This window comes from Adiantum capillus-veneris, chromosome 19 (genome assembly GCF_014529385.1).
Source record: "Adiantum capillus-veneris isolate H3 chromosome 19, ASM1452938v2, whole genome shotgun sequence".
Lineage (NCBI taxonomy): Eukaryota > Viridiplantae > Streptophyta > Polypodiopsida > Polypodiales > Pteridaceae > Adiantum > Adiantum capillus-veneris.
Window position 1 is genome coordinate 114,329,953 of NC_140949.1, and position 72,089 is coordinate 114,402,041.

Genomic DNA, 72,089 nt, shown 5'->3' on the forward strand with positions numbered 1-72,089 from the left:
TTTGGTCCAATGATCAGCAAATCATCCGCATAGAGAACCACAATGAGAAGTACATCACCCTCCCACTCTACATACCTGTGCTTTTTATTGGACTGTTACGAAATCCTCGTTTGACTAGACGAGTATCAGCCTTCTCATACCAAGCACGAGGAGATTGCTTCAACCCATATGAAGCTTTCTTGCATTTGCATTCTTTATCTTCCTTTAATGACAAAACTACGAGGTTGCATTACTTAAACTTCCTCAAATATGTCACCATTCAAGAAAGCAGTAACAATGTCTGACTGATGTACATCTCAACCAAAATGAGCTGCCAATGCACATAGAAAACGCACAGTAGTCATACGACAAGTGGGAGCAAAAGTCTGTTCATAATCTATGCCTTTTTTATATGCATAACCCTTTGCAACAAGTTGAGCCTTATAGCGATCAATCTCACCATCCGCCTTACATTTCAACTTGTAAACCCACTTCAAATTCCATGTCATTTTCTATAAGTGCATCATATTTTGATTGCATGGCAGCCATCCAATCTTTTGAATTTTGTGCTTCATTCAAAGATAGAGGTTCCTCAACATCATGTAAGGTAGACACAACTAAATCATAGCAATCTGATGCATAAGATGCATGGCGAGAACCTGAACGAGTACGACTAGACAAAGGTGCATCCAATTTATTGTCACGTAGAGTATGCACCAGCCATTTTGGCATATCTCTATCCTGCTCATTGTAAACCCTTTCCTCATCAAGGACATCATGTACATTTGCATTAGTAATAGATTGAGTTGTAACATTTTTAGAAACCCCCATAGGCTATACATTTGCCTCATTGGAATTTACATTCGAACTTCCACCACTAAAAAGAGGCAACAAAGTGTTAAATGTCGTGTGAGCTTACATTAATGTTTCTAGCACATGACAACAATGACTAAATAGAATCTTCCACAAACACAATATCTTGTGAGATCAAGATATGCTTTGTTTGCGGATGATACAACCTGTAACCTTTGCTTTCAGCACTATAACCAACAAAAATACATTTGATAGCCTTATCATCATCCAATTTCGTGCGCTGCATTTGTGGCACCAAAGCATATCCCAAAAATACAAAAACGTGCATGTGCTCAATAGAAGGCTTTCTATCATGCCATGCTTCATATGGAGTCATAGAATGCAAAGATTTTGTAGGACACCTGTTTAGTACATAAGCGGCACGCATGATGGCCTCAAGCCAAAACGAATGCGTAAAGCTTGACTCTTGAACATACATCATGCCATTTCCATAAGTGATCTATTTTTCCTCTCAACAACACCATTTAGTTGAGGTGTATAAGGTGTTGTACATTGGTGTTTTATCCCACGACTAGACAAAAATGCATTAAAGTCATGAGACATATACTCTCCCCCTCGATTAGAACGAAGGGTGCCCATAGTACATTTCGAGACATTTTTAGTCATAGCCAAAAATTGCTTGAAGCACAAAAACACTTTAGACTTTGCCTTAAGTAGATACACCCATGCATGCCTGGAGTAATCATCAATGAAAGTCATGAAGTAAAGGTAATTGCTTAAGGACAGAGTTTGCATGCGCTCACAAACATCACTATGGACAAGTTCCAACCCACATGTGGCCCTAAGTGAATCATTCTTTGGAAACTTTGAATGCTGCATCTTACCCAAAAACAGCCTTCACAAACATATTTGACTGGTGCTTCAAGAGGTGGCAAAGATGCAACCATATCAGATTTATGCAAACGCAGCAAACTGGTGAAATTCAGATGCCCAAAACATGAATGCCAACGTTTTGCATGTGAAATAGTCTTAGAATCCACAACTGGATTTGCAAAATTTTCCCCATACTTGTCATACAAACTGAGCTTATACAGCCCACAGCATAAAATGCCAGATGCAACAATTTCATCACCAAAACTAAGGTCATATATTGTACAACTATCATCCACAATTTGACTACAAGACCAAGTCTAGCAAGTGCAGACAAAAGAATCTTCTTGATCCTAGGTACATACAATGCATCAACAAGTGTGAAAGAATTGCCATTTGCAATAGTAAGCACAACCTTTCCAACTCCCTTAACCAGATAATAGGCATTACTAAATGAAATTTCCATGAGGGACATCCTCAAGAGAGGTAAACAAGTCACGATGTGAGGTAATGTGCTTTGTAGCACCATCGAAAATACCACACATGTGAATCTGCAACAACTGACATGCATGCATCATGGACAACATGATCATATATACACTCTGCACTAAAATTCCATTCTGCATCAATATCAACATCACAGTCTCCTTTCACAGAAGACTCAACAATAGCTGCATTTGTAGTGGAACTGGCCTCTTTCTTCTTAGCTTCTTTTGCCTTCAACTTAGGACATTGCTTGATCAAATGATCATTAGCTTTAGAATAATCGCAATGCATCTTCTTTTTTCCCTTTCACCAAAATTCCCATACAAATTTTTGCCAACAGAAGCATTAGGAACATGTGATTTACCACTCTTAGAAGAACCATGAGAAGTGTCTATATTGCTGATACCACCTTTTCTTTTAGAAGCAACAAAGGTATGTTCAATTGCACGCTAGTCTTGATTTTTTTGGAAAGTGGCTCTTGTAACAGCAATGTGCATAATGCATCAAACTTGACAACTTTTGGATTTCCTTGGGTCATAAATCTCCAAGTACTAGCAAAGGTTGGTAAGAATCTAGCAAAGCATCAAGAACAGTTTGCATAAGAAAACTGTCAGCAATGACTTTGCCTGCAGAAATAAGTTTCTCATTGATATCCTTGACAGCAGCAAGGAAGTGTCCATATCATCTTCCTCATGCATAATCTTTGACTGAAGCTCTTCACAGCAATGCAATTTTAGCCTCATTGCAAATTGTATAAAGACCAGTCAGAATATCCCAAGCTTGTTTTGAAAATTTCACTAAGCAAATGTGAGGAGCAATAGTGTGCTTTATAGAAAATTCAATCAATGCATGAGCCTGCACTTCTTTTACATCCCAATGAGCTTGCTCAATTGTAAGCAAAACAACTCTCGTAGCAGCAATTCTGCCACCAAAATTGCAACATGCTCAACATCACCTACATCCTCAGAACTAGACGTACATCAATGTCGTGCCCAATATTCAAAATTCCCTTTGACACAAGGACAAGTTGCATCATATGAGCCCACGTTGAGTAATTGTTCCCATTCAATCTGTCCTCAATAGCAAACATCTTGAACACACCTAAGTTGTTGTCAGCCATGGCAAATACTGCACCTAATGTGAAAAATTCTCGAAAAGAGGAGAAACAAAATAAGAACAACACGTGCATTGCAGTAGCATTCGCAGGTAATAAACTTTACCAACAATTGGAACAATATTATACATTCTTCCAATAGAAACCCCATGTTGTCTTGGAGACCATATATTTTTTGTTTTATTACAAACCCAAGCACTTGGAAAATCTACATATGTGAGGCTATTTGCTTCTGGATAGTTTTGATTTTCAACAAACCATTTTTTCAAGGTAGTTTTTTTATTTGCTCATTATTCAGCAAGTCTGATATATCATCACAATGGAATGTAGCCATATTCTATGATGGAAGGTGTACTTGGAGTCATTGAATAGATGGCTTTTCATTGTGCATGTCAAAGCCAAATATTCTCCACGTAGCCTCGGATTGTGTATGGAGTCATTGAATAGATGGCTTTTCATTGTGCATGTCAAAGCCAAATATTCTCCACATAGCCTCGGATGCAAAAACATAACTTGCATTGAGATAACTATTGATTCCATCAATAACTGCTTCAAAATCTTAAAAAACGACAGTGCCCCGAACATGTCCCTTATAAACATACTTATAAAGGTATTTTACAGCAGTGATAGTTGAGCAAATCTCAACATTAATGTGGGCTTTGTACCTCCATGATAAGAGAGGGCTATAAGGAACAACCCAACGATTATCAAAATTGTAATCTTTTGATGGAGTAAACCTTCCATCATCTCGTCTTAGATACACTAGATATCCACTTTCATTTACAGTCGTAGACGTACTAAATGTACGTGGAAACTTGAATCTACATTTTCCATCAACCATGCATGGAGAATTTGGGTTCAAAGAACCACATGGTCCATGAACATTACAATGGCTCACTATATCAAATAATTCTGGAAACACATTCTTATCAGGGAGCTCAGCACAAACCAATTTATCATAATGACTTGTATCTACAGGCTTGTATTCCGATGCAAGTATCGACAATAAATGAGCATGAGGGAGACCTCGCTTTTGAAACTCTATCACTGAGACATGCCCAATGATCTCCCCAAATAAAGCTTGCTTGATGAGTAAATGCATCATATCTTGAAACTTATGATAAAACACACGTGCAATGACATCAGGACGATCGACAACATTTTGCCCAGGTAGTATAACATCATTAATTTCCTTCCATTGTGGGTTACATGTGAATGTAATGAAGAGATATGGTTTACCTTTACTACGAACAATTGTCATTGCATCTTGGTATAATTGACACATATACCTTGGACCTCCAACAAAAGAAGAAGGAAATACGATTCTCCGGCCAACATTTTGACCTTCAGCCCTCTCTAAGCCATCTCTAGCTTCAACCATGTCAACCAATCCTTGGTACACTTCAGCACGAAGTGTTCTTTGATTATTTCTTATCTACAATAGTTGTGACTCCTCCATAGTACTAAAGGCATCAGGGGGAATCTTTGACTTAACATCCCACTCACCCAAAGGGCACCCCTTTTCTCAAGGGGCACATGGGACACATGTCAGACTCTCCCTATGCTTAGCCACATGGTGTGCTTGAATGTTATTGGTTGGGCTAAAGAGGGGTCCAATGAGCTTCTAGTTCCATCCAACAAATATCTAGATATTTTCAAGCTCTCTAAGTGGGTAAGGAGGACACTTGTCCAAAGAATACTCATGTACTTGAATGCATGCTACATGTGATTGGCTAGGGGGAGATGGGTCCAATGGGCTTGAAGCATGTCAAAAGGCTAGAACTCACCCCAAGCAAGCAAGGGGGTTGCGGGGGGGGGGGGGGGGGGGGGGGGGGGGGGGGGGGGGGTATACACCACACACACACACACACACACACACACACACACACACACACACACACACATTTTGTGGATCATTCTCACTTGGTGAAAGTTGAGGAACTCCACCTCCTTCTCCAAGCTTGTGAGAAGTGAGAGCCTACACCAACACTCTTGGCTATGGAATGCAAATCCAACCAAGAGCCACGCTTCAATGCTTAATGTTGCCATATTCTCCATCTTCATTACTATGCTATTATGTATGCTAGCAAGAAGAGTGATGATAAGTGAGGAACTATTTCTTTCTCCTATGCCATTTCCATTACAACAACACAAAATTGTTGTTTTTGTTTTGCAAAGTCCATCTTCTTGTAGACAGTGGCTTTGAGATGTAACTCCCAAAACTTACCCACATACTTTTGAATAGACTCATATGGGGCTATCTTCAAGCTTCGCCATTCCGTGAGGACTTTGTATTTGGTATCACTTGCAAGGAATTGCTTCATAATAGCATTACTCAGAGCTTTCTATGTCTTTGGAGCTTCACCTTGAGCATGTAGGCTTGCCCACCATTGACAGGCTGAATTTTGGAAATGCATGGAAAGATTTCCTAACTTTAAAAATTCCGAGAAATCTTCATCTCCAAAATCCACGTCAAATTGTTGGAAGTCAACACTTCATCAGTTGCTCCAAAGGTTTCATCATAGACAAGGAAAGTGATTTTGTTTTCTCCCTCTTTGAAATTGTTCAGCTTTCGTGACCTCTTCCATGCAATATAACTCCTCCATTTACCCCTTCTCTTTTCTCTTTTGGGTTGCAAGTCATTGTTCTCCTTGTCAAAAGAGGGTGACGAGATGAAGTCGAAGAGGAGGAAGAAGCGAGGGGATGGTGATCGCTTTCTTCACTTTCTCTTGCTTGGATTTCTTTCTCCCTTCTTTAGATTTGCATGGGAGGAAGTGCTTGATGAGTTCCTCTTCTTTTTTGGGAGGACTAGGTGACCGTCGTGACTGTTGTCTTCTTGGGTCAAAATCACTTTTAGAGGTAGAAAGGGTGTCGCTTTCATACCTCTCCCTTGAAAGTTTAGGACGCACTTCGTCTTCTTCTTCTTCTTCTTCTTTTGGAGGTCTCACTAGGAGGCCTGCAGGAATTCTCTCTTCTTGGGCACTGGGGGGAGTTTGATGGGCTTGAATTTGGCCCTCGACCTCTGCTTGCAACATATGGTTTCCCAATGCCTCTTGTAACTTGTCAACAAGATAGTTGAAAACTCTGCAACCATCATCAAATGTTCTACCATGAGCCAAATTAAAGTTTTCAATATTAATTACCTTCTCTTGATTATGTTGTGCCATGGTTGAATTTCCTTGAATGTGTATGCTAGCTCTTTCCTTGGCAATTCCAAAATTTGCCTACTACTTCTCTTATCCCTAAAAAATAAGCACTCGAGTAATACACCCGTGGTTTGTAATAGAGACTATTAAAAAAAAAAATTAAAAGGAAATAAAAGAGCAAGAGCCATCTAACAATGAGAGCAAGACATCACAAATCCACAAAAATCATAATGTCACATCATGCACACTAAACAACCCTAAAATTATTGGGAACCTAATAAAAATCTATGTGTGTTCTTAGATATGGCTAGTTCACTAGAGTCATCCACTTCTACATGGTGTGAGAGATATCCTCTTGACTTTCCCAAGTATGCCCAATGTGCTTTTCTCTTCTATTCAATGAGTGGGATATTGACATCAACATAGCATGTGAGGAGAATTATGAGGAATTATAATGGCTATTGTGTTTAGTGACCAAGAGTGATCCCTAAGTAGTAGAGAATACTGCCTCACTTGCATAGGCTTACCCCTTCACACAACATGCCTACCCACACATGGTAACATTCTTCATTAACATATATGCACAAGAAGATAAAGAAGGATCGATAGATGACATTGAGGAAACCTATTGTCACAATGAGGATGATTATATTTATCTTGTTGATGAGGATAGAGGCTTAGCCTTAGGACTGTCAACCAATCTATACAATATCCTCTTACCTTGATCCTATAGTGTGGTGCAAATAGATAGGTTACGATTCTATATTTTATTTTAATTTTGTTTAATAAATGGTTGTGTCTTCTCCCACTGATGTGCCTCTTGGAGGTATATCGTATTGTATGCCTATGTATAGGGAGATGTTGCAATAGCTTGACATTTTGGCATCATGAAGTCCTTCTCCTGTCCACATCAAAATGCATCGAGTAATTGTTGCCATCACAAAACATGTGTTTCTTGTCCATTCTTGTTGCTTTGTTGTTAATTCTAGCATTCATGCTTACCTATTTCAAGAGCTATGGATAATAAAGTATCTAGCATACTTGGTTAGTATTCTGCTTTAGCTTCAATATATATTTACCTCATAGTCCCTTGTCTGTTTCAATAGAATTTTACCTCATAGTCCCTCTTCTAGGTTTAAAAATTAGGAATTCTAGCTGAGCTAGCTTAACCAAGGAAGAGCATTAGACATCTTCTTTTATTATTGTAGAAAGATGATTTCCTAATTCTTCATAGTTACGTTAGGCTTTTCATCCAATATTATGAAGCATTGCATGTAGTGTGTCAGTGCTTTCTAGCGGGCTTAATCCCTCTTGTCCTTTAGCTTAAGTATTATAAAGAAAGTTTTCCTATTGTGATGAGCCTTGGGAGGGTAATAGTGTCAAGATGACCCCCCAAAGAAACACAACCGCAAATCAGTAAGCAGCATGGCAACTTTTTTTTTTAAAGAATAAGGAAAAAAGGAGAGCCCAAAAGTTGATTAAGGCTCTACATGGAAACAAGTCCATAATAAAGACACTTTGGGGGGTCAACCAAAGGACGTCTATTCAGGCGATGGTTTCATGTTGTGATTATCGTATCTCAACTTGAGGGTCTTATAGTTATAGACTCTAGTCAGCCCTGGGAAATGGAATAGTCTACTCTTGTGATTAAACAACTCTAAATTAACTATGGGAAATATGGGGGATTGACTATGGGGAATAAGGAGAATCGACTATGCGATTAACAGTTGGCCTTTACTACCCTACTAATAGTAAAGCTAATGAAGTTAGTGTCCTTGATTTGATGATCTCTACAAGTGCCAATGAGTTTATATTATGTTTAAATGTGTAATGCTTAAACATAATTGTTGAATGTCAATTACTCTTTATGCTTAATCATTGCATATAATTTTTTAATTAGCCATGTTCCTATTAATGTAGTCATGACTATGCTATTTCTTATGGTTTTGTAGTGTTCAAGTAAAGGTGAGGAGTCACAATATTGCAGAGGACGTGTGCATTGGTGTTCACCTAAACGTCTCTATGAGCATGTCCATGGGCCACTACTCTTATCAAGATGTTTATTTATGCAAGCTTATCATCCTCGGTACCTGCTCTAGTTTGCACACATATAGATTCCGAGGACAGAGTCTATATTAGGAAAGGGTGCATGTTAATCTATGACAACATTCTTATTATTTGTAGTATTTTTAGACACGGACCGGATTTGTCAGTCCCATAGGTGCATGTCATTGATTGGGTGATCATTGATGAGAGACACACCACAAACTTTATCAGATAAAGATTTATTATTGACTGGCCGAGTGTGGGCACCCGTATATGAATGGAATGATCCACATAAAATGCATTGTAACTTAGTTTTTGGTTCATTCTCATAGGTACTAAGACAAAGTGCTCTTGATCTCCTTATCTCTCCCCTTCTCCTCTTGCTGTCTGTGGGTGAGTGTGTGTGAGCGTGAGCGAGAGGGTGTGTGTGCAATAGAGGATTGGAGGCGATACGACGGTAGCGAGGTGGTTGAGCAGCTGAGATGAGATCCCTCTTCACTGCAGCGTGAGATTCTTCTTGGATGACAACATAGTGAGGTGAGTAATACTCTATCTACATCTATATGAGCTTGCTTGCAGCATGGTTGTATGCTTGTAGCCTTCATGGCTCGTGCATGGCGCATGGCAAGGTCCCTGCAATCGACAAAAAAGTATAAAAATAAGACACATGAAAAAATTGGGTTCCACATTATGTCCTTTACAATCCCTTGGAGCACCATTGATATATAGAAAATTTGAAAGGTATGATTAGATAATAATATATGCTACAGAGCTAACATATTTGTGCTATCAAATTTGAAAAGGGGACTTACTTGCAACTCAAAACGATTTCAATTAAGTTTAATTAAAAAACTCTTCCATCATGATATTGCTACTCAAGGGAAAATAGATATACATTATGGAATCCACGTAGAGAATTAAAAAATCCTATTTCTTTCATGACACCTACAAAAACAATCATGAAAGTTCAATTCTAATTAACAATAATGCTGGCAAATTTTCATCGATTGGCCAAAACTTTCGATATGAACAATTTCCTCTCCGCATGTTAAGAACCACTGAGGCTACTTATATAGCAATCTAGCCCCCACTAAAATGACTTATATGCTGCTATAGTGCCAAAAATATGAAAAAAAGGCAAAAAAGAGCATCAGCTTTGTGGCACAATTTAGGATGAAATGTAACGGAATATGGCTAATAACATTGATTGTATCGAAAATAAAGTGATTAATAGTGAGCATTTCTATCATGGCTAATCGTTTCAAAGCTTAATCAACCCAAGACCAACAAAATTATCAATCCTAGGATCGGCAACCCGGCTAGGACATGGAAGCATAAGCATCGGATGTATCGAATGAGAGGATTCAAGAGTATGCTCATCCAATGCAATAGAGATTCGCCATGAATCACTAACTCTAATCACATCATCAACCAAGCATCTCCTACACACATTAAGCCCACCGAAGTCCGACTTTCCATAGACTAGAATCTCAAAGCACACTCATGATAAGCACACACTAATTGCATTGGTGTTGGCCTCTCCAATCACCACATGCCAATCAAGGCACTTCATCAAAAGCTACACACACAAGGTGAATGGTGCTTAAAACCCATCCACACACAAGCAAACAATAGGGCACATACACTAATTACAAGATTAAGAACCAACTTAATCAACCTAATTAGAGATGTTAAATATCACAAATCAAATGCTTAGAGAAAGATAAGAGTGGTTAATAAGTAAGAAGTCATCACACACACTCAAATTTAGAATAATGAGAAAGTTGAAACTACTTCATGACATAATGGAATAGAATAATTAAGACTAATGAGAAAGTAGAGATTAGATTAAGAAATGGTTCTCTAATTACAATGGATTAGCACTAGCCACTTAATCATGGGCATTAAGCTCAAGGCTAGGCCATCCATAGAGTGGACACTTAAGAGAGAGAGAGCTCTCAAAAGTGGATCCTCAAGAGTGGATACTCAAGAATGAAGCCTCCTTGCATAAAGGCTTCCTTATAAAGGCTTTCACCACAATCCCTTCTACTATGTGTTTAAGTTTGAGCCCTCTAGCTAGCATATACAACTTTGCAACTCCCAATAAGCCCAAGACCTTATACAATGTGAGTCACATCCATAGCATATCTCCCGCTTGATGCATAATCGATGTAGCCGCTGCTAACATTCCCCCCTTCCTAATTTGGCGCACGTCCTCATGTGTCGTGAAGCAAAACACAGAGACATGGTAGAAAGAAAGTCCATGGAAGAAATATTGAGCTACAAATCATAAGAACAAGTAATGAGCATCAAAGGCCACCAATGATAAAAAACATGAAGTACAATGAACAATCATGCAAAGTGAATTTTTTGCTTCTAAAAGATGGGTGAATCATAGTAAAAAACTAAACAATATAAAGAAAAAAACACACCTAACTATCGTGAAGATTAAACCACTTGAAATTTCAGTTTGATGCATGAAACACAAGCAATCAAATATGACCCTAGGCTAATGCAAGTTTAAACCTACTAACCTAAAAACTATGTGACCAATCTTAATAAATCGTTCAAGCCTATCATGTCTACGGGCTATAAAAAAGCTCCTAATCTATAAGTACATTGTCACAGCTTTTTGAAGCTCATGAAACTTTTGTTTTTGTCATTCATAGAAAAAAGTAAAGCAAATACAAGGCTACCACCCCAAGGCAAATCTAGCTACGACTCTCGGCTTCTTGAATCCCCAAGAAGGTGTTCCAAGAATCTACTAGCCTACCAAGGCGACAGCTAACCCCTATCAGCCCAGGCCATTGGTTTAGGGCCTTGACCAAGCGAGCCAAGGTGATTCCCCTCGCCTGCCAAGTGTCAATAAGGTGCTAGGCCTCACAAGACACACCATAACATAAAATTTATTTTCATATGTCTAGTATCATTTTTGCTACTTTTTCTTGACACTTTTTTGCTTCATTGTTTCTTTTTTTTAGCACTTATTTATTGCTTCCAACATGAGATGTTAAGGGACTAAAGCCTAATCATAGCCTTAGGTCATGTTAAAAATAAATGGAGTATTAAAACTATCACTAAGAGTTTAGGACAATGAGAAATGATCCTACATTAACCTAAGGTCAAGGCCAATTACCTATGATTAGCACACATAAAACCTAATTTTTTGATGAGTTAATATTCACAAAGCAAAGTGTTGAAACTTTAGTATGCCTAGCTTTTAAAACATGAAAGAACCATAGTTTAGAAGCAAAAATTAATTAAGCCAAGCATAGAGAATGGGGAGATGAACAAAAGAGCAAAATTATGGAAGGATTTTACGTATTCTTGCTCTTTTGGGCATCCTTGAGCAAACATCCATTTGGTAGAGAAGTCTCTTGATCCCTTTTATTTACAATCCAAGCTGATTGAAGCTAAGTGTAAACACAAGCTCCAAAGGCCTTTTATTGAAAGCCAAAAAAACATACAAAGAAAAAACTAATGAAATCTTAATGCTAGGGTCTTACATACTCAAATTTGCCAAAGGAAAAAACCCCAAGGGAAAAAAGTGCCTTTGGTTATGCACATGATGCTCTTTGTAGCAAATTTATGCATACACATCAAAATGAGAGAGAATGAGCTTCTACATAAGCAAATTTACTTGTAAAACCTCTCATGCATGATTCAAAAGTTGATTAATTTCTAGCTCAAATGAAAGTGAATATTTAAAGCAAGCCATGAGCTAGAAATAATGCGATTTTTGAATGAATTTGAAGTGGCTCTTCAAAGCCAAATTTTACAATTTTAAAGCCCTCCAAAAAAGTTGGCTAACAACTAGCTCACATGAATTTTTACAATTTTAGAGCAAGCTATGAGCTAGAGATGACTTCAACTTTTAATGGAATGAAAGTAAACGGCTCTAAATAGCCAAATTTTGTACTTGAAAGCTCTCAAAAAATTTGTCTACACTAGCCGACATCCCGTATATCTGCAATGGAATCCCACTTTGCCAATCACTTCTTCAAAAACAAAGTCAATCATTAGTGCTCTTAAGCATATGGAAATTCAACATAAGCAAAATTGATCAACCATAACCCCAAAATGCTAATGCTCTCTTTGGCCATCAAACAAGCTCAATTTTAGTGCTTTGCATGGTTTTCACATTCAAATCGAGCACTTAAATGTAACAAACAATGCCAAGGTTAAATTTTAATGCACACTCTCCACCAAGTATGTATTCATTGTCAATGTGGCTATCAAATGTGAAGCCCATATGTATGCCAAAAGAAATTTTCATGTAATGCAATGAAAATGCCAATGAGATTGAGTTCCAACCCATGCACACACCAAGAATTTTGGTACAATGGAAATGATAATCATAGCATACCATTGATGTCCACACCATGCTCTCATGCAGCAAGTTATCACATACAAAGCAATATGTCCAATGAATGCACAAAAAATGGGTAGCTCAATCTCCCAAGTCTATGCAAACAAGTTTTAGTCTCATCCTCATTCAAGTAAAAAAGATTTTCTTAAATTATCAATGATTTGCAATCGATAAACATAAATTCTCTTGAGCCCCTCTAAGTGAATTGAAGCACTCTTTATGCTTACTCTCAAAATCCAATCGAGATTTTGTTTTTTTTTATTGCTATTAGTTTTGTTCATACTTTTCTCAACCGGGAGTTTTCAATTTCCAATTTGTTCAAAGTTAAGCAAGTTTTGATGGCATCGCTATTATTTTCCATGGCTACTTTTACAAGAGTATATGGGTTTCAAAGGGGAGGAAGATGATCTAGTGGGATCCACCTCCTTCGTTTTTTCACCATGTGTGGCACGAGATTGAAAGGGTCAAGGAATATGGCGGGTGTAAGGTTGAGAAGAGGTCAGTGTGGCACAGATTCCCTGGAGTTTAGGTGGGACAATGAGATGATGACATTGTGATCTTTCGGTGTGTGTGAGAGTGTGAATCCAGGCCAGCACAAGATCTCGATTGCGAGTCCAATAAACTTGGCAGGTCCGAGTCAGGAGCGCAAATATGTGTGGAGGCCAGGCGGGTCAGGTTGCCAACTGACAATAGGTGTGTGGGGGGGAGTTGCTTTTAACAATGCCAACATTGGGTGTGTGAGCTCCCTCATGGCGTGGCAGATGCAAAAGAACTTGGCGTGTGTGAGCTCCCTCATGGCGTGGCAGATGCAAAAGAACTTGCGGAGCCCAAGAAGTGAGAGGGAATTGGGACCTGTGTGTGTGTGTGTGTGTGTGTGTGTGTGTGTGTGTGTGTGTGTGTGTAGTAAACATTGGCCCATATAATGCATATTTTGTGGGCTCAACAACTGGAGTGAGTTTTGAATAGAGTTGAAGTGGGCCAATCATTAGCTCAGTAGATAGGAGAGAAAGCAGGGGAGGTAGCAAGGTAATCTAGGTGTTTTCTTGTGCAAACAGTTGTCTCCAAGCCAAGCATGTGTATGTGTATGTGCATCGTGACCCACCAGGTGCAGGGCACTTTGGAATCTTCTACGAAAAAGGGTAATGGATCCCCCTTGACACTATTCCTTATCCATAGATAGCGGGATCATGAGATGTGTGGGTGCCAATTACAGACCTCGATTGTGCAGCCTAAAATATTTTTATTTTTTTGTTGAAAAAAATCCTATAAAGAGATGTTTCCATGGAGCAATTTTTTTTGGGTAATTCAAAAGAGATCCCCATGGATCTATTGTGCATTCGTGTGTCAAATCGGTGTGTGCATAGCTACCTTCGGAAGAAGTAGCTCATAGAAAAAATATTGCAATCCTCTATCAAATTTCACAATGCCTCATGTACATCGTTTTTGCAAACCAAATCAAGCTCAATTCCCCTTTATTCTCATCGCTCTATCCAAACTTCACATTTACTTGCACACATTTCATTCTTTGAAGCAACATAATGAGAATTAAAGCCAATTCTTCATCAAAATTCCAAAGATTCTCATTACTTTGTGCACCATTAATCCGCTTTTCCTTCACATTGTCCCCAATTGAGGATTACTTGGACATATACTTTGGATTGAAAATAATTTCATGCACTAACGTCAATTTCAAACCCATCAATTAAAATGCATACACATCAATAGGGTGATCAATTTTTTCTGGCTAAATTTAAATCCAATTTTTAATCATTGCAAAATTAATTGCTCATATCTCAAAGCCCTTAATTATTCAAATCCAATTGGATTGTCATTTACGTTTGCATTGCTACACAATCGATTACGGAACGTGTACATGCACAAATCATTGAAGTTTTTGGCATTTTCAATCTAATTGGAACACCAATCACAATGGTAATCACATAAATCATTTTCAATTGAGTACCAATTGAAATCATTTAATTCAATCAATTATACACAAGCCAATCTTTTAGGTCTTTCAATCATCATAATTGGTAAAAAATACCAATTATTCATTCACACATTGGATTGCACATGCCATTGAGTAGGCATACACACCCAAAATTAAACCGAAATTATACACCAAAAAACCATTAATTTCTCATTGCAATTCTAAAATTACACATTCGATCAAGCATAAATGATTATATGCATGCTCAATTTCTAAAAGATTAACACTATTTTGACCCAATCAAGCAATGCACACACTCAAAAAATAAGCACAAAAATTCAAATTTGGCTCAATTGGCAATGGATTTAGGCTTATACCTAATGATTGCGCACACTTTTCATGCACATTTCACAATCAAAAGTCATTTGGGTGTCCCAATTGATCATCAATCATTGAAAATCAAGTGGTCTTGGATGGGCACACACACTCAAATTTTGCCCTTTTTTTAAAGATTTAGGCATATCCAATGATTGAATTAGCCCATACACATCAATTACATGATTGCATACTCATATATCATCAATTCCATCAATTTCTATGCATGGCATGCACACACTCAAGATTAGGTGCATACACATGAATTCTTGTTGCAAATCTTGAGACATACATCATATATTAGTCAAAATTGACCATCAATTTCATTCCAAGTGAATCAAACTAGGTGCAAAGTGTAGGTCAATTGATTTACACACCTAATTTTAGCAACTAATTAGCCACATCAATCAATCAAAAATTGACATGAGCAAGTGAGTGCACTTACATTGTAATCACACTCCAAGCTATTCCTTTGCTCCACGTGAAGACGCATCAATGCACACACAAGTGTGTGCACCATCAAATCGGCTCCAAAATTGACCATTGTAGGCAAAAAATCAAACACTCAAATCATCAAATTAGGCATGGATTAGCACAATTAACTTGATAAAAGTGTTGATTCCACCTCTTATGATGAGATTTAATATACATTACACTTCAAATGTTAGTGGTTAGGTTAACAAAGTTAGTCAAGAATTAGTAAAAGTTAGCATGAAATTAGTACAATTAGCATGGAAATGAAGCAAAATTAGCTTCAATTACTTGCACAACATCATCAAATCAAACCAAAATTGAGTTATACATACTCAAAAACCGATGAAATTAGTAATGAAGTTACTCTATTCTAAACATCCTATACTCACTAGCCCATCAACGGTGCCAAATGTTGGGGGTAATCGTAGCATAGCCTAATCAATCCAAGACCAACAAAATTATCAATCCTAGGATCGGCAACCCGGCTAGGGCATGGAAGCACAAGCATCAGATATATCGAATGAGAGGATTCAAGAGTATGCTCATCCAATGCAATAGAGATTAGCCATGAATCACTAACTCTAATCACATCATCAACCAAGCATCTCCTACACACATTAAGCCCACCGAAGTCCGACTTACCATAGACTATAATCTCAAAGCACACTTATATTAAGCACACACTAATTGCATTGTTGTTGGCCTCTCCAATCACCACATGCCAATCAAGGCACTTCATCAAACGCTACACACACAAGGTGAATGGTGCTAGAGTTTCATAAAACCCATCCACACACAAGCAAACAATAGGACACATACACTAATTACAAGATTAAGAACCAACTTAATCAACTTAATTAGAGATGTTAAATATTGCAAATCGAATGCTCATAAAAGGATATGAGTGTTTAATAAGTAAGAATTCATCACATACACTCAAATCTAAAATAATGAGAAAGGTGAAACTACTTCATGACATAATGAAATACATAATTAAGACTAATGAGAAAGTAGAGATTAGATTAAGAAATGGTTCTCTAATTACAATGGATTAGCACTAGCCTCTTAAGAACGGTCATTAAGCTCAAGGCTAGGCCATCCATAGAGTGGACACTCAAGAAAGAGAGAGCTCTCAAAAGTGGATCCTCAAGAGTGAAGCCTCCTCTTGCATAAAGGCTTCCTTATAAAGGCTTTCACCACAATCCCTTCTACTATGGTTTTAAGTTTTATTCCTCTAGCTAGCAAATACAACTTTGGAACTCCCAATGAACCTAGGACCTTATACAATGTGAGTCACATCCATAGTATATCTCCCGCTTGATGCATTATCGGTGTAGCCTGTGTTAGCCACCGCTGCTAACAATTTCCTTAAGAGAATTCATAATGAACATAGGAAGAGTACTCGATTGAAGGTAGGCATGAACAATACTTGTAAAAGAGAGAGAGAATTAGAGAAATTGACAACAATTGAGGATCAGATTTACTTGGAGCAGGTCCCCACTTCAAAAGGATTTTGTATTATAGATTCTCCCATAAAGAGAGACTTGGTATAATACATTCTTTGTGTTCCTTGAGACCTTGTTGATGCTATGAAGATTGTAAGATTCATGCACCAATATTATGCCCATAATCGACTTGCAATAACATGAACTTGTCCCCGGTCTCAATCCCAAGACCTGAAACACCTTCAATGGTGGCGAGAGCTAGCAGGGAATGAGGGAAGGGAAGAGAAGAAGATGTATTCTTACAAGAAAGAAGTAGTCTCCTCACATATCATTACTCTTAGAGCATAGCATAGCATAGTAATGGAGATGAAGAAGATGATAAGCATTGCTTTGAAGCTTGACTCTTGGTTGGATTTGCATTCCATATCCAAGAGGTGTTGGTGTAGGCTCTCTACTTCTCAACCTTGGAGAAGGAGATGGAGTTCTTGCTCAACACATGAGAGAATGTGTGAGTGTGTGGGAGAGTATGCCCAAAAGTGAGAGATTTTCCTTGCCTCGGTCAACCCCCTCTCTCCTAGCACTATCTTGCATCCCATTGGCCCATGACAAGGCCTAGCCAATCACAGGCTTTGGTCATAACTAGCAATAGAGGTAGAATTTGGATAAGTGTCCCTCTTCCCCCCTTTGAGAGAGAGAGAGAGAGAGAGATTACATAATTATTTAATTGGATCTAAATCCCGAGGGATTCACTCTATATACAAAATGGGACGCCACTTGCGAGCGGACAACTTTGATAAAACCCCTATATACGACTCATATTAGAGACCTGATAAAAAACTTCCCCAAAATTCGTTCGAGTTCTAATGCACACCAATGACTAATCGTTACAAGTAATCAATCCGGGTCGGCTCCCCCCCTCCCTCTCCCAAATAAATATGATACACCCCTCCCTTGTTTTAAGCTTGGGAGATAAATTATTGGGGACCTACCCCTAACTTATATGCTTATGTAACTTGTTAAACAAAACCCCTCCCCTGCACTTACATGGCACGATAAGTTTTCCATGGTGAATTCCCTCGGGATCTAAATTCTCATTAAACCTCCCTAAAGGCTATCCAATAGGATTCATGAACATTATGAGGGCAACATGGCTAGGGCTTGACATGTGTCCGTTCTGCTTTTAATGTCTTGGGCATGCCTTGAGTGTGTGTGAGGGTGTTCTCTCTCATCCCCTACCTTTAGGGATACCCCTCCTATGTAGGGCTCATGTTTGACTTGAGCACCTCAAGCACCTTGGTCATCAAGCACCTCAAGCACCTTAGTCAGCTCAACCACCTCAAGCACATGCCTAGCTTGCCTAAGGTCTAAAGTGCCTAAAGGTCCTATGTCTAAGAACTTTTAGAACTAACCTTTGGATGTCTTTAATGAAGCTAACCCTAAGGTATTTTAAGCTCCATTATCTGCTCATTGGTCTTTGGTATACCATCTCCTTTTTGGACCCTCAATGAGATGTAGCCTTCTATCCCTTTGGTCCCGTGTTGAGATAGGTCTAAAAGCACATATCTATATTTTAACTCTTGTTCCCATTCATTTTCCCACATTAAATGATCAATTCAATATGAGAAAATCATTTGGGATAGGTAGATATTAGATTTTATGACATGAAAAATCAATTGCAACAAGTTTAAATGCAAAAATAATAGCCTTAAAAATTTCCAAGTTTTTTCAACCTCAAAAGCCAAATTTGTGGATATAGAACACTTAAAAGTGCTCTTTGAAACTCTTCAAATATCTCAAGGAAATTGCTTACTTACTAGGACATAAAACTGTCTCATGACACATAAGTGTCCCATTACCAACCTAGTGCTACAAATAGTTGTTTCATTGATATTTTTGAGGATAAAAACTTTTTTTCAAGGAAAAAATAATTTTAGGACAAGGGTAGGACCAAGGGGGGCACAACCCTTAGGCAAGGCTAGCTAGGCGTATGAGTTCATGGGCTCTTAAAGATAGGTCAAGTGGCCTATAAGAGGAGGTGGTTGGGCGGAGAAGAGAATGTATTAGTCCCCTTGTCCTTTCAAGATTGAACTTTATTCGACCAATCAAATTAGCAATATCAGCCTTGAGAAGCTATTAAATAATGACGTGCACTCACTAATATATAAAGTAGCTCAAAGCCTTGGTTTTGCAGGAAGATAGTGCAATGTTAGTAGCACAATGCCTTTACAAGGGTACTTCTTCACGATTAGGATTACCAGTGGATCTAGTTAGTGACCTACGTACTCATTTCTTAATTAAGTAATTAGGCAGGTGTTGGCTATCTTTCACATTATGCATAAGAAGTCTACTTCACACTACCTAAAAACCAACGGTCTTGACAATAAAGTCATTATGCGGATGGCAAACGGGATGCACACCCTCTAAACTAGATCTGGAATTTTTAAGTGGTGGTATCGATGTAATTTGTAGTGTCTAGTCTATGGATTGCAATTTTTGTGTGGCTTCTAGCTACGGAATCATCAATCTACCGAATGGATACACTGAATCAGATCAAAGAAGAGCGTTATGTGAGCTTTATGCTATTGTGATCTTCAAATAAAAATGCGAAAAAAAAACATTCGGATCAAGGATTGAGGAACATAGAATTTGAACATGGCAGTATGGTGATAGTACTTAATTCTTGGATGGGAAAGCGACCTAGCAAATTAACCTCTGAAATCTTTGATATGGTAGGACCCAATGCGTTCTGGCTCTGTACTTTGTGTGGGAAACTTATGCTGCCGATTCTAATTATTGGATTTAAATTGAAATCGTATCACAAAGAAAATATTCACCCTTTTAATGAAGTGCCTCATAACACGGATCCGTGTCTAAAATCACGCTGATATGTTGCTTTTATGATGATGGTGGGATGCTCCATGGTGCTCAAATAAAGCCCCTTTTTTCCCTAAACGAGTGCCTCAAACGCTATCCTAATTATGTGGTTGCATGTGCTCCCCTACAAGAGCAGGGTCATGTAAGCCAAGTCCCAAGTGAAGTTAGGTATGCTATACGCTTTTTGCAAGTACCTACTACACCTTCTATTGGGCTATGCAAACTATCATCTGATATGGTGTGTGAAGATATCAAATGTATCTTGTATGCATATGTAACTATTCAAGAAGACCTATTTGTATTTGGCACCTTGTACATTGTAGAGAGAGATGTACTGATTATTGATGATGATGATGATGAAGATACTCTAATTTGGTTTTTTTGGCTTTGTGCATTACACAATGTTCATTGTGTTCTGAACATCATAATACTTTAACTTTGTACGGTATTTCAATACCATGTGCAAGTTAAAATCCTTTCACCTTACTTGACTTCCTCATCGTTCATACATTAAACCCTCTTTCCCACAAGATTTTTGCAAAAGCTTTGATAAGGAAATCATAGCCATACCTACAAATTTCTTGCCAAAGATGGAGCCCTTTGCTGTAGACCTTTATATGCAAGACTGATATAGGACGATGCAAAAGATGTGCAGAAACAACAAACGAGAGGCACTCATTTCATGAGGGGTTTAAGTGGCCATCTTTACCTACAAGAGTTGTGCAAGGATATCGAGGATCTAGTTAGACAAGAGCATACGGTTGGATATTGACAAAATGGATGCCGAGACCATGGTGACATGGAGGGTGCGATGTTAGTGACGAGGATCAACAAAGTTACGCTATTGATACCTTTTTATTTAGAAATGATAGTTTTTCCAAAGGATCAATGATCTATCTCAACATGGGTAGCTTAGAATTTGAGTATTTTTGAATTTGATTTTAGTCTCACTCTCTCTCTCTCTTCTTACCGTGCTACAACAAAGTGAAAGCCAAGGAGTCCAACCCAATTGTATGAAGATTGGAATGCTCGTGCCTTTGCCTCATATATATGGTCTACATATACTCGGCTCATGGTTGCACTCTAGTGAGATAAGGCTGTCTCAACTTAGCCTTGAGCCACTTGAAAATAATGTAGACTATGTAGTTTCAAACTGGAAGGAAATATACATAAAAATACTTCAAACATCCTGCAAATTTGGAAATGTTTATTATTTATTTGTGTCCATGAGGAGGAAAGACGAGTATGAAAGGTTAACATTTTAGGTGATTTGCAATCTTCACTCTCTCTCTCTCTCTCTCTCTCTCACACACACACACACACACACACACACACACACACACACTCTCACTCATAATTCACCTCTAAGTGCGTCTTGCTCCATCGTTGCTCATCTTCCATAGCTTTCATTAATGAAGTGTTTCATAGGAATCTTGATATCATGCTTGCATAGGAAGATAGAAGTTTTCATATTCTAGACATTGTTTACCTTGGTTGTTTGAAAGAGATTTCAAAAAGCTTGCACGTTCAGCCTATCCAAGTGGCAACCACATTTGTCATCTGCAGGGCAAGTTTGAAAAAGGATATGCTAAAAACGTGTAGAACTGACAAGCTCTTCGTTGATTGCATGAAATCAAGATCTATAGTAGTTGTCTCTCAACCCGAAATCGTGATTCTTTAGAGCTACTTCACATGACAGTTGGGTTGCGCATTTGTTCACAACCAACAACCAAAACATTTTAGTCCACATGAAGAAGAACAAAATGGAGGCGTCTCATGAAAAATCTGCAATTTTTCTAACAAGTGGTTCGCAACCGCTGGCGAGTTTTTCTTTGAAAACTACTCATGTGAACTGAAGGCGATGAATCCAATGCGACCATACCAATCACTACCAAGGGATTAACTGTGAAGGGAATCCATGATAGTGGCACGGGGGTTAGCATTGTAATTAAAAATTGCTTGAAAACTATGGGAATACCTCACCTTGGGATTACAAACATAGTGGTAAAGATGGCCAATGGGCCCCTCACGTGACCGGCCTCTTAATCCCCCTTCCTCTCCCACGCATTGCTAATTTTAGTGCTTTGATCCCCCCCCCCCCCCCCCCCCCCCCCCCTCCCTCTCGATGGTTTAAATTGTGGGCGGGCCGAATCGCGCCGAGCGAGGGATGCTGCCAATTCACGAGCACATAGTAGGGGAACTGGTGCAGGAGGATGGGGTTGTGGTGATAGGTGCTGGCATTGGCTTCGCCAAGCTCTTGGCATCTCTGCTACGCCTACACTCCCCTTCTGAAGGTGTGGTCTTTGTTCTGTCTGCCTCTGAGGGGCAGCGTGCCGCCATCAAAGAGGAACTTCTAGAGCAAGACTCATCTCTTCAAGCCCCTATAGAGATCAACAATGAGTACACTGCCTCGGATCGTCTTTCTTTCTATGCTCGGGGGGGTGTTGCTTTCATCACTTCGCGCATACTCATTGTAGACCTTCTCAATGAGCGCGTTCCTCTTGCTCGTGTATCTGGACTGGTCTTCCTCAATGCACACCGTCTCTCGGATACATGCACTGAAGCTTTCATTGCCCGCCTTTATCGTGTAAGCAACCGCAAGGGCTTTATAAGGGCGTTTTCTGACAAGCCACAAGCTATGATAAGTGGGTTTTCAAAGACAGAGCGAATCATGAGAAGCCTGTTTGTGCGGAGACTCCATCTCTGGCCCCGATTTCACATGTCCATTGCATCGGCATTGGAAGAAAATCCTCCCCAAGTTGTGGATTTGAGGGTTCCTTTTACAGGTTCCATGCATGGCATACATGCTGCAATTTTGGAGGTCATGGATGCCTGCCTCAAAGAGCTTAAGAAAACCAACAAGCTTGATGTGGAGGATTTGACAATTGAGAATGGACTCTTCAAGTCATTTGATGAAATTGTCAGGCGGCAGCTTGACCCTATATGGCATACACTCAGTAGGAAGATCAAACAGCTTGTTTCTGATTTGAAAACTCTAAGAAAGCTCGCAGATTACCTTCTGCGGTATGATGCAATCACATTTTTGAAATATCTAGATACACTCCGTGCTTCTGAGGACGTTCGGTCAGTTTGGATATTTGCAAACCCGACACATAAGATATTTGAACTTGCCAAACGGAGAGTTTTTCAAGTTGTTAGAACTGATACTGGCGATCCTGTTGTCTCAGATAGAGGTAAAAGGCCCCTTAAAGGCCGTGGCAAGCAAAACAGCGGGTCAGATATGGCCACAAAAAAGAGAAAAGCCAATGACGGAAGTGCCTCAGAATTAAGCGTGTCAAGTGCGAATGCAGGCTCAGACCAGGTGGGAGCTGTGCAAGATGTCGAGGTAGTTGTGATGGCTGAGGAGATGCCGAAATGGAAAGTATTGCACGTGAGTTTCTTTTTAGCCTCGATGGCTTTGTACCTTTTTACAAAGTGCTCTTGCTTTTGTGTAAAATGTTTCTCAGACAGAATATGAATTGCTTGCAGAGTTTCTCATTGTATGAATGGTTTCTTCATATGTGGTGCATACATTCTTGTGAAGTATTTATTTGTAAAAGGCTTATCTTGATTCCAGGAGGTATTGGGTGAGATTCAAGAGGAATTACAGGGTATTGAACCTGCTGATTGGGAAGATGATTCTGCAACAGTACTAATTGCATGCAAGGATGAGCGAACCTGCCTTCAATTGCAAGACTGTGTTAACAAAGGGGCTCAGAAGGTGTAGTGAATGTTGTTCATTTAGCAGGAGAGGCTCGTTTTACTGGTTTCTGTTGTAACGAATGATTGCCTAGAGTCAGACATGCATTTTGGCAATTCTGTTTTGTATTTCCAGAGAATGTTTTTCTTGTGCTCAATGCCTCCACATTTAACATTAACATTAGTACTTTTCACGTTCGCAGAATGTTCACATGCATCTTTCCTTGCTCTCAATGCCAAGGCATCTAACATAGTCATTTGTGCTTTCGTGCTCATAGGATTTTATACATGCATTTTTCTTGTTGTTAATGCCGATATTCAACATTACTTTTCACGTTCATATGTTCTTTCACATGCCATCACATTCTTGTCCTCAATGCCTCAACAATCAACCTCATTCTTTTACCAGGTCATGCATGACTAGGTTAGTCTATGACAAAGGGGCGTAAAGCTGCTTGTGTCTGCTTGACGCGGGTGAGCATATGAAAGTGATGATTTTTGCAAGGACTGATTATGATGGTATTGCCTTCTTATTTGCAGCTCATGGGTGATGAGTGGGAGAAATATCTGCTGGGTAAAGCAGAGTTACATGGGATGCGAACACGGAAAAAGAGAACTTACGTGGGTTCTAGAGGAGTTGGTGTTTTGAACGGAAAGCTTTCATCAAGGAATGTCAGTGTAGAGGATGCAACTACAGCAAGACAGGAAGAGGTGGCTCTTTTAGCTGCAGCAGCAGAAGTGTCTTTTCGTGAGGAGGAAAATCGAGGGGGCAGGGGCAGGGGCAGGGGCAGAGGCAGGAGCAGGGGTGCAGGATCTGGAAAAAGGACTCAGAAAGAAAAACAAGACGCTGGTAATGATGACACAATATCTCTTGAGGACCCCTCTGTCTCGATACTCCTTGATGAGAAGAATGACAATCTTGGAGAGGAGAGTGCTCTTCTTGAAGACAGTGTGAAGGAGGTTAGCAACAGGACGAGCAATCAACAGGGAAAGAAATCAAGTTCCTTGCTCCATTTTTATGCAATTGAGAGTGAACAGCGTATCCTTGACATTCTAAGGCCGTCCTTTGTGATTGTCTATGATCCTGACATGGCCTTTGTCCGAGAAATGGAGGTGTACAAGGCTGAGCATCCCCTGAAATCATTGAAGGTTTATTTTTTGTTCTACGATAACTCAACAGAAGCACAGAAGTTTGAGGCTAGCATAAGGAGAGAAAACAGTGCCTTTGAATCTCTTATTAGGCAGAAGGCTTCAATGATGATTCCTGTAGACCAGGTAAAATATCCTCGAATGCGTTTTGTAATGTTTCATTAATGTGGGGTGTTGTTTGACCTTAATTGCATGTTTGACCTTATATATATATTTAAGTTGGTGGTTAACTCACCAGGGTACACCCATCCATAGCACGCTTTTTGCACATGATATTTTAGGTGCTTGTGACTATGGATCACATCTGTTATTGAGGTGCCCACAAAACCAAAACTGTATTTGTTTTGACCCTAGCACAAACGGTTGATCTGGATGTTTTTATTGTATGGATGCACGGAATGGATACACTTCGTACATACGTATGGCTCCACCCTTGTAATATGCAGAAAGGTATTTATGTGTTGCCAGGGTAAGCTTGACCCAAAGTCGGGAAAGTACATTTTTCTTGGGTATGGCAAGGTTGGTGAGATTGTGTGCCGCTTATGGAATTTGGAACCCAGAAAAATTCTGCCAAGTAATGATGTTTTTGTAAAAAATGATAAGATGCATTTTATTGTTGAGTAGGTGATTCAATAAGATAGGAATGTGAATGATACAGTGCCAAATTTTTGGAAGGTTGGGCAACAAGGACAAGCAGTTTAAACTGAAAATCCTCCGGATGTGAATGATGATAGAGTGCATCAACATGCCGAGAATGGTGATCGAGTGTTACAGAGGTCGGTAAGGGTGTCCCCGCCTCTTGGTGGTTATATTCTATCTCTTGATTATGCTGTGTTGACAGATTATGGAGAGCCCTCCTGTTATGATGACAAGCTTAAGTGGGAGCGTATTATGCACTTCGAAATGATTTCCTTGCATAAGAGTCACACTTCAGACCTCTTACCTTCACTTAAAGCGTAATAAAGATTTGCCTTGCAATTGTGTCTATCATCTGAAGATCACATCCATGGAAAGCCTAAGCCTAGGGCTAGACTAGTTGCTAAATGTTTCAAGGAGTAGAAGGGTAGATATTTTCTCGGACAGTTCTTGCTTTGTTTGCTGTATAGGACATGAGCTGGTTCAAATGGATGTCAAGCCTTCTTTCTTTCTTGGTGATCTTTATGATAGTATTTATGTGTAGTAGCTAGGAGGGTTTTTCTGTGAACAGTTGGTGTGTAAGCTCATGAGAAGCCTATACGGTTTGAGCAGGCATGCAGGAAATCGTATGATAAGTTTGATGCATTCATGAAGATTTAGGGATAGAGGAGTGAAATTGATCATCTCCTCCATACGAAGAACAACGCTAAGGATGATAGTCTTTTATTTTGGTCATTTATGTAGATACAGTAGATGATATGCTTTTAGCTGGAAAGAACAGCCTTGAGGTAGATGCATGCAAGACGAGGCTGCTTGAGAACTTTGAATTGAACGATTTGATGAGATAACTTATATTTTTGGCAGGGCATTATATGAGACAGGTCTAAGAGGGTTCTTTTCTTACCTCAAAAAGAGTACATTTGTTGAGTGCTCAAAACATTTCATATAGACAAGTAGAAGCTGATTTTCTAGGCTTGACAATGAAATACATGGCTCCATAGTATGCGTGATGAAGCATACCCTGCACAACCACGTCTAATCACGTCGTTAAATCCAGTGCAGCAATGTAGTGATGGTATGTATCTTCTCAACACATAGCCTAGAATATCCAACATATGCCGCACTAGAGTATGCCTTTACGCTATTTAACACCGATATATCAATTCAATACTCATGATTTGGTTGTGCCAAAGTAGTCCTGAACCTTGACATGAAGTGTGAGCCAATGAAAGGAGATACTACCATCATGTCACCCATAGCTAACTCGGCTTGAAGAGAATCATGAAGTTGGGCATATTCAATGCCAAGTTTTGTTGCAAAATGTTCTTTAAGAAATTATTTTGAAGGGTGAAAGTATATCAAGGATTTTCTCCTTTTACTTGTCCCCATGATCTGTAAAGTTCTTTGGATTCATCATTGGACAAAGTACCAATACTATCAACAATTAGGCCAATAGATGCTACAGAATGTTTGCTAGGTTGCGGATTAGGTCTACTCAATTTTTGTTCCAGAATGGATGCGTACAATCGGGTCAGTGTGTGACCCACCATAATGGTACGGTAGTTCCCGGGTATCATAGGATCCCCTGACTTGAAAATAGGTACGATAGTAGATAATTTCCAAGATTCAGGTAATCCTTCACACATGACCCGATTAAACAGACGAGCAAGGACTCCTAAAAGTAGATCCCTTGCATGGATCAGATGTTCTACTACTAAACCCTCATGATCATATGCTCTTCTTGTCTTCATCTTGTCAATGGCTTTTTTCACCATTTCCGTAGTAAAGAAAGTACTAGTAGCAGGGCATGGCTCTAGCGGATCTGGTAATGGAGGCTGTCCAGATACCATATATAATGATGTTACATAATTGTCGGAGGCGATGAGTGCTCGTGAAATAAACTCCAGGCCTCATGTGAGTCCTGACTCAAGAAGAGCTGATATAAATCCTTCTCCAGTTTGGCTAAAAATGCCCTTTTCTTGCGACGTACTATATGCCGAAGAGCAATCCGAGACTGCTTATATGTGATGATCCCAAGTGTAAGCTCTTTCTGGACCTGGGTTCTCGTCTCTCTGCATTCCTCGTCGTACCAACTGTTTTGAGGCATGTTCCTAGATCCTCTCTTCTGATTAGGCTGAGTATGTGGGTATGCCTCTTGTGCTGCTCCATGTAGTATCTCTGTTAGCTGAGAAGTAATCTCCTCTACAGTATATACTGGCTCGGCTGCCCACATCCTATTATAGATCTTTTCCACATAGACTGAATCAGTCTCTGGCGTGAAAGTATATCTCGTGTGTGTCTTCTTTCTTTGTACTTGAGAGGCATTGTATTGGAAGGAGATTGAGAGCATGATCCACTGCAATCCCAACCGGTCTAGGTCCCACCTTAAAGTCCTCGATACTAGAAATAAAGCTTGGTGAAGTCATGACATAATCCACTGCACTGGCCCCATGCTTGTGTGGGAAGCATGTGAATCCCCCAGATAAAGGAAAATTCTCTAGACCATTAAGTATAGCCAAACCATGTGTAGTTGCCATCTCCATGAGATGTCTCCCATATTCAGTGTGTTCTTTATCCTGTGAGTTTCTAGTAAGCCCCTTCTGTGATAAATCCACTTCTCTGAGCATTTCCTCAGAAGTAGCATAGAATACTGCTTGAGAGTTGGCCATTCTGGCATTAAAGTCTCCTAAGAGAACGACGTATCCATCTCTAGAGAACTCCCATATGTCATTATTCAATATGGAGAAAGGGGACTGTCCTTTAGGTGAGGAGTAGACTAATGTACTTGGAGGGAAGTAGCATATTGTAACTAAGTCAGACTTTGTAAATAATTAATTTATTTACGAGAACAGAATCATCTAATTAGTTGTGTGTACACCAGAATAGACCTAGCAGTTCTAAGGCCTCAGGTGAGCCTAAATGCAGGCCACAACACCTCAGAGGGACCTTAGCAGAAATTACCCTGAAGCCCTAGTGATTGGGAAATCGGGTCTTCAGAAAGGGGTAAGCAGTAGCCTCAGATTTTAGGCTCAGGAAAAATACGCACGTCAGTACAAGCACATGAATGAGATGGGGTCCTTAGAACAGTGACCCTAAGGCTAATAAAGCTAATAAAGCTTTAGGGTAAGTTTCGTTAAATTAAATTTAACGGTCCGTGCCCGGACAGGCGACCGGACAAGTGTGAACAGATAAAGGCGGTGCAGTGCCAGTGCGGCATTGCTCCGGCAGACCTTTGGTGTTCTCATAAAAGAATCATTGGTAGCATTTGTTAGTTAGTTGCACATTTTTAATTAATGAGCTAGAAGTTTTTAAAGTCAAAAGTTCAATGGTTTTTAAGTTTTTAAAGTAAGTGTGCCAAGTGGCACACTTACAAATGCAAACTAACTCTCTCACCCTCTCTCTCTTCCTAGCGCCCCCTCTCCCTAATGGCTATTTAGGAGCCCCCCCTCCCCCATTTTCAGGGCTGGCAGTGCACCTACCCCCCCTAATGTGAGCGTGCTCTACGCGGTGGAGCCCCCCATTGATGCTTGAGAGCAGCCCCTTGCGACATATGTGGTAGCCTTGTGCTCCCATTGTCAAGAACAAGGGATCTCACAGTCATAGACACCTTCTGGTGAAGTTTCATCGCGAGAAGCTGCCGTAGACGCTCTCTTAGCAGAGTGCGGCTGCTGTAATTCTCTGTTTTCAGCCCCTAATCACCTCGATTAGGGCTGTTTTCAGCAGATCAGCCATAGAAATTCTCTTCTCTCTCCTTATCCTAAGTCTACATCAAGTTTGGCGCGATTCAATCGCGAAGAAGACCTCTGTTTCGGCGTAGGGGTGTGCACAGGTAAGAATTTCATGTTATGTGCAGAAAATTACAGCAAGCATTTGCGTGTGCATTTTGCTTGTTTCTCTTTTGTGTTCGATGCATGAATGAATGAGCATGAAGGCAACACATAACGGAAGATGGACTCTCCTCTGCGAGAGCTTCCGATGAGCTGTTTTGGAAGATAGACTCTCTTTTCGAGAGCTTTCAACTAGTCTCGTAGAAGAGGGGAAATCCCCTAAGCAGAAAAAAAGTGGAAACACTTTCTCAGTCAGTAGTCAGAACAGAACATAAGAAAGAATAGAGGACGGGCGTATGCCCCGTTCCTGTGCTTGTAAAGATTCTTCCTTAGTAATAAAGATATTCTCTTTATGGGGGGGGACAAGCCCATCTTCTGGTCCCCAATGGAGTGTCAAGTTTTCTCTCTCCCTCTAATTCTCTTGAGTATTTGAAGTGCAATTAAACGTCAGTTTACGCTTCCGTATTTAGCTTGCTGTAATTTTTTGCACATAACGTGAAATTCTTACCTGTGCACACCCCTACGCCGAAACAGAGGTCTTCTTCGCGATTGAATCGCGCCAAACTTGATGTAGACTTAGGATAAGGAGAGAGAAGAGAATTTCTATGGCTGATCTGCTGAAAACAGCCCTAATCGAGGTGATTAGGGGCTGAAAACAGAGAATTACAGCAGCCGCACTCTGCTAAGAGAGCGTCTACGGCAGCTTCTCGCGATGAAACTTCACCAGAAGGTGTCTATGACTGTGAGATCCCTTGTTCTTGACAATGGGAGCACAAGGCTACCACATATGTCGCAAGGGGCTGCTCTCAAGCATCAATGGAGGGCTCCACCGCGTAGAGCACGCTCACATTAGGGGGGGTAGGTGCACTGCCAGCCCTGAAAATGGGGGAGGGGGGGCTCCTAAATAGCCATTAGGGAGAGGGGGCGCTAGGAAGAGAGAGAGGGTGAGAGAGTTAGTTTGCATTTGTAAGTGTGCCACTTGGCACACTTACTTTAAAAACTTAAAAACCATTGAACTTTTGACTTTAAAAACTTCTAGCTCATTAATTAAAAATGTGCAACTAACTAACAAATGCTACCAATGATTCTTTTATGAGAACACCAAAGGTCTGCCGGAGCAATGCCGCACTGGCACTGCACCGCCTTTATCTGTTCACACTTGTCCGGTCGCCTGTCCGGGCACGGACCGTTAAATTTAATTTAACGAAACTTACCCTAAGGCTTTATTAGCTTTATTAGCCTTAGGGTCACTGTTCTAAGGACCCCATCTCATTCATGTGCTTGTACTGACGTGCGTATTTTTCCTGAGCCTAAAATCTGAGGCTACTGCTTACCCCTTTCTGAAGACCCGATTTCCCAATCACTAGGGCTTCAGGGTAATTTCTGCTAAGGTCCCTCTGAGGTGTTGTGGCCTGCATTTAGGCTCACCTGAGGCCTTAGAACTGCTAGGTCTATTCTGGTGTACACACAACTAATTAGATGATTCTGTTCTCGTAAATAAGTTAATTATTTACAAAGTCTGACTTAGTTACATCCCTCTTGGTTCTAAACAGTTGACCTCAACTGTAGAGTGTCAACATAACTGTGCAAGATGTCAGGGTAGTCCTTAAGATCGGACTCAGTCATCCACTTTGCATCTAAAGGAGTGTAATTCTTGAACTTGACTAAATACTTTCGATGGAGACTCCCCGACTTGAGTTGTCTCTCCGAGTGGTGTATTATCTGTTCAGGTTGAAGGATTTCCTCAGTCTCTTCGACTTTTGGAGGATCTTTTTGTACGGGCGCCACTGGAGGAGGTCCAACATATGGTCGGAGGAGACTGACATGAAAAGCATTGTGGATGCGCCAGTTAGCAGGCAAATCCAATCTGAAAGTCACATCATTGACTTTATCTGTAATTTTGAAAGGGCCGTAAAATCTATGGGAAAGTTTGACAACTTTCCCTGTGTCGACCCGCTTTTTCAATCTAGCTTTCTCAAACCGAAGCAGGACATATTGTCCTTTTTCAAGATTGAGATTCCTTCTGTGCTTGTCTGCTTTTCTCTTCTGTTGCTCGAGTACGAAGAATCGCTTGCTTTACTTGTTGATGGGCAATATCAATATTGCGCATAAATTCATCTGCGGCGAAGATGTTTTCTTTGGTCACCATAATAGGAAGTAAGAGTGGCTTCCCATAAATAATTTCGAAAGGGGCTTTACCAGTTGAGGAATGTATGGTATTATTATACGCAAACTCAATTATTGGTAAGTATTGTTCCCATTCGGATTGTCGTTCCGAAACATAGCACTTGAGGAGATCTAAAACAGTGGCATTAGCGATTTCGCTTTGACCATCTGTTTGAGGATGATAAGCTGATGAAAAATCAAGCTTAGTTCCCAAGTTTTCGAACAATGCCTGCCAAAATAGACTAGTCATGCGGGGATCTCTGTCGCTCACAATAGTCTTTGGCAATCCATGGTGTTTAAAAATCTGAACTAGAAATATTCTAGCCATGTGATCAGCTTTGATCGTCTTCTTTACTGGAAGAAAATGGGCTTGCTTACTGAATCTGTCTACTATAGTCCAGATTGCATCATTTCCATTCTTGGATCGAGGAAGATCCGTAATAAAATCCATGGCAATACTTTCCATGGCGTGTTAAGCACAGGGAGCGGCTGAAGCTTGCCATAAACTTTATGTCTTTCATATTTTACCTTTTGGCAGACTAAACACTCACGTACATGTTTTTCAATGTCCGCACGGAGTGTTGGCCAAAAGAAATACCTTTCGAGGGCACTAGTGGTGGAAGCAATTCCCCGATGCCCGGCATAAGGAGAATTATGTGCTTCATCCATCACCTTTTGTCGTAAGGGCTGAGCTATGCATATTGCTTGTTGACGATAGAGTGTATTATCCTTGATAGAATAAGGTGGCTTTGGGTGACCAGCTTGAAGATCTGCCCAAATTGTGGCGAAGTCTGGATCTTGAGGATACATTTCGCTGAGAGATTCTAGTTCCTCATGATAAATTGTTGTTAGTGCATTGATCTTTGGACGCCTGGAGAGAGCATCTGCAACTGCATTCTTTGTTCCAGAAGTGTGTAAAATCTGAAAATGAAACATTGAAAGAAAGTTGGCCCATCTCATCTGCTTTTCTGATAACTTTCTCTGTGTGAGAAAGTAGCGAAGACTTTGATGATCTGTCTTGATAATAAAATCAGCTCTTAATAGATAGTGTTTCCAAATGGAAAGAGAATGAATTACTGCCATTAGCTCTTTTTCGTATATGGAGGCATGCAACTCTGCATCTTTAAGGCGCCGACTTTCATAGGCTATCGCATGACCCTCTTGGTTCAAAACTGCTCCTACACAATCTCCAGATGCATCGCGGTATACCTTGAAAGGTTTGCGAAGATCAGGGATGGTGAGAACAGGTTCGTGACTGAGTAGATACTTAAGCTTTTCGAAAGCTTGTTTTTGTCCAGACCCCCAATGGAATGAAATCCGCTTCTTTGTCAGGTCATGGAGAGGACCTGTTATCGCGGCAAAAGCTCGAATGAAACGCCGATAATAAGAACAGAGGCCAAAGAAACTTCGTACATCATGTACTGTAGTTGGCGTAGGCCATTCTACAACTGCTTGAATCTTATTAGGGTCCATTCTCACCTGGTTGTGAGATACTATATGGCCCAAATAGTGGATTTCTTTTAGAAAGAACTCACTCTTCTTAGCATTCACAAATAATTTGTGTTTGCGTAATTCTTCAAACACTAAGGCGAGATGCTTATAGTGTTCGTCTTCCGTCTCTGAGAAGATTAAGACGTCATCAAAGAAAACGCCTGTAAAGCTTTTGTATGAGTGGAAGATTCTATCCATCATTGTGTTGAATGTAGCTGGTGCATTAGTGAGCCCAAAAGGCATCACTAAAAATTCATACAACCCGAAGGTTGTTCTAAATGAAGTCTTATGCACATCCTGAGGAGCTATGCGGATTTGATGATAACCGCTCTTCAAGTCTATACGACTAAAGACACTGGCTCCTTGTAACTTATCAAGAATGTCGTCAATCCGAGGGATTGGAAATTGATTCTTGATTGTGATCTTGTTTAGAGATCTATAGTCTATGCACATGCGGAATGTGCCATCCTTTTTCTGTACTAGCAAGACAGGTGAACAATATGGAGAAGTACTAGGCCTTATTAAGCCCTTCTCCAAAAGTTCGTTAACCTGCTTGAGAATTTCCTCTTGCTGCATTAGACTAACTCGATAAGGGGGCTGATTTGGAGGAGAACTTCCTGGGATCAAATCAATTGTATGATCCTCAGGTCGCGAAGGTGGGAGTTCATTTGGAAGTTCATCTGCAAAACAATCTTTATATCTTTCTATTAACTTAAGTCTTTTTTGCTCTAAAGAGGAAGAAAGTTGTGAAACAGACACATCTCTCTCTCTTGCAAAAATCAAGTACGCTGAAACACACTTTTTCATTTCTTTCTTGATGGCAATGTGATTGGCGATAGGAATACGCCAATCACCTGCATCTGCAAGTACAAGATACTCCTTTCCTTTATGAACAAAAGATAAGGTTTTCTGAACATAGTCAGGAATGGGATGCATCTTGTAGTGCCAAGGCATTCCCAAGATAACATCGCATCCTTCAAGTGAAGCTAGTAAGAAAGACTCTTGATCCTTGTAGTCGTCGACCTTTAGACTCAACTTCCCTATGATTGGAGTAGAGTTTGAGTTCTGCCCTTTGAAAGCAGATTGCGCTTGAATAGAGACTCCAAAACAATTGGGCTGCAAGTTCAGGTCGTCAGCTAGCTTGGTAAAGATGAAGTTGTCTGTACTACCAGGGTCAAACAAAATAAGAGCCCGCTGGTTGTTAATACTACCCCATGCTTTGAGAAGAGCTCTTTCTTTTCCATCCTTGGTTGTATTTCCTTGTACATCTGGGATTGCATTGGAAGAGGGTGGTTGTGGAGGTTTGGTTGGACAGTCACCCTTCATATGACCAACTTGTCCGCACTTGAAGCATCTTCCTTCACTAATGTAGGTTCGCAACTCAGCAGGAGAGAGATATCTCCCTTTCTTGGGCTGATTTGGCTTTGCTTCTGCTTCGGAGGCGGTTCTTTTCTTCTTTTGAGAAGAAGTAGAAGAGGTAGGCTGCTCATGGAGAGCCTTCTGCTTGGCATGGTAAGTGCTTTGCTCCATCTTCCTGGGAGTACCCTTGTCATGTATTCCATCAGCTATGCGGGTTGATTCCATAAGTATCTGCAAGTTACCTCGAGGGTAAAGCTTCATAGCCTTTTGCAAGGCTTCATGCAAACCTCCTTCAAACTTGCGCATCTTCTCCGAATCATCAATCTTCTTGAAAGGAATGACTTTCAAGAGAACGTCCCAAAACCTATCCACATAGCGTGGAACAATTTCGTTCTCTGACTGTGAAAGTCGATCCCATTCTTTCTTTACCTCTTCCTCATAGTCTGGAGGAAGGAACTATGCGTAGAACTCCTTCTTGAAGGTAGTCCAATCTTGGGGTTTGCGATCTTCCAGGATAAGGGTTAACCACCAATTGCTGGCGGTGCCTTTCAGGTACAAACTGACATGGCGAAGCTTGGATCTTTCCTTGAAATTCCCTTTTGCAAATGCAACTTCAAATTGGCGGATGAAAGCCAAAGCTTTGTCATTATCACGCCGTCCATTGTAGGTGTCGAATTTCACATCTTTATCTCCCGACTTGAATGTTTTCTGCCTATGGTGTTTCTTCTTATGGTGCTCCTTTCTATGCTTAGACTCCTTGTGGACAAGAGTCCTTTCCCTTGAATGCACTTCTTGCTGCGACGGATCGTCGAGAAACATGTCTTCCGGAGCAACTATGTCATCCAGATCCTTCATGAAAGAGAACTGAGGGGAATCAGGGGGATCCTGCTCTTGAACTTTTGGATTAAACCGCACATGACGCTCTGGAGGTTTCTTCTGCCTCTCGTGCATGCGGGAGGTTCCAATCAAAGGATATTTCCTTGGTTGTGGCACCTTTGGGTTCTGCGGGATTTCTCCCGACCCCATCGGCATTTTCTCCTTCCCTTTTTCAAGAGTATGGAGAATCTTTTGGACTTCTGGATGGGAGAGAACTTTCTGCAACTCTTCCACTTGCTGTTGAAGGAGAGAGAACTCTATCTCGCGTCCTCCCATTTCTGCAGTTTGCCAAGAGTCGTCAATCCCTTCAGGAAGAGAGAGAGGACCTTGCTCTGATACCACTGTCACAAAAATACGGAAGCGCAAACTGACGTTTAATTGCACTTCAAATACTCAAGAGAATTAGAGGGAGAGAGAAAACTTGACATTCCATTGGGGACCAGAAGATGGGCTGGTCCCTCCCCATAAAGAGAATATCTTTAGTACTAAGGGAGAATCTTTACAAGCACAGGAACGGGGCATACGCTCGTCCTCTATTCTTTCTTCTGTTCTGTTCTGACTACTGACTGAGAAAGTGTTTCCACGAAACACTTTCTTTCTGCTTAGGGGATTTCCCCTCTTCTGCGAGACTGGTTGGAAGCTCTCGAAAAGAGAGTCTATCTTCCAAAATAGCTCATCGGAAGCTCTCACAGAGGAGAGTCTATCTTCCGTTATGTGTTGCCTTCATGCTCATTCATTCATGTATCGAACACAAAAGAGAAACAAGCAAAATGCACACGCACATGCTTGCTGTAATTTTCTGCACATAACGTGAAATTCTTACCTGTGCACATCCCTACGCCGAAACAGAGGTCTTCTTCGCGATGGAATCGCGCCAAACTTGATGTAGACTTAGGATAAGGAGAGAGAAGAGAATTTCTATGGCTGATCTGCTGAAAACAGTCCTAATCGAGGTGATTAGGGGTTGAAAACAGAGAATTACAGCAGCCGCACTCTGCTAAGAGAGCGTCCACGGTAGCTTCTCGCGATGAAACTTCACCAGAAGGTGTCTATGACTGTGAGATCCCTTGTTCTTGACAATGGGAGCACAAGGCTACCACATATGTCGCAAGGGGCTGCTCTCAAGCTTCAATGGAGGGCTCCACCGCGTAGAGCACGCTCACATTAGGGGGGGTAGGTGCACTGCCAGCCCTGAAAATGGGGGAGGGGGGGCTCCTAAATAGCCATCAGGGAGAGGGGATGCTAGGAAGAGAGAGAGGGTGAGAGTGAGAGTGAGAGAGAGTTAGTTTGCATTGGTAAGTGTGCCACTTGGCACACTTACTTTAAAAACTTAAAAACCATTGAACTTTTGACTTTAAAAACTTCTAGCTCATTAATTAAAAATGTGCAACTAATTAACAAATGCTACCAATGATTCTTTTATGAGAACACCAAAGGTCTGCCGGCGCAATGCTGCACTGGCACTGCACTGCCTTTACCTGTTCACACTTGTCCGGCCGCTTGTCCGGGCACGGACCGTTAAATTTAATTTAACGAAACTTACCCTAAGGCTTTATTAGCTTTATTAGCCTTAGGGTCATTGTTCTAAGGACCCCATCTCATTCATGTGCTTGTACTGACGCGCGTATTTTTCCTGAGCCTAAAATCTGAGGCTACTGCTTACCCCTTTCTGAAGACCCGATTTCCCAATCACTAGGGCTTCAGGGTAATTTCTGCTAAGGTCCCTCTGAGGTGTTGTGGCCCGCATTTAGGCTCACCTGAGGCCTTAGAACTGCTAGGTCTATTCTGGTGTACACACAACTAATTAGATGATTCTGTTCTCGTAAATAAATTAATTATTTACAAAGTCTGACTTAGTTACACATATAGCGATATATAGAAATCTACCTGTCTCGGCTCTCATTCTCACCCACATATACCTTGCTTGTTCATCTTTCCTGATAATCTGTAGTAGTGGTTTCAGCTCCTCTTTAAATAAGACTGCTACTCCTCCTGAACCCTGGCTACCTCGTAGAGATCTCTTGTCTGGTCGACCAGCTGTTTCCCATAAATACCCCTTCACATGTGGCATAAGCTGTCCCGGTATCTGGTGTGTCTCTGAGTAGAAAACTATGTCTCTGTCCCTAAAGCTGTCTTCAAATGCACCTACATCTAGCCTATATGATCCATTACAACAACCAAAAAAATACAAGAAACTCTAAAAAATACCAAGAAATGCTTGTGAAACCCTGAAAAAATAGACTTCAAAACTTTAAAAAACAGCAAAACACATATTTGAAACCCTAAAAAACAACAAAAAAACATTGGCAAAACCCTAAAAAACAACCAAAAAACAATGATGAAACCCTAAAAACAGCAAGAAAGAGGCGATGAAACCCTAAAAACAGTGAGAGAGAGTCCAAACCCATGAGAGAGAGAGAGAGAGAGAGAGAGAGAGAGAAGCTTTGTGACAGGATGGTAGATTGCTTGATTTGAATGCGCTTTCTCAGTCACCTTCAACATTTTCTTCGAACTCTTCCACACGAAAGGCTGGAGGAAGGAAGGCATCTGAGAAGCAAATGAAGGTTCCATAGTTGCTCAACCTACATGCTTTAGTTGGTGTATCTTTTTGGCGGATTGATGTGTAGTTTCCCTGTGGCTTATAGTTTGTCTGCTTTTAACAGGTGGTAGTTGATATGAGGGAATTTGGAAGCAGTCTACCATGTGTTCTCCATCAGCAGGGAATAAAGATAGTGCCAGTAACCTTGGAGGTGGGAGACTATATTCTTTCACCTGACATATGTGTGGAGAGGAAAAGTGTGGCAGATTTATTTCAGAGTTTTGCATCAGGTCGCCTTTACCATCAAGCCGAGACAATGACACGCTATTACCGAATACCTGTTTTGTTGATTGAATTTTCTCAAGACAAGAGTTTCTCATTTCAGGTACCTTTCTTGTAAACTTCAATCTGCACAAAAGCCTTCTAAAAGAAGGGGGCCTGATATTTTGAGTGTGATGAATAATTTTAAATTCAAAGAGGTGTATGCAATCACCTTGTTTCTGTCTGCAGTCAGCAAATGAAGTTGGAGAAGATATTTTGCCCACCAACATTGTTTCCAGGCTGTCCCTCCTGGTTCTTCATTTTCCTCGTTTGCGTGTAATTTGGTCACGTAGTCTCCATGCCACTGCCGACATTTTTTTGACTCTCAAATCCAACCAAGATGAACCGGATGTAGATAAAGCAATGAGAGTGGGTGTGCCTACGGAAGATGGTCTGATTGAAGGTGATTTAAGGTAAGATTTTGAACACTTGAATCAACATGAGTAGCAACATGCAAGTAGTTAAAAAGTGCGTGTGTCCCTGGTTTTGAGTGCCTGCAAACAGATGCTTGAGCTTGTGCAACACAAGTGCGTGCCCACTTTGTTCGGTAGTGAAGCTTGCAGTCTTGTGCATGTGCTATCACACAGATGCGCACAGGTTTTATCAGTTGCTCATGCACACGCGCACACACGTCAACACAGCGAGTTATCCCTATGTCCAAGTCGATACAAAGATACAAGGAATCTGCTGGATTTGTGGCCCAATTGCAGAATTTTATGCCTTAATTTGTCTTGTCCGATGCAGAGCTGAGAATTATAACAGCACGGCTGTTGAGTTGCTGCGGAGGCTTCCGGGTGTTACAGATGCAAATTATAGATCTTTGATGGATGGATGTAACAGTTTAGCAGAGCTTGCCTGTGTACCTATGGAAAAACTGTCGGAGTTGATGGGCGGTAATCGTCCTGCTCGAATGTTGCGCGACTTCCTTGATGCTAAATGTCCAACATTAGCTTGAGTTATCTGCAGCTTACTTCCAAGGTGGGCCAATCTGATAAGAGTTGTGCTGCTGAAGTGTCCAACAATCATGTGATAATTATTATTATTTTACGGGCTTGCTGGTACTACTCTTTAAGTTCTTGGAGTCCTCTGCAAACTCTTCGTCATCCTCACTTACTACGGACACCATCTAATTGGAGATATGAGCAACAGGCCTGCTAAACCTTAACTAATGCACACTCATTGGCTCCTTGTTAGCTGTTGGCAATCTGTGTTCCCTCGAAAGGGGCACAGCTAACAAGTCGTTCTATACAATGGCAGCTGGCTACGATCTCATGTCATGGGGAGTTTTAGGGAAAAGGTTACTCAAAGAGTTCATCATGTTATCGAGTTTACGCTGTGCTATACATGAAAGAGTTCATCTCACTGTTCATATACCAATCTGTACAGGCAGTTGTCTTCACTGCCAACAATAATGCCATTTCAGTAAAATGTAGCATCATTAATCATCAGGGAAAAATTCCCTTGAAATTTCATTGATCTGGCAACTAAACGTAAGAGCTATGGCTCCTTGGAATAATTACAACCATTTGTTGTTGATTGTGCTGTGCCAACTTGTTGCTTTCACTTGAAAATCTAACCTCCAGCTGAGTTTTGGGCTTTATGAGGGAGCAAGAGGTTTCTGGCACCCTGCAATGGTGTCTACAATATTGATTGTTTTGTCCTGGATTCATCTAGGTATATTTCTTAGTCGTATAGTGGACACATAGGCTTCATATTGAAAAGTTTTTGTCCGAGTTACAATTAGTTAATATTGTGTTGATTCTTTCTATTGTTTGTTGTGCGCTTGCGCTATCAACCACCTTATTTTTGTGCTAATTTTTCCTATTAGTTTCTTTTAGTGATAGGCTTCATTATGGCTGAGTCTGGCCATACCATTTTCTGTATAGAGCCGTAATCCCCCATATCAACACTATGGGCACCCCCATATCCTGCAGTATGTGCATCAATCGAGCTCTCGATAGCATGTGAAATGCTTTGTGAAAATGCACAAAGCTACAAAAAACCCTTCTCCCATGTGACCTACCCTCCTCAATGATGGCTCTGAGTGTCGGAATATGTTCAAGAGTGGAGAAACCCCTCTTGAAACCGGCCTAGCCCTTCGCTCGTACACCCTCACCCTCTACCCAATTACTCAACTGTTGCTCAAGAATGGATGCATACAACCGTGCCAATGTGTGCCCAACCATAATAGTGCAGTAATTCCTAGGCTCTGCACACACACAGAGAGAGAGAGAGAGAGAGAGAGAGAGAGAGAGAGAGAGTAGACTGAGAGAAGCGGAGAATCTACAAAGATTCTTGTCCTCCAATGTTTTCTCAATGGCTGGCACATATGCCTAGGAGAACTAGAGTGCTAAGTTAGCTGCATGTGTATTGAATTGTGTGCATACTTGTCATACACACAACATTGTATTTACCATTTTGTTGTCATCCAAACATTCAACAAGAGTGTGCGTCAAAAGTATGAGAGAGAGAGAGAGAGAGAGAGAGAGAGAGAGAGAGAGAGAGAGAGAGAGTTTGTGCTTTGTTTCCACAAAGCTTATTACCTCAAGTTGACATGGTCGTGTGTTTAGTACACTTCGAACTTCATGTCCCAATTCTGATGTCTAAATATGTGCTTAGCTTTTAGATTGTATTAAAGTGTAATTCAATCTCGTTTTCTTGTGTGCATTCTTGTCCTTTGTGTAATTGTGGTTGTGTTATTTGAAGATTCACAAGAGTAATCCTTGAAGGGGGGAGAGAGAGAGAGAGAGAGAGAGAGAGAGAGAGTGAGTTTGTCACCTTTGATCAAAGTATGTTTCCTTGTTTTTTAATTGGTACCATCTCTAATATGTTACGATCATGACGTCCTAATTTTGATCTATGTACCTCGCAAAATTTATAGAATTTGGTGATACGGATCATTTGAAATATGTTCACTTTTAAATCTTGTTCTCTTTTTATGTTTGGAAAAAAAAGAAAACATGCAAGTTTTCTTGCATGGAGGAGTTTGCACAGTCCTCCCCAATTTTATAATGCAAGGGAATTCACACGGTAGCATGCAATTTTCAATGCGTTCGTTTCACATCGTCATTAGTAACGAGTCAAATTATTTTATGTATCCTTCTATTTTGACATTCATTTGTTGATTGTCGCAACCAACACAATGTTGTCGCCTAAACCTTTACAATCAACGTATTCGAAGAGATGACACACTAGACATAACGCTCATCAAGAACTTGTGCTTTTGTAAGGCCACCAAATCAGTCATACACATCGACCAATGCATTGTCATGCACATCATGTTTTTGCAACAGCAACCGACTAGCAATCTCATATTGAATTCTCTAACCCATGTTATAGTCTTGCGTAAAGCCACATGCCTTCATTGGGTGCATGCATAGGTGATTGCAATTGGAGAAAGACGATCCCGTCACATCTAACTCAAATAGCTTAGAGCTTCCTTGCCACGCCATGTTGGGTATATCATGTAGTCAATGCATTCCTAGAAACAACAATTTGATAGAAAGCTCATTGAGAACTCTATGTGCTTTCTTCTTTCAGGAGGGCACCACATTTGACATACATATCGACCAAAGCATTTCCAAGCACACATACATGTTTCTCCCGCTAAGTAGCAATCCCATCGTGACTTATCTACCCATGTCAACGTCTTGTGTAAGCTATGCATATGGATAGAGGCCATCACTTTCGATATGATGAGCACAAAAGTTTGCTTCCTTGGTATAACCATGTTGGCCATATCGTGCAAATGACAATATATGGGGAAGGAAGGCATCCAGAGCTTCCTTGCCATACAACCATAGTGCACAGATTTTGCAATCAACTCATTTTAGGTAACGATATCCACGAGAGGATTCCCATCAAGTAGTTCTCATGCTTTCGTGAAGGCACAACACATCTGGTATACATATCAACCAAAGTGCCACCAAGCACGACATCTTCCTTTAACAGCCCCTGACTAGCAACCACCCATGGCAACAACATACGTGAAAACAACAAAGGGTTGCCTTGCAATTGAAGAGCTGCGTGGGAGAGTTGCTGTTGAGTTGGGACAATAGCCCGAATAGAGGAAAACGACAAGCTGTTGCGATTAAAAGAGCGACGCTCGTTAAAAATAAAGATGGTGCCGTTTGAAAAGTAGAGACACATGGATCAATGTGCAGAGAGAGAGAGAGAGAGAGAGAGAGAGAGCCTCAAAGAACTACAAAGATTTTCTTCCTCCAATGTTTTCTCAAGATCGTGGCTACATTCTGGATCTAAGAAAAACAAGGTTAAGGCTCATGTTGACATTCCAAAACAAGAGAATATTTTACTATTTTTTCCTAGGTTGTAAAAAGGAAGCATGTGAAGTTTTGTGGGTACACGGGCTAAAAACTGATTACGCTACACCATCCATTTTTGTCAAAAGCAGTGCCAACAAAAACAATGTGAGCTTAAACTCATGTGGACCTTCTAAAGTATGAAACTTTGAATATCTCCCCCCCCCCCCCCCCCCCTCCACCAAAACTCACAATAGTGAGTCAAAGTATTGTATTCACCACAATAATGTACAAAGAAACCTCAAGCTCGAGCTGAGCCTTGAGGGAAATCGGTTACAATGGCTTCTCATAGAGGCATCCAACTACCCCTCAATAGGTAAGTTCTAGACCGTCAGAGCGGCGTTAATGGCTCGATACCATTTGTCTAGGAAACAATTAGTTTCTTACTTTCAAGGACGATCTCCTTGAAGTTAGTAGTTACAAGAGCATTCTCAAACACCCTATGGTTCCCTACCTTTCATATTTCTTTAAAGTAACAAAATCTGACAATTTGTGTGCTTACTAGTAGATCTTTGCTTTTTATCCTGATTCCTTCCAGGAAAAAGTCACTCTTGAAGAAACCTATTCTCCATGTCCTTGAAACCCTGCTAGACCACTAATAATCGGTGAATAGATGAGGGAGGCCCGCACAAGACATGTTGCAGCCACAACATCTATTCAAGCCAATCCCTCTGGCATGAATCTTCACTCCTATTGGCAGAGTCCCTATAATACCTTCCATATAAATATGTTCATTGCCAAAGGACATTGTGGAAACCGTATGTTGTTCGCTATCGCCACCCATCTTGCCTCTGGCCACCATTTCCCCCTTAGCTTGTTGAGGGGAGAGAACCAATCAGATGAGACCATAAGAGAGAGGTATACTTCCTTGGTTTTTGGTTCATGAAGTGCCTCCTCAGGCTATTCACCTGAACACGGACTCACACACCGACATACAACCCTTCCAGGACTCTGATCGCAGTAGTCTTTCTGTCCCACTTAGATTAAATTGAGAAGCCAATTGATCTATATCTTTCCATCTCCTATAATTGCTGTCCAGAAATGGGCCAAATGTCTTAGAACTTTATTGTTCATCTTTTTGGCTCTATCTTTCTAGAAAGGGTTCAAAGGTATGCTTCCAGCTTTAGAAAGCCATGGGGACCAGTGGATGATGGAGTTCTGGAAGTATCTGGTTCGCTTTTCCCACTCTAGTGGCTGCGATGCTCTATTGCACTTCCTCACCAACTCGCCTTTTGTTCCTCTCAATTTAAGGCGAGACCATCTAGGGGTGAGCAGCTTGTCATGCATCTCAAGGCCATTCCATAGACCACCATGAGATAATAGTTTTGACTTTCCAATAATGGCCCTTGTCATAACCGCCCATGCCTGGTCTTGCTTAGTGATTTTCGTGAGAAATTTGGCATAGTTGGCCTTTGCATGGCCTCCTTGCTCTAGTGGTCTCGCGACAGATTCCCAATGGGCCCACTACCAAGTGCCGCACCTTGGGTGTTATTTTTCCGTAGGAATCTTTTTACTAGTTTTAGGAACACCTTCCAATGGCACTTGGCTAGCTTGAGAATTGGGCTAGTGAAGACTCAGTATGGGAGCAAAAAAGAGTTGATCACTTTCACCGTAGCTCGGGAAGGGGAGCAGCACATACTCCCATATTTGCATCTTCCTCCTTACCTTGTCCAAGACCCATTGGAATCTTTGATTATGTGTTACCTCGACCCCCAACAAAGGAGCAAGGTGTCAAAAAATCTTACCTTTTGAAAGTACCTCTCCGATCCATACGGATGGGTCGAAAGAGTCGTTCTCTGTCAAAGAGATTGATCTTGATTTTCAATATTGCATTTGACCTAGAGGCCACGGCGAATGTTTGTACCTATGATTTCTAGAGCATTTCTAACAATGTAGGGGCAGGCCTTGAGGAATAGAAGGGAGTCATTTGCAAAGACCTTCGCTAAGATTTGGTCATTGTTAGGCAATGATAGGCCTTGGATCTCCCCTCTCAGTAGCACTATCTTCAAGCATTGTAACCAGCGCTCCTTGCTTGATCGATCTTTTGACTTTGAAAGCACCTACAAATCTGTTATTGAACAAGAGCTCAAAATGGCTCCCAGAGGTGAGGGTTATAGCTAACCAACACATCTGAGGCTCGAAGCCTAGAGATTTCATGACATCCTCGATGAACGACCAAGTAATTCTGTCATAGGCTTTGTCGAGATCTAGTTGAAGTAGGACACATTCTTGCTTGGTGAATGATGCACATTGTATTCCGACCATTGCTGCCAAGATGTTATTATATATTGACTTTCCTTTGATGAAACCATGTTGGTGAAGATTCATAGCCTTATCCATAATGGGGGAGAGCCTTAGGGCAATAGACTTGGCTATGATTTTGTAGGCCACTGACATCATGGTTATGGGCTACCGATGTTTTAGTTGGGAGCAACATATTTGCTTAGGGATGGGTTTAATAAGGCCCCTATTAATGCTTGAGTCAAGGGCTACATTGATTAGGGATTGGTTGGCCATCCATGTGATCGAGGACTTAGATCCTCCCAAAATTATATGAAGAACTCCATAGTCAGATCGTCCCACCTTGGGGATTTTTCTTTGCCTAATAGGTGTATGCTTATATGTTAAAGTTCAAGTGAACGTCCCAATGTGATCCTAATATTTATTTTGTCTTTTTTTTTTTTCAAACTCACAATAGTGAGTGGAGATATTTATTAAGAAAACAAAAAACAACCATGCTCCACCCAAGCCATGGCATCAACCAACATCCAGATCACGGAACACATCCTACCCACAAAACCACATCGGTTGATAAAGGCGCCACCCTGAAGCTAGCATAAGCAAAAGGGAACCATGACTGCTTGGGGTTGCCACTAAGGAGATAGCCCTACCACAACACACCCCTTGACCACCAAACCAGTACACCAAAAACATACTGCTGAGAGAAAAGAAAAAATAGCTATAGTCACCACTTTCTCTACTTCCATTTAATTAGACTAATAGTACTTGTCATATTACCCGAGACGTTCATAATATGGCTGACAAGATAAACCTTTATGTTTTTAACATCCATTGCATTCGCCTCAGACTCGGGGGATTCACCATGAAAAACTTATTGCACCACATAAGTGCAAGGGAGGGGTTTTTTTTACAAGCTACATAAGCATATAAGTTAGGGGTAGGCCCCCATAATTTATCTTCCAAGGTTTAAAATGAGGGAGGGGGTATCATATTTAGGGGGGGGGGAGAGAAGTGAGAAAAGGGAAAAATGAGAGAAAGCTTTTGTGTTTCAAAATTATAGCTTCCCAAAAGAGTTTTCCCTCAAACTTGTGAGTCAATAGCTACAAAGATACATGCAAGAACTGCTGTGTATCAATTGTTTGTTTTGTGATTATAGTTTATTTGTTGAGGGATGGAAGCTGTAAAGAGTTTTTATAGATGCAAATTTACATGGAGAACCTAACACAACTTTATAACCATGTTTTTTGAGTAATTTTGATGGATCATAATTAGACGAATAGCTAGTGCGTAGATTGAACGAGCACATAGTTTGAAAGTCAAAATAAGACACATGGAGGGTACATCTAGCTATCAAGAAAAGTGGTTCCTTAGTACGTTGTTAGTCACTATGCTACACACTCTTTGACTAGTTTTACTCAGTTAGATCATTTGAGACCTAAATTTTATATCTAAGATAGGGGTATGATAGTTTTTTGTATTGGTTGTCGTATAAGCATAGAAAGGGGGGTCATATTCTTTAATATGAGTCGTATATAGGGGTTTTATCAAAGTTGTCCGCTCGCAGGTGGCGTCTCGTTTTGTATATAGAGTGAATCCCCCGGGGCCTCAGACTGACCAGAATCAATGGGCATTTGAGCCTCTACAAATGAATTATCTAGCATCTCTGCTTTATCTTGCAACCCATCGGCGAGGATGATAGTTTCTTCACTCCCCTCATAAGAGGGTTTGATAGGTTTCTCTTGCACCTCAATCGAAGGGCAGCCCATCTCTTCAGCCATCACTTCGCAAGTCGCTTCTCATCCACATGTCTTTTCTTCTGTCTTGGATGCCTCTGCATGGGGTACAACCTCTCTATTGATCCTCCTCCAAGTTGCCTTGATCCTTTGAGTGCAGGATGAATCCCCCTCTGGATAGTCTCTAGCATAATGGAGAATTCTGTGACATTTCTAGCAGGCATTCAAAAACGAGACAACCACCAACTCTTGCCGAAAGGTGCTGTAGCTGCCCATATTCAAATTCAAATATTTGGGAATGGATTTTCTCATATTCTATAGAATGTAGATCTTTATGTCCAAGCCCGATCTTACTCATTCCAGTTTTGGAATAAACAACACCTTGCCCAACATGGCGGCTATAGAGTGAGCATAGCCCTAGAGCCAAAAGGGGAAACCCTTGAGTGTAACCTACACCGGGAAAAATTCCATAAACTCTTCGCTCGAACAAAATTTAGGCATCCAAGGCATAGCATAAGCAAAGTGAGAACACCCCACCCCAGATATCAACTTTGACATGCTATCAAAGCCTCAAGCTTTTTGATTACAAGGGAAGAGAATCTGCACCTTGGAGAAGGAGAGCATGAGGCAAAGGAGGCTTTCTTTGCAGCGGCGGCGTCCTATTGTACGGAGTTGTAGCGTTTCCAAAACATTGGAGTGTTGTGAAGCAACCCATTGTCGGAGCCTTGTGGACGACATTCTAAAATGCCAGCATTTTTTATTACCTTGTGGAGTCGGCACTTGTGTGTCGTGTGCTCCTCTCTTCGCATGCTAGTGATGATGTGAAGTGGCCCTTGGATGGCATTCTAAAATGCCATCGAGGCAAGTGCACCCCCTCCTTCTGACAAGCAGCATCCCAAGATGCTACGTCTTTTTCGTATCCCCTTGCCAGCGACGATACCCCCCTCCCCGACAAGTGCCTCCCTTGGTTTTCTACAACATTTTTAGCTTTGGGAGTCGGGGCCCAAGAGAGGGGCATTGGAGGAGGTTCCCTTTGTGTGGCTTGGGGAAGTGTGAATGAGGTTTGTGAGGGCAACAATTGTTTTTTTTTGGTTTTGGTGTGGGTTGGAAAATTTCTGAAGCCATTTGGAGTACGAAAGGAAGACTAAAGATTTTCCAAATCTTGTACCTCAAGATGCCCCCCACGCTCAAGAACAAACAACTTGAATGATCAATACCAACTATTGGCTATGGAAAGTGGATCCTCCAACATCCATCTAGCAGCCTATGCTTGATTCGAATGCCCAAGGAAGCCATTAGTTTGGATCATGATTGTGAAGTCAAACAATTGCATGTGCTCGCTAGAGGATAGGGGAAACAGATGACAATACCAGTACTCAATTAACTACGTTTATACCCACGAGGTTCGGAAACCATTGTTATACATGTGACATGACGTTTTGTTTGGCTCAAGAATGCAAATCCAAAAGCAAAAGCAAGAAATGACAAGAGGACAAAGGCAAAGGCAAGATGGACATAGATAACGATGATAAAGAATTGACAAAGGAGATTGGCATGTCACACATGGTGACGGCCACAACATCGGATTTCTAGTTAGTTGGCGGTTGCCGCAACTAGCTTCGACAAGGGAGAGGCTTGTGAGCAGTAGAGAGGGGCAAAATGAAGCTCCCTACAAATGTTTGGACCCATGTGTTGGAGCTCAAGTTATCGGTGTTTGAACCTATGGGTCGGAGTAAAAGGTACATACATCTGGCAAGGAAGCTCATTGTCTAGGAAAGTTTGGACGTGATGTATTCCCAATTCATGAATGGGAATTCTTGGACACAATGTGGTCCAAAATTCAATTTTCTATAAGGCAACCGATGCTCAAGATGCCATTCTTCTAAGGTAAAAAGTTGAGGGTAGCAAAACCGAGGTGTATCTATTGGAAGGTACCTCTATTGGGGTGTCCATGGTAGCTTCTTCATTGCCAAAGAGGATGTTAAAGTTATGGCATCTCAAGTGAATGGCCCAATGTGATCCCAATATTTATATTGGATCTAGATAGTTATTTTACTTATTTGTGAAACTCTGGGTAGGGAAATTATCTAAGGTGACTATATAAGTACACCTAGCCCTCATTGTATAATAATAAATTCATTGTTAACGTTGGTAGGTTCGGAAATCTCTCTCTCTCTCTCTCTCTCTCTCTCTCTCTCTCTCAAGTGTGGTAGATTGGTTATGACATTTCCCTCTTCAATAATAGGTCTTGAGTTCAACTCTCGTCCGATAGATCTTTGAGGTCTCTTCGGATAGTTTCCTACGATGTTAAAATCCTCTTCTTCTTCTTCTTCTCTCTCTCATGTATTCTCCCCATTGCTCTACGCTTCCGCATTATCGACTCTTGGGGGGTGCACTATGTAATCATGTTAATATATAACGTGAGTTCGAAAGGAGGGGTTTTAAATATGAAAATTTAGGCAATTCAACAAAGACACATTAAATAAACTAAGGGGTTTTTATATTCAATTTAAAAAAAATTCCTAGAATAAGGGGTCATTTTATTCATTCAAACATGTTAAAAGAGGGTTTTTTAAATACCGCGTGAACACACGTTATATAAGGGGATACTAAACGGTGAACCCCTCGAGCGTTGACTTTGACACATTCTTTCATATTTTTTTAAAATTTCAACAAAATTCACAATCGCGAGTAGATTATATTAGCAACCCAAAAGAATCACAATTATTAGTCATGCTCGTGTCAAGCCATGACATCTTCTAGCAAACATTAGTACATCGACTAATAGGGAAGCCACCCCGCGGTGGCACAGGTAAAACACTTGGCTGGCTAAGGATTAGACTCTTACCCATGTAGTTCCGATATTGCTGCAGTCACAACCTTGTCCCACTCTTTAGGGTTCCTCTTCCCAATGGCAATAATTGCTTTCTTGAACGATCTCCGTGAGTAGATTATATTAGCAACCCAAAAGAATCACAATTATTAGTCATGCTCGTCTCAAGCCATGATGTCTTCCAACAAACATTAGTACATCTGCTAATAGGGGAGCCACCCCGCGGTGGCACAGGTAAAACACTTGGTTGGCTAAGGATTAGAATCTTACCCATGTAGTTCCGATATTGCTGTAGTCACAACCTTGTCCAACTCTTCAGGATTCCTCTTCCCAATGGCAATAATCGCTTCCTTGCTTTCTTGAACGATCTCCGTGAACCTTGCTGTTTCAATGACGTTCTTGAAAAGTTGACAGTTCTTGGCCTTCTAGACGTGTTTAAAGTAACAGAACCTGACAATTTATGTACTGATTAGAAGTTGTTGTCTCATGATCACCTGCCCACCCAAGAGAGAATATCGTTCTTGCAGAACCCAATCTTCCATGTCTTTTGAACCCACTTGCATATCTTTCCTGCCAGGCCACAAATCCTTGGACAATCCTTGAAAATGTGGGGGAGGTTCTCGCTTGCTTATCTGCATTGCGGGAATCTATCTGGACCAATACCTCTAGCTAGGACCTTCACCCGAGTTGGCAAGGCCCCTTAGAGTAACTTCCATACAAAGACCTTCATCCTAAGAAGCCATTGTAGGCACCATATATTCTTTACAATTGTCACCCATCTTGCTTCCGGCCATTGCTTGCCCCATTGCTTGTTTAGGGGGGAGAACCAATCCAACGAGACCATGAGGATGTTGTATACTTCCTTGGTGTGTGGTTTGCGGAAGTGTCTATCTATAGGACACCGCCATGCTTTCCAATCAAATCTAGACTTGGCCGTCGGTAGGCAACAACCGTCAAGTCATTATAAGACTCTATTTACCAGCAATCTTTCGGTCCCATTGAGATTGAATTGGGAGGCTAGTTGGTCCGATCCAATGAGACCATGAGGATGTTGTATACTTCCTTGGTGTGTGGTTTATGGAAGTGTCTATCTAAAGGCCACCGCCATGATTCCAATCAAACCTAGACTCGCAGGTTGGTAGGCAGCAACCGTCAAGTCGTTCTAAGACTCTATTTACCAGCAATCTTTCAGTGCCATTGAGATTGAACTTGTAGGCTACTTGGTATGATCCTTTCCAGTCACTGCTACTGAAGTCCCAAAACTGACCCAGTCGATGGAGTCCTTTGTTGCTCATCTTTCTAGCCACCTCCCTCCAAGCAGGGTTCAACATGACACTTCCTACCTTAGAAATCCAAGGGGACCAGTGAGACATCAAGTTGTGAAATATCTAGTTACCTCTCCCCATTCCAAGGCTTCCACTTTTCTTTTGCACTTTCGAGCCAGCTCACCAGTTAAGCCCCCAAGCTTCAAGTTAGACCACGAAGGGGCAAGCAACTTGTCGTGTAGATCCAGCCCTTTCCACCGGCCACCTTGCGACTACAATTTGGCATTGTCCATCATGACCTTTGTCCTAACAGCCAAGGCTTGATCTTGCTTTGTGATTACAACCACAAACTTGGCACAATGGGCCTCCGCATGAGTACTAGGGTTTAGAATTCAAAGACCGCCTTGCCCCACCGACCTCGCTATGGTCTCCCACCTTGTCCATTGCCAGGACAGGGAGTCTTTATTGTTGTTTTTCCTTAGGAATATTTTCACGAGTTTTAAGAAATCCTTCCAGTTGCATTTGGCTATCTTAAGAAGCAGGCCATTAAATACTAAATATGGGAACATAAATGAATTCATCACTTTCAGTCTGCTTGCAAAAGGGAGGAGCACATACTCCCACCTATGCAACTTGCTCCTTATCTTATCCAACACCCATGAGAATCTTTGATTGTGGGTAATATCCACCTCAGAGGGGCTCCCAGGTGCCTAAACATAGTCCCTTTGGACACAATCTCCCTAGACCACATTGCTAGATTGAACGAATCATCTTCGAAGAGGGAGATCAATCTAGATTTTTCAATATTGCACTTCGATCATGACGCAATGGCATACATTTGCACAATCTCTAGAGCCTTCCTGATCACCTGAGGGGACGAGCTTTGAGGAAGAGTAGTGAATCAACCACAAACAGCTTCACCAGTAGTTGGTCCTTATTGGGGAGGGAAAGCCTTTGAATCTCCCCTCTTGAAGCACTATCTTCGAGCAATGTCATCGGGGGATGAGATCCAATGGCCAACAAAAGGGGAGAAAGTGGGCAGCCTTGCTTGATTGATATTTTTACCTCAAAAGCCCCCACAATCTGCTCATTAAATAAGAGCTCAGAGTGGCTACCAACACTCAATGTGCTAACCAACCGACACATCCAAAGCCCAATGATTTCATGACCTCTTTGATGAAAGACCATGTGATCCTATCATACGCTTTATCTACATTAAATTGGAGTAATACACACTTTTGCTTAGTGAATGATGCAAACTCTATGCCGACCATTGCTGCCAGGACGGTCGTAGATAGATCTTCCTTTCACATGAACCACAATATGCTTCCTCGCCAGGTGTTCCACAAAGGGATGTCCAGACCCCAACAATTACCTAGTAGGAGATCTTTGAAGCCAAGATACAAGATTGCAGTTTGGAAAGCAAATATCTGTTGCACCCACATTTGAAGAATGGATGTGGTAGTTCTTCCACTGATCTCTTGTATTTGAGACAAAACCCATTGCTAACCTTGATATTGAGGGCCTTTTTCCTAAGCTGTTAAAACGACTGACTCACGTTTTTCCTTTAATCTTCATTGTTTTGCTGTAAGGAGCTTGAAGGTCAGTGAATTTGAGCCAATTTCTCTTATATTGTCGTCTTTGGTAGGTGTCTCTCTCTCTCTCTCTCTCTCTCTCTCTCTCTCTCTCTCTCTCTCTTCATCTTGGTTGGGAAAAAAGGCGCAATCTTTCCCTCTCTCTATGCTTGGCAAGGCATTGTGATGCAAGGCACGCTCTCTTCGCCCTCCAATGTCTCTCTCTATCTGAGCATCACGAGGTCCTCCATAGCTTTGTATGTAGGTGCAGACCTGCAGCGTGAGCTTTGTGAAAGAGTCTCTCTTTGTCTATCTGTGGTTCATGTGTAGGCAAAGTGTGGGTCTCCGAGAGCATCTATGAAGCATTCCACTTTGAAGGGGCAGGAGGCCAATGGTGGATGCGTGGAAGTGTTGTGTGCCGTCTAATAAAAAGAGGAAAATGGTATAACCTTTCTATCACTCAAGTGTGGTAGATTGGTTATGCCATTTCCCTCTTGAATAACAACTCTTGAGATCAACTCTCCTTGTCAGCTAGATCTTTAAGATCTCTTGGGATAGTTTCCTACGACATTAAAACAATCTTCTTCTTCTGGTTAGATCTTTAAGATCTCTTGGGATAGTTTGCTACGACTTCTTCTTCTTCTTCTGGCTTGTTGAGTGGAATTTGGAGAGATTCCTAGAGGATTAATAGGAGTTAGCAAATGCAAATCGAATGCGGAAGTGTTGGGCGAGGATGGATGCAGCATCCAACATTTTACAAACTAGAATACAACATATTTCCGGTTGTGAGTTTTGCCCATAAAAAAGAATACAAAAGCATATTTCAATCGGATAATGCTTTACATGCAAAAGTCAAATGTATGCCTGACTCCGTTCTTCTCTAACGTGATTTTGGAAAGGCAATAAATTCAATACATCCCTAGTACAAGAATAAAATTAAGAAGATAAAATTGTTGAGGATAGAGTGTAGAGAGGTACACACATTGCATGCGCGCTACGCGACCTCTTTATATAGAGAGTGCGAATCACAGACAACAAGAAAAAAAACACCTCCCTCAGCTTCGCCTAGACACCACCTTTCTCTCTGTCTTCGTTATCACCGGCTACCATCGTCTGGTCTGCACAACCCTCCCCCATGTCCGCTTCCCTGCATTCTGCTCTGCAAATCGATGCACAAAGCTACGATGGAGGTTGGACCCCTCGCCTGCCTTGCTTGCTCTGCACAACGCCCTCTCACACACCTCCCCGAATTGTCTCAATTGTTGACGGGCTCTTCTTCGACCCTGCTTCCACTTGCGCATGTCCCCCCGCCCCCCCCCCCCCCCCCCGCCCCCCACCCCCCCCCCCCCCCCCCCCCCCCCCCCCCCCCCACACACACACGCGACGTCCGCTGGCAACACATGTATGTGAGCAGCTCAACACAACAAGGCCTGCTAATAGCCAATAGAGGAAAAAATCCACCTCGTGTCATCACCACCTCCAATAGCATGTGTAAAAAATTCCTCTACCTCTCTGCTCGCCTTCGCATTGAACACGGCATCACCATAGACCCCGAAGATTCTTTCTCTCTCTCTCTCTCTCTCTCTCTCTCTCTCCTCCCTTCCCCACTTTGCTAGCATTGCCCTTTTGCTTTAGTTTTCTGGAGGGTATCTATTGAGATACCCTTTGATGAAGCACCTGAAACAAAATTGGCCGGGCCTACCTGGCTCGTTCCATTTTATTATACAAAATCTGGCTAGATTCTATTATCTTACAAAAAATAGCAAGCTCGTGGGATTTGAACTCAAGCAACTAGAAGATTGAACTAAAGCAGCGTCAATCTACATCATGTAGACGAGCCATGGGTGCTGCCTAGAACAGTCTCATTCTTTTAAAAAATAAAGCTGCAGGACCCCTGGCATGGCAATGTGCTACCATCGCATCTCGTGCTCCATGATCTACGCACATGCTCCTTCCAACCCACCTGGCTTGGTTGCTCCGCCTCGCACACCTTTCTCTCGAAGTACCGCTTGTTGCGCGTCGTTTTCCAGGAGGGTATCATGTCGGGTTCCATTTCTTTTTTGATTTTTGCCCAGTTGGGACCCCCTACTGTTATTCAAATCATTTCGAGATCCCTCTGATTCCGTTTCTTACCTTACCTCTCGTGGCACCGCTTTAGTACCTCTGTAAAAGGTAGATGGCGGGCTTGAACCCATAACCGTTCTCTCAACAGCCTTATCGAGATGTATCGTAGCCACTCAAGCAGCCAAGCTGAGCTGCTCCCAGGCTTCAATCAATGAAAAAAAAAATTCTACGCGGCTCAAGCTCTCGGCACCTCCTTCTCACTCACTACAAGAGGCTCTTCATATTAGCGACGCTCACACAGCGACGCTCAAAAAAAAAATTCCCGGCGTCGCTATGAGCGTCGCAAATTTCTTTGTAAATTTGCGACGCTCATAGCGACGCCGGCTGGGGTAAAAAAATAACCGAGCGCGCCCAAAAACTCAGATCTCAGATCTGAGTTTTTCGGCGCCCTCAAGCAAGGAGCAGGTAACGCTCTCTCTCTCTCTCTTTTTCTTCTCCACACACACACACACACACACACACACACACACACACACACACACACGAGGAGAGGAAGGAGAGCCAGGTATGCTCCTTCCCTCTCCTCATTCTCATGTTCCCTTCCCCTCTTTCTCTCTCCCTCTCTCTCTCTCTCACACACACACATACACACACACACATAGTGTTTTTGGGAGAGAGAGAAAGAGAGAGAGAGTACAAACAAAAACAAAAACGCACACACACATACATAAACAAAGAATGCACACACACATTGAGAGAGAAAAAGAGAGAGAGAGCATGCATAAACAAAAAACGCACGCATTGAGAGAGGAAAAGAGAGAGAGAACGTGCATAAATTGAGAGAGGAAAAGAGAGAGAAAACATGCATACGATCCAAAAAAACGCACACATTGAGAGAGAAAGAGAGAGAAACTAATTTAACGTCGTAGGAAACTAATTAAAATTAAAAGACCTAAAGATCTAGCCGACGAGGAGTTGAACTCAAGACCTATTATTCAAGAGGGAAATGGCATAATCAATCTATCATACTTGGCATGGGTGCTAGAAAGGTTATACCATTTATCTCTTTTTATTGGCACACACGCGCACACACACAAGAAGAAGAGAGTTATAACGTCGTAGGAAACTATCTTAAAAGACGTTAAAGATTAGGTTATATGTAGACTTACATTAAATTAGATTTAGGTTTATTTTTAACTAGATTTACGTTTATTTAAGCTAGATTTAGATTTACGTTATATTAGATTAGATTTAGGTCTCCATAGACTGCGATGCCTGCATGAAGCGGGTGAAGAAAGCCCTCAATGGAATATAGGGTATTGCTGCCATTACTCATGGTGGGCTTCGTCGATCCAAAAGTACTGGTGAAATGTCTTCAGAAGATAGGGAAGAAGGTGGATCTTCAGGGCGGCAAGAGTCACTACATCCCCGACACAATGACCATCTAGACAACCTCTAGTCATTAGACTTACGTTAAATTAGATTTAGCTTTATTTTTAGTTAGATTTACGCTTATTTACGTTAGATCGAGTCCACGCAAGAATTACTTACGGTTTAGGGTTTAGAGTTAGACGAACAGTGAAAAGATCTACTGTGAAAAGATATTAAGATGAAGTGAAGTGCTATAGCTAGAGAAGAGGCAAAGGGGTTTTGTCCACTACATGCAGTATCATGTAGACGTGGGTGTGTAGATTTCTTGTACCCACAAATATAGGTATTGACCAATAAAGACGAGATTATAACCCGGTGGTTCTGATCTCCGTGCACCTCTAGACCGAGGTGTGCGGGGATTGGACATGACTAGAGAATGTGAGGTAAAGAGAGAGAGAGAGAGAGAGAGAGAGAGAGAGAGAGAGAGATAAGACGAAGAATGCCAATAGAATATTAAATTTGTTGTCCAGGTTATAAGTTTTTTATCCTCATTATGAGTAGCGACGAGGATGTGGGACCGTCCAACCGAAACACCTATCTCTCAACGAGGGTCTTATGTCCTTGTAATCAATGCAAGCATGCTGTGCGACGGACAAGACGTGTTTCTTTGCAGCACGTTCGCGAATTTGGCGAGTTCGATCCATCTATTATAGATCGAGTTGTTGCCAATTATAACTCGTCGGACTCTGACGCTGGCCAACAAGCAGCAATCTTGCAACCCAATAGACGTGTTCGCAGGCGCTTTGGTCAAGCAGCATATGTGAGGCCACAAGATGTAGCCTCTGACAGCTCGGGGGATGATCATGCAGAGCACATTCCCAACGAGGCAATGTTTGAGCCCGAGATTGATGAAATGATCGAGACGATCATGGATTCAGAAAGGCTTATCTATGATGATATGAAAAGTGAAGCCGATACGCCATTGTATAATGGAGCACGTATGTCTAGATTGAAAGCACTCCTGGTTCTTCTCAACATGCAGGCAAAGTTTGGATGGAGTGACACTAGCGTCACAACGCTTTTCAGGTGATCTATTACAATTAGTTTACTTTAATAGAACTCTAAATGTATAATGATCTGATAGATTTTTACACGACTGTATCATATTTTTATGTTGTGTAGATTGCTGAAAGAGCACATACTACCAGCTGACAATGTGATGCCAGATTCCCGAGATGAAGCAAGAAAGATTTTGCGAAACTTGGGGATGGATTACAATTCTATCCACGCTTGTCCTAATGACTGCATTCTTTTCAGAGGGGAATACATAGACATGGAGAAGTGTCCGAAATGTGATTCCGAAAGATATCGAGTAGATCTCCACGGGACAAAAATTCCACAAAAGGTTTTGCGACATTTCCCTCTGCTTCCTCGCATCAAGCATTTCTTCGAATGTAAGTCCATGGCCGCCCTAGCATCATGGCATGAGGAGAATAAATCTTCGGATGGTGTGCTACGAATTCCTGCAGATTGCGTAGCGTGGAAACATATAGATGGAACATGGTCGGATTTTGCCAGGGAAGCTCGAAATTTGCGCTTAGGCCTGGCTATGGATGGCGTAAATCCATTTGGTCAAAGATCAACATCTTACAGTGTATGGCCCGTTGTCATCGTCAACTACAACATTCCCCCGTGGTTGACTACGAAGAAGGGGCACCTATGGCTAAGCTTGATTGTGCCAGGGCGATATAAAGTGGGGAATATGGATGTGTATCTTCGTCCACTATTGGAAGAGCTACAACAATTGTGGATTGGCATAGAGGTGGTGGATATGAGCCGACACACAGGACGACGGAATGCTTTGATCAGAGGCATTCTAATGTGGACCATGCATGACTATCCCGGGCTAACAGAATGCTCAGGTGATCTATTGACACTCCTCACTCAGACACTGTAAATCTTGTTTTTTCCCATAGTTGATCTATTATCATGTGTATACATGCAGGGCTTCAAACAAGCGGATACAGAGCATGTGTCACATGTGGACCTAGACTGAATGCACGTAGGGCACCCTCACTGAAGAAGCAAATCTACGAAGGTCATCAAGCGTATCTTCCAGAGAATCATGTGTTACGCGACGGCTTTTTGGGAAGAGAGCCACCAAGGATGTCTGCACAAGCATGGTTAGAGCAGAAGGAGATGTGCGATGACGGATTGCCTCCAGGGATGAAGAGACTATCTCTATGGTACGAGTTACCATACTGGCCCCGACTCATGATCAATCACTTGCTCGATCCAATGCACATATTCAAGAATGTGGGTAATCTACTATGGGACCATTTGACCGGCAAGAAAGATACTTTGGGAGCCAGAGTTGACCTTAGAAATGTGGATCGTATGGAGCAATATTGGCCGCAAACAGCGTCTGATGGATCGATAAAACTCCCTAAAGCACCATGGATTTTCACAGGAGCCCAAGAACGCAAAGTAAAAGAGACCATTCGATCTTTGCGGACCCCCACTGGCGTAATGCACTCGCTCCGAACGTGTTTTACTAAAGAAGGAAAGCTTACCGGTTTGAAGTCACACGATTGGCATAAAATGTGTCAGGTACGTTCATAGTGGACTTTAATATCATTGCATAAAATGTGGACTTTAATATCATTGCTGCACATACTTTACAGTTTATTTTACCGTTTGCCATTGAGGGATGTTTGTCTCTCGACATCCGTAACACAATCTACAAACTTGCAAAGCTGGTGCAATGGATCTCACAAAAGGAGATCAACGTAGACTCCATACCATTCGCCAAACTAAATGCTGCGAGCTTGTGTGCATGTTTGAGAAACATTTTCCTACTACAATGCTAACCATTCAGGTGCATCTTCTTGTTCACATAGTTGATGAGGTGGAAATAGCTGGCACAGTTCATTCCAGATGGATGTTCTTCTTAGAGCGTTTCATGAAAACGCTTAAGGGATATGTGCGTCAAAAGGCACGTCCGGAGGGTAGCATGGCAGAAGGTTGGTTGGTATCAGAGTCCCTAGTGTACATTGGAGAGTGGCTAGACGGATTTGATAAATCCCGGGACACGCTATGGCGAACCATAGATGATGAGCGCATATCTGGGATTGTCATGTGCAATCTCGGTGTTGAGAAGAAGATGACGGAAGATCTAGAGGCTAAAATCAACCGATTTTGCATGCTTCACAATCCAGTGATGCAAAAGTGGATTTCACAATATGAGGATGCAAAGCAAGAGCGACAAAGGGCACGAATCGAGTGGAGACGGGGAAGACGACCACCGATGCACTATCCAGCGGTTTTGGAGAGCCTACCAACCTTCATGAGCTTAAGATGGTTGCACAACCAATTGAAAAGCGCACAACAATGCGGTGACGAAGTGACTGAAGAAGAGTGGGAGTACTCTCGGGGTTGCGCGACCAAGGTAAGTTTGCAATGTACGACTAGCAAGTGACTTTATTTATAAACGTTTGAACGGCCACTCATAATCTTTGTTCGTTGTAGTATAAGTCATACACAGCAGCATGGTGTAAAGGTCGACATTTTAGGGTGGAACGAATCGACAAAAAGCGTTTTACTCAAGATTGTGGAATCATGGCAAAATTTGAACAGTCTAGTCGACGACGTTCCTCTGATGCAGATCCTGTGGTGGCGGAACTCACTTACTTCGGCACGCTGCAAGAGATTTTGAGGATCGATTACAGAGGATTTTTTGTCGACTTGTTCGACGTGCAATGGTTCAAGATAATCATGGAGGGTCGCAACGCTACTGTGCGTAGAGGAGAGTCTGGTTTTCTTGAGGTGGATTCTACTAAGAAATGGACTGACCTAAGAGACACTTTCGTACTACCCGAGCATTGTGAACAAGTAAGTATGTAAATAGTTAACATCCCCCTTTTACAAGTTATGTGCTTGAAAGCTCTCATGTAAGTTATGTGGCTCTGGCAGGTAATATTTCATCCACAAAGTCTACATCAAACTGGTGGTACGTCATAGAGGTATCCCCTCGTAGTGCAAGGACGTATGAAGGCTACCATGTGCCAATCACAACGACATCAATGGAGGAGATCAGAGAAGATGCTCAATCAGAAGCCGCTGCGGTGGTGCCAGACGAGCATCAAGATGCTACTACTCTATATGGGGTGCATGCAGAGGAGCTACAAAATGAAACAGAGGATATGTGTTTAAACGGAGAGCTCTATATAGATATAGGAAGTTATGCTGAGTTATGCGAGGATGAGAGAGAGATCTCTTAAAGCCACAAATATTGTATTTGAACAATTTTGCTCCGTGTTGTAAAAGCTCTGGCTCTCTAAGTACCTTCCATGGTGTATAACGCTCTTTTCTACTCGCGCTCACATCTTTTGATTGAAAATTCTGAGTTTTCGACTTGCCTCTTCTATCACTCGATTCATTGCGTCATTGTATTTATATGCATCATTACGTCATTGTATTTAATGGTCTTTGCGTCATTGTCTACTCTATTCATTCAATATTAAGTTTAAATATTCGTGTGTTTAATGCAGGTATGGATGATGAGGAGTTTCTTTCTTCTTTGTCACCGCAACAGAGACAGTGGTACGTGGAGCGTCATCGCTGTGGCGCATCATCGCGCGCTCCTACTCCATCCGCATCTCCCTCTCTTTCGGAGCATTCGGTGCGCTCCGAAACTTCGGCGTCGACGAGACGAGCTTCACACTCGTCTAGACACCGGCGCTCTAGTGGTGGCGGTGGCGGTTGTTGTGGGGATTCCGCCATCGATGCCTCCACACCGCCTCGTGTTCGACGAGGCTCTTTACCCTCCCCTTCTTTGCCCGCCCCCACACCAGCCACAGCATCGCCATCTACGCCAGGTTTTGCACGGCTGACTGTTCCTAGAAGCTACACACCTCTACCTACTCCGCCAGGAGCCACCCCACTCGACACTCCTCGCTTCGGGGCCCAGACGCCGGTGGAGACACCTGACGTCCGTACCCCCATCGACACGCCGCTAGAGACCCCTGTCGGGACACCCAGGTTCACGCGTCACCGGTCAGAGGGCTTGCCTTACTCCGTCGACATCAGCGGCGGCATCATCATGGATGATGACGGCAAGAAGGTGATCTCGCACATGCGTGGTCTTTGCTCTCAGCTGTTTAGACACTACATACTAAACAAATGGAGTGAAGTACCAAGTGATTTAAAAAACAGAGTCATCAGCATACTTCATGATGAGTTTCCCGTTCCAACACGGGATCAGCGCTTCAATGAAGACCTGATGAAGATTCGAATGCGCGAATACTGCAAACACAAGCGTTCCGAAGTGCAAAAAGCAATCAAGAATGGGTGGAACAGGCCAGATTGGCTGGCCAAAGAAGATTGGAAGAATGCGAAGAAAGCAGCGCGCGAGAATCCCGACAAGTGGAAGCAACAAAAGGATGCAGCCAGAGCACGAGTAGAGGCAGGGAGCTCGCACCACTTGGGGAGCGGTGGATGGGCATCATTTGAGGCCGATTTTGTAAGTGTTTTCACATTGCTCTTTATGCATGTTCGATAGTTTAGGGTTTATGAGTTTTTTAGTTCTAACATAATGAAATCTTTGTATGTTTTGACAGTGGTCGATGACAGGATGTGATCCCACACCGTACGAGCGCGAGTACGCAGGCAGGAAGGGCTTAAACGCCCTGATGAACATTCTCAGTTCTCGCGGCGGCATGGTTAGTATTAGGGTTTACTCTTTTTTATTTTTTGTATTGTTTTATAAATGTCGTTATATGTTTATACTTACTGAAAGCTGTCTTATTGTCTTTTTTTGCAGAATCCGACAGATACGCCGCTTGGACGCGATGAGACGTCTGACTAGACGACGTCAGTTTAGCCGTAGCTAGATAGCATTAGTTTAGGGTTTCTCATAGCTTATGTATCATGAGACGGATTTTATACGTCTTTTTGAACCATGTATATTATTACATTTGTCACCGCAGTTCCTTTTGCCAATCAATTCTTTATGCCTATGATGTTGTACAATTGTCATTATTACATTTGCCAATCAATTCATTTTGCCTATGATGTGTACAATTGTCAATTTTGCAAACAATGCGTTTTGTGGGTGACTATTTTGGGTCTATTATCTACCCTTGCACTTTTTTTAAAAAGTGAATCAAGTACAATATGGTTGATGGGTGGCAGGGCATTCAATGCCCTGCCACCAAAAAAAAATTCTCTCGGGCGTCGCTATAAGCGTCGCTATTTATGGCTCTGTAGCATCGCTATAGTCTTCTTTGTAAACGTCGCTATATGCGTCGCTATGAGCGTCACTATATAGCGACGCTCATAGCGACGCATATAGCGACGCTCGTAGCGACGGTTTTAGCGACGCCGGGGGTTATAAAAACCCAGTGTATTTCCGTCGCTAACAGCGTCACAAGAGCACACAACCTCTTGTAGTGACTCTCCACCCTCTGTCCCTATGCTACCTCTGTCCCTACGCTACCTCTGCGTCTCTCGTATCTACATTGATTCTTTGGAATTTGTGATTTAATTTGATTGGGCCCTCCCTACTTGGCAATGAGTTCTACTGGATTTCTGCTTATTATATTCATATATTCAGGAGATTCCTCCGCTTTCCCATTGTACCGTTTTATTGCCAACGTTGGAATTGACATAGAACTGACTCCCACAAGGAGTGAGGGATTCGAACACAGTCACCAACACGATCACGACCTTGAGACTACTCGCATAACCAGCTCAACACCCGGCCACTGCTAATGCACTTAGCAAATGGCACATTTTAAAAAATGTTAACTGTGCAGCTTAGCAATAAGCTCGCCTGTGCGCATGTCATCTCTCCTCGCCTGTCGTTCGAAGCCTGTGCTTCTCCTCGCCTGTCGTTTGAAGCCTCTTGCCCCATTGAGGGTGCCTCGCCTTGCCTCCGCGTCAGTCGCCGGCTGCTTTGCAAGCGCATCTTCGTCGATTCCCATTAATAAAATATTAAACAAGATTGGGTACCCCCTACTTGGTTATGTTGCACATAGATGAGAGTATTAGAGAGCAATGTGACCTCTATTGGGTGTGGAGGATTAGGATTAAGAGAGAAAGAAATTTCTACTTTATAAAAAAACAAAAAACAAAACTCACAATTATGAGAATATTATATTATGCTAACAAAAAAATTACAATCACCTGTCATGTCCAGGGGTCGAGGTATGTCAGCTTCCCAGGGTTATCATGGGTTGAGAGGGGAGCCACCCCATGGCAAGGGATGAGCTCATATGTCAGCCATAATGACACCTACAACCTTGTTCCATTCATTTGAGTTTACATGTTCCCTGCTGGCTATGATTGCCTTCTTACTTTCTTGGATTATCTTCATGAACTTAGATGTTTCCAATGTGCTCTCGAATATCCGACTATTCCTGGCCTTCCAAACGTGTTGAAAATAGCAAAACCTCACAATTTGTGTGATGATGAGAATCCTTGACTCTTAAACACCTTCCCTCCCAAGAAGAGGTCATTCTTGAAAAATCCAATTTTCCAGGTTTTTTGGACCCATTTGCAGATTTTTCGTCCTAGGCCACAAATTGCCGGGCCCTCCTTGTATAGGTGAGTGAAGTCTTCACTAGATAACCTACATTGAGGACATCTATCCAAACCAATTTTCCTAGTGAACACCTTCACCCTAGTGAGCATGGCTCCCCACAGAACCTTCCATACGAATATTTTCATCTTATTTGGCCATGGTGGGCTCCAGATATTCTTCACAACTAACCTCCATCTTCCCTCCGGCCAATGCTTGCTCCATTGCTTATTAAGAAAAGAAAAACACACCTTCGAATACATTAGCCTATTGTACACTTCCTTGGTTTAAGATTTAAGGAAGTGCCTGTTCTTGCGCCACTACCAAGATTTCCCCTCGAACTCGGATTCATAGTCCAGTAAACACACTTTGCTAACCATTTCTAGAGCTCCGTTGATCAATAACCTTTCTGTCCCATTCAAATTATATTGGAGGGTCAACTAGTCCGTTCCTTTCAAATCACAACTGCTATAATCCCATAGTTGACCAAGATGTTTGACACCTTTGTTATTAATTTTCCTAGCCATTTCTCTCTAAAAAGGGGTCAACAAGAGGCTTCCAGCCTTGGAGAGCCAAGGAGACCAGTGAGTTATGGAATTATGAAAGTACCTAAACACCTCTCCCCATTCCAAGGACTTCGTAGCCCAATCGCATTTCTGTGCGAGTTCACTCGTCAAACCCCCAAGTTTAAGGATGGCCCAACGAGGGGCAAGCAGCTTCTTGTGCACTTCTCACCCCTTCCACTGACCACCTTCCGAGCATACCTTAGAGTTACCTATCATCGTCTTAACCATGATAGCCCAAGCCTATTCGTGTTTTGCTAGCGCAACCACAAGCTTGGTGTATTGGGCTTCCGCATGAATGCAAGGGTTAAGAATCCTGAGACGGCCTTGTTCAACAGGACTGGCCACAGTCTCCCATTAAGCCCACTGCCAGGGCATCGAGACTTTAGTGTTGTTCTTCCATAGGATTCTCTTCATTGGTTTCAAGAACTCTTTCCATTTGCATATGGCCAGCTTCAACAATTTCTATTTATATTGGCACTATTTGCTTGTAGGTAGTGGTATAAATGTGTAGTATACATATGAAACCTGTACAATACTGATGCACATTTTAAATGCTATTTTTAGCTTTCCTTAGTTAAGAGCTTGTTCAACTTAGATCTAGAAATGGCGGAAAGTTTTCAACAATGGATATTTTCTTTCCATTATGGGATGTGGGATTGTAACATTTAATGGCCTAAAAACTTGTGTGTAGTGGAAATTAGCATGAACATAGTGGGCATTTCATTAGAATAGATTCATAATGAGAATTACAAGAGTGCTTGGGTGGAGAGAGCAACAAAAAGCATAACACCTAGTTAGATAGCATGAACAATACTTTCAAAACAGAGAAATTAAGCTATTGACGACACTTGAGGACCGGATTTACATGGAGCCGGTCCCCCCTCCAAAAGGCTTTGTATTATGGTTTCTCCCATCAAGAGAGACATTGTACAATACAATTCTTTGTGTTCCTTCAAGACTAGCTAGTGCAATGAAGATGAAAGCTTCATGCACTAAGCAAAACACTTATCAAACACAACATCAATTATCTCCGGTCTCAAACCCAAGACCTCACACACCTTCGAAGATGGTGAGAGCTAGCGGGGTATGAGAGTAGATTGAGAGGAAGGAGTACTCTTACGAGAAAGATGTACATCTCCTCACATAATCACTCATATTAGCATAGCTTAGCTTAGTAATTAGCATGGTAGAGGAGATGAGCATGCATTGAAGCTTGGCTCTTGGTTGGATTTGCATCACAAAGCCAAGAGTTGTTGGTGTAGGCCTCCCTTCTCACAAGCTTGGAGTAGGTGGTAAGCTTTCCATTAAAGCTTGAGAAGGAGAGAGAGTCTTCTTTACTTCACACATGAGATTGTGCGAGTGTGTGTGTGATAATGCCTTGCAAAAATCAGCCCCCCCCCTCTCTCTTGGTCGACCCCTCTTGCTATTTGCTCATGCTCCACACTCATTGGACCTCCCTAGGGCTAGCCAATGATAATTAAGCAGTATAAGTGATAGCCTTCTAACATGTGTCCCCCTTTCCCCTTTTGTGAGAGCTTTATGTAATTAATAAATGCAACTAAAGTCTCATTGGACCCCTTTGCCTCCTGGCCAATAGGAATCAGGCAAGCCATTGGGCTACTGAATGCTCATTGGACCCCTTGGGAGACTGTCCAATAGTCTTCTAGAGAGCTTAATTCTCATTGGTTCTTTTATTAAGTGTTTTTTAAATTAATTAAACTAGATTTACTCTAGCCTAATTCTCATTGGTCCATCTCCAAGGCCATTCAATAGGAATTGGGTACACCTTGTGGGCATCTGGGCTAGGGAGCTAACATGTGTCCCTCATTCCCTTTGTGTAAAGGGAGCTTGTGTGTGTGTGTGTGTGTGTGTGTGTGTGTGTGTGTGTGTGTGTGTGTGTGTGTGTGTGTGTGTGAGTTTCTCTCTCATCCCCTACTCCCAAGGCTCGCCCCCTCCTATGTATGGATTTGTAAAGACTTTTGGGACACACACAAAGCATCCATATCCCCCCATGCTTGACCTTTGGACACAACCTTAGAATTTTGGAACCTTAGCATTTTGGAAGTCTTAGTGGGATGAACCTTAGGGTCTTTTGAGCCCGTTGTTGCACATGACTCTTTTGCAGATGGCCCCCCCTTTGGATCCCTATTTTCCCTCCTTTGGATCCCTACTGTGGCCGGTCTGCTAGCTTAACCAATATTCTAGATTTTTCTCCCCTGGAACTTCCTCATATTAAATGATCAGTTTAACATGAGAAAATCATTTAGGAGAATTAGATATTGATTATTATGACATTACCTCTCTCTTGAAATCATAGTCGTTCTCGACTATGGGGTAGAGAAGATAAAGCATATTCATTAGTCCTTTTCTTAGCGGGTAGAGGATCCCTATGTTACCCTACGACATCATTCCACAATGGATGACTAGTCCACTTGGCGCTTGAGAGCCTGAGGCTATCGCAAGCATGTCTGCACATTAGTCCTATCAATCTTCCTTGGTAGAGTGACAAGCTCTACTTGGTGTTTGGGAAACGTCGTCTCTGCAAACTTGATTTAAGCATGCATACTACTTCATTTTTGTGCACAATAAAGAAAAAGAGAGTCTTATAAGACAAACACTTTGTTCATTTTTAACATTTTGTACATTTGCTTACTCTTGGGAAGCCTTGTAAGCATTGACAAGGTTTAGGTTATACTTTAATTGTATGCCTTGCATCCATCTAGCATCTTCAAAAGGATAATTCTTAAACTTAATAAGATATCGTCGGATAGTCTTACCGCCTCTTAGTACCTTGTCTTCATGTCGGAGAATGGACTCGGGTTGCAGCACCTCTTCTTGGTCGTCGATCTCTGGTGGGTCTTCAGTAGTTGGTTCTTCAGGTGGCTCTCCTTTGTAAGGCTTTAATAGGCGCACATGGAAATCATTGTGTATGAGCCAATGATTGGGCAACTTGAGTTGATAGGCCATCTCATTGATTGGCCTAAGAATCTGGAAGGGACCATAGTACCTTTTTGCTAATTTAGCATAGTACTTTTGGTGTCCCGTAGGATTCTTGCCCATCGTGTGCCTTATCGAGCCTTGGGAAATTTTAATAAGACCCAATCATTTTCTTTAAAGGCTTGGTCTCTTCTCTGCTTGTCAGTAGCAGCCTTTTGCCTTTGTTGTGAGATAGAGATAGCATCCTTAATCTTTTGAAAAGATTCTTGTAGGTCTCGGCTATATACATCTGCAGCGAAGATCTTCCCATGTACCTTAAGTAGCAAGGGACTTTTTGATCTTCCCTCAATTACCTCGAAAGGTGCTTTTTCTGTGGAAGTATGTACAATGTTATTGTATGCATACTCCACTAAGGGTAAGTACTTCTCCCATTGGGATCTTTGATCTACTTCCGTTACATAGGCTTTTAGTAGATCGAGAATTGTTAGGTTAGCTATTTCACTTTGGCCATCGGTTTGTGGATGATAGGCCGAAGAGAAGTTTAGCCTTGTCCCTAAATTCTCAAAGAGACCCTTCCAGAAATTACTGGTCATTCTAGGATCTCTATCCGACACTATAGACATTGGCAAGCCATGGTACTTGAAAATTTGCGAAATGAAGAGGGTTGCCATTTGATGGGCTTTGATAGTCTTTTTGACAGGTATAAAATGAGCTTGTTTACTGAACCTGTGTACTATCGTCCATATTCTCGTATTCCCATGGATAGACTTAGGCAATCCAAAGATAAAATCCATGGATATGCTCTCCCATGGTGAATTAGGGATTGGCAAGGGTTGAAGAAATCCAGGTTGCTTCCCTCTATCAAATTTTGTCTTTTGGCATACCGCACATTTAGAAACATACTCTTGTATGTTCACTTTTATGGTAGGCCAATAGAAATATGTTTCAATTCCCTTTAAGGTAGACTGAATCCCTCTATGCCCCGCATAAGGAGGAGCATGAGATTCATACATTACTTTCTCACGTAGTGAGTTAGTAACGCATAGTCTATTGCCATAGAGAAGATAACCATCTTGTAAAGTAAATGGTTCTTCTATCTTCCCTAATGCAAGGGCTGAAATCACATCTCTAAAATTGGGATCAATAGCATACTCATCTATCATTGAAGATAGATCATTGTGAGTTCCTATGGAAACCGCATTCACTCTCGACCGTCTTGAGAGTGCATCAACTACTTGATTATGCTTTCCAACAATGTGAGCAATATGAAAATGAAATTGCAAAAGGAAATTTTCCCACCTCATTTGTTTGTCGGAGAGCTTGGTCTGCGTCATGAAGTACTTAAGACTTTGGTGATCCGTTCGCAGAATGAAAGGAGTCCCCAATAAATAGTGCTTCCATGAGTCTAAGGCATGTAGAACTGCAAGGAGTTCCTTTTCATATATGCCTAGAGCTTTCTCAACAGGGTCGAGCCTTTGACTTTCATAGCCTATGGCGTGCCCTTCTTGAAGCAAAACAGCTCCAAGGCAATCACCACAAGCATCACATTGGACCTCAAATGGTTTTGAGAGATCCGATGGTGTAAGCACAGGTTGAGAGACAAGCTTTTCTTTAAGCTTTTCGAAAGCATTGTTCTCCTTAGCAGACCATGTATACCTAACGCTTTTCTTTGTTAGGTCATGTAATGGTCCCGCAATTTGTGAGAACTTTTCTATGAAGCGTCTATAGTATGCACACATACCTATAAAGCTTCTTAGTTCATGAAGATTCTTTGGTTTAGGCCATCCTTTTATTACCTCTAACTTTGATGGATCCATTTGGATGCCATCTTGAGAGATTATGTGACCTAAATAGTGAATCTCTTGCAAGAAAAATTCACTTTTCTTTCGATTTACATAAAGTTTATTCTCTCTTAAAACTTGAAATATTACCTGGAGGGGTTGCTTGTGTTCGTCTAATGAATTAGAGTAGATGATAATATAATAAAAGAACACTCCAGTGAAGGTTCGATGAGGCCTGAACAGCTTCTCCATCAAGCAATTGAATGTGGCTGGTGTATTGGTCAAGCCAAAAGGCATGACAATGTATTCGTAAAGACCAAACATGGTGCGAAATGCGGTCTTTACAATGTCTTGATCAACTATCCTTATTTGATGATAGCCACTTTTTAGGTCAATCCTACTGAAGTAGGTTGATCCTTGTAGCTTATCAAATAGGTCTTCTACCCGTGGAAGGGGAAACCTATTCTTGATAGTGATCCTATTTAGTGCTCTATAGTTGACACACATGCGATATGTGCCGTATTTCTTTTGCACTAATAGCGCAGGTGAGCAAAATGGAGATGAGCTAGGCCTAACCATGCCCTTCTCAACTAACTCATGCACTTGCCACATAATCTCCTCTTGTTGAGCTTGAGAAACTCTATAAGGAGGTTTGTTAGGCGGTGAACTTCCTGGAAGAAGTTCAATTGCATGGTCATCATTACCTTGTTTAGGAGGTAGCTCACAAGGGATGTCGTCAATGAAAACATCTTGAAACCCCTTGAGAAAATTGGATAACTCTAATTCCTTTTGGTTGCTTTTATTTTCTTTTGCTAAAGCATTAGGTTCATTTTGAGAATAACAAAAATCATGTACACGGAAATAGAGCTCTTTATTGACTTGTTGAAAGCTGGTGTATGTACAATGGGGATAGTGTTACCCATTTCCTTAGCATCTATATACATGTATTTTTCCCTGAACTTAAAGGAGATTCTCCTTTCAGGGAATTTAACATTGGCAGCCAGGTGATCAAACCATGGTGCCCCTAGGATTACATCCTCATGCTTGAGAGGAGAGATAAAGAAGTCCTCTTTGTCCACATAGCTTTGGACATGAAGCCTCAATTTCCCGATTAAGGAGTGACTGAAGCTTCTTGCCCCTTGAAAGCACTGTCTGCGGGTAGAACATCTCCCATCTCATAGGCTCGTGTGCCTAGCTTGGTGGCTAACTCTATAGATATAAAATTGTGAGTAGAACCAGGGTCAAAGAGAATAAAAGCATCATGTTCACTTACCTTTCCCCAAGCATGGCATAGAGGAGATCCTTTGTGGTGAGTCTCCTCCTCTTGGATTTCAACTTAGGTAGCTCTAGGAGGATCTTGACGGTTGTTCTTTTGGGGACAAGCGCGGTACGCATGTCCTTGTTCGCCGCACTTGAAACACCGATTATCCTTGCGATGACACTCAACTCTTCAGGAGAGAGTTTGTTTTTACCTTTGTAAACTCCCTTCTCTTTAGCTTTGTTGGAGTTGCCCTTAGGAGACTTTTGGACATTGTCCTTCCCCTTAGGCTCGTTGGAACCCTTGTTTTCCATGGGCTTATTATTTCTTTTAGCCCCCTTTTGGAAGTTGCTTCGAGAGGCCACCATAGTATGGTGTATTACCGCCGATATGGTACGTGGCTTTTGGGAGTTGACATACTCCGCCATTTCTTCGGTTGAGCCAACACAAAATTGTTGCTTTTGCTCTCCAAAATCCAACTTTTTGAAGACAGTGGCTTTGAGTTGTAGGTCCCAAAACTTGTCTACATATTTGTGGATGGACTCATAGGGAGAGAGCTTTAAGCTTCGCCATTCGGTGAGTACTTTGTCTTTGGCATCGGTGGCCAAAAACTGCTTCATAATGGAAGCTCTTAAAGCTTTCCAGGTTTGTGGAGCTTGACCATTGGCTCGTAGGCTAGACCACCATTGCCTGGAAAACTTTTGAAAGTGAATAGCTACATGGCGTCGCTTAGAGGACTCCGTGAAGCCTTCATCTCCGAACCCTGCATCAAATTGTTGGATAAAGGCCAAGACTTTGTCCGTAGCACCAAAGGTGCCATCATAGGTAAGGAAAGAGATGCTCTTCCCTCCCTCTTTGAACTTCTTGAGCTTGGATGACCTCTTCCACGTGGCATAGGATTTCCTATGGCCTCTTCTTTTTGATGGTTCAAAGGTTGCACCATCACTTTCTTTAGAAGATGAAGAATTTGAGGAAGGTGGAGAAGAGGGTGACCTCTTCCTCGCCTTTTTCTTGTCTTGATCTTCATCGTCTTCACCATCACTTTCATAAGAGGAAGAGTCTTTGAATTATGGTGTGGAGAAGGGTGTGATGGTCTTCTCCGTTTTGGAGGTGATGGAGAGCGTTTAGCCCGCCGTCTTTGTGGAGCCATCTCCACCGAGGTGGCAGGAGACTCACTTCTTTCTCGTTCCTTCGATGGAGGCCCTTGAGTTCTCCTTTGGGAAGGAGATGCATCATCAAGAAGTAAATTCTTGAGCCCTTCGTATGGATTCTCTTCTTCTTCCCGAATCGGAGAGAGACCTCGTTTGGAAGTCTCACAAGGAGGCTTCCTAGCTGTTCTCTCGTCATGGTGGTGAGCTTGGAGAATCCCATGAGCACGGAGCTACCGTTGCACTTCACTTTGGAGAGATGGATTGCCTACGGCTTGTTGAAGCCTAGAAACAAGATAGTTAACAAGCATCGGGGCATCATTAGTAACTTGCTCATTAGCAAAATCAAAGTTATCAACATTAATTTTACTCTCTTTACTATTGTCAGCCATTCTAACAACTTTTAGGTGTAAAATTTTTAGGTGTACTTTGGCACTTCAAGCCCTAGTTGCTACTCCTCTTTACCCCTTTAGAAAAAGCACTCAAGCTACTGTGCCCGTGGTTCGAATACCATTAATTGCAAGGAATAGAAGAGAGGGTCATTCAACAGCAAAACAACACTGGCTCTTGTCAAGCTTCTAATAGCTCAATAGTGGTTAAGCCGTAGGCAAGCTCCGTAGGACTCCACTATTAAGACCATAGATCTTGACGGTGATGCCCCGTTCGCTGCACGAAGGTAGGCGCATTGCAAGGCTGAAAAATCCCTATTCTACTTACTCACATGCAATTAATAATACCAACCATTTATAGCTAGCTTGAGGACCTCCCATCTTGAGCAAGAAAAGAGAAACCTTGTGCTCTGATACCAATGTAACATTTAATGGCCTAAAAACTTGTGTGTAGCGTAAATTAGCATGAACATAGTGGGCATTTCATTAGAATAGATTTCTAATGAGAATTACAAGAGTGCTTGGGTGGAGAGAGCAACAAAAAGCATAACACCTAGTTAGATAGCACGAACAATACTTTCAAAAGAGAGAGAAATTAAGCTATTGACAACAGTTGAGGACCAGATTTACATGGAGCCGCCCCCCCCTCCAAAAGGCTTTTGTATTATGGTTTCTCCCATCAAGAGAGACATTGTACAATACAATTCTTTGTGTTCCTTCAAGACTAGCTAGTGCAATGAAGATGAAAGCTTCATGCACTAAGCAAAACACTTATCAAACACAACATCAATTATCTCCGGTCTCAGACCCAAGACCTCACACACCTTCGAAGATGGTGAGAGCTAGCGGGGTATGAGAGTAGATTGAGAGGAAGGAGTACTCTTACGAGAAAGATGTACATCTCCTCACATAATCACTCATATTAGCATAGCTTAGCTTAGTAATTAGCATGGTAGAGGAGATGAGCATGCATTGAAGCTTGGCTCTTGGTTGGATTTGCATCACAAAGCCAAGAGTTGTTGGTGTAGGCCTCCCTTCTCACAAGCT

The 72,089-nt window shown here is 41.8% G+C and overlaps 2 protein-coding genes across 3 annotated transcripts; one reads left to right on the forward strand and one right to left on the reverse strand.

Annotated features, from left to right (window-relative positions):
- Positions 1–3,821: 3,821 nt before the first annotated feature.
- On the reverse strand, positions 3,822–4,643 carry LOC147434692 (uncharacterized). Its single transcript, XM_086489664.1, has one exon. It carries the CDS (start codon positions 4,641–4,643, stop codon positions 3,822–3,824), a length of 822 nt encoding a protein of 273 aa, XP_086345790.1.
- A 17,402-nt stretch (positions 4,644–22,045) lies between these two features.
- Positions 22,046–39,582, forward strand: UVH1 (Restriction endonuclease, type II-like superfamily protein). Of its 2 annotated transcripts, none has more exons than XR_015185375.1 (7): positions 22,046–23,312; positions 23,499–23,642; positions 24,161–24,895; positions 37,578–37,688; positions 37,788–37,874; positions 37,954–38,048; positions 38,174–38,307. XR_015185375.1 is itself a non-coding variant. In XM_086491143.1 (7 exons), the coding sequence occupies exons 1-7, from the start codon at positions 22,089–22,091 to the stop codon at positions 38,937–38,939; spliced, it is 2,910 nt and encodes a 969-aa protein (XP_086347269.1). In that variant the 5' UTR covers positions 22,047–22,088; the 3' UTR covers positions 38,940–39,582. The 2 variants fall into 2 exon arrangements, 1 of the variants encoding a protein (XP_086347269.1); XM_086491143.1 differs by adding an exon at positions 38,729–39,582 and having other exon boundaries at positions 22,047–23,312; positions 37,788–38,048; positions 38,174–38,397.
- Positions 39,583–72,089: the final 32,507 nt, after the last annotated feature.

Excerpts from the sequence above, each read along its gene's own strand:
- LOC147434692 (XM_086489664.1), bottom strand. The coding sequence starts at position 4,643 with ATGGTTGAAGCTAGAGATGGCTTAGAGAGGGCTGAAGGTCAAAATGTT.
- UVH1 (XM_086491143.1), top strand. The coding sequence starts at position 22,089 with ATGCTGCCAATTCACGAGCACATAGTAGGGGAACTGGTGCAGGAGGAT. Across the intron at positions 23,643-24,160 it reads TTAACAAAGGGGCTCAGAAG|CTCATGGGTGATGAGTGGGA; the intron begins GTGTAGTGAATG and ends TCTTATTTGCAG. Across the intron at positions 37,689-37,787 it reads CATCTGAGAAGCAAATGAAG|GTGGTAGTTGATATGAGGGA; the intron begins GTTCCATAGTTG and ends TGCTTTTAACAG.